Raw genomic sequence first — 53,615 nt, forward strand, 5'->3', positions numbered from 1 at the left:
TAGCTGTGATGGAGCTTGACCTTTTGTGTTGTGCTTCTAACACCTCTGCGTTCCCTCTGTGTGTGAAAACAGACCTTGGTAAAGCACTGCGAAATTCTCCCATTGAAGCTGCTTATGTGTGCGAGCCTGTTTTTTGGGGAGCAGTGATGTATGTACATTTAATGTCTCTCCTCCAAGATCTGTCAAGTATCTATGCTGGCTTTCTTTAAATAGCCCGCTGCTGCTGCACACCTTATTTAGCTGTAGGGAGGCAAGTGACACAGTGATGCTCAAGAATGTCATTTTGCTTCTCATGTGACCTATGAGATCAGAGGTTGTTAGTGGGAGCTATACAGTGACTCTTACAGAAGGTGCTGCAGGACCTGGAAATCCTGAGGGTTTGGGTGAGATCTTGGGCTGAAGGGACCACCTGGGGGCACCTTCTAGCCATAGGGAGTGACTGAGCACCTTAAACACCAATGAAAGTTTCATGTACCTCGTGTTTGGCAGCCAGTGCAAGCTGCCTCTGCCTCCATCTGCAGCTTTTTTAACTATTATGTTTAAAGTTGCTATTTCATATAAGATGCATGTAATCAGGACTTTGGAGGTCCACTTACAGAGTGCAATATGAGCAAGGCTTCAATTTCAGCCACTTCTGCTTGAAAAGCCAGCCCTGAGGCTTTTTCTCCTGCTTGTTAAACTTCTGTCAAAGTCAGTTGCTCTGCAATATGAGATGCCTTCAGAGCTGCCAGTGAGAGGCTGATGACATGCTTTATGAAGACTCTTACCCCCAAAGGTAGTTCAGAAATGCCTGTTATTTTTATTAAATACTTTTGTCCCAAACTCATCTCTCCCAAGCAACTCTGTTAAGCTGATAGAACTGCAGCAGTTGGCTGTGGGCTGCAGTGTGTGTACGTGCAGGTGTGACTTTTAACCCTTTTTGGTTATAAGGTTATTTCTACCTTTCTCCTTGAGAAATATTGGATCACAGAAGTGGGAACAGCAAGTGCAGCTTGACCCTAAGTGCCAAACCTGATTTGGATAAATGTTTGTAGCAAGGACAGTTTAAATGATAGTGGTAAGTACAGTGGAAGAAGGCTTCACTTCTGTAGTTTTGGGGACTCTGAAATACGTGGGAGATCAGATCCTGAAAGATGATACTGCCGTGCAAGACTCGCCTGTCACAAACTCCAACCTCATGACTTCTTCAAATTAGTTGTACCATCCTTTTTGTTTGAAATTTTTTACCCATTCATTTTGGCAAATGAATTTTAGTTTCTGTGTCTGTCAAAGATGGGTAAATGTAACGATTCACAACTTAAAATCTAGACAGTCTTGATTAACAAGTAGACCACATGATATTTTTATTTCCTGCCTGGTTTGTCTAACTCTCAGAATGTGATGCTGGCAGAAAACTTTTGTGGTAACAACATTAGCTTTAAGCAAATATTGTGAAAAACTTTTGTAAAGTAAATCGATTTGATGAAGACTTTTGCCAACTAATATAAAACATTCCCACAAGATGGAAATGATTTAGAAATTCAAGTGTGTATTTTGTAGTAATTTTTTTTTCTGTACTCATACAACAGTGTTACCCATGCAGGTTTTTACAAAAATCAGACATACGTTTAATCTCATGTAAAAATGAAACACTAGTTTCTGGTATTTATCTGCTATTTCAGCAATAGTCTGTGGCACCTGTACTGTCCCAAGAGAGCAGAACTCCAGTACAGTAGTGTATTGCAACTGGTGTGGTAAAACGAAATAAAGTTGGCTTCACCACAAAGGACCTTTCTCTGCCTTTGCGATGTCAAACACCTTGTTGTAGAGTAACCTGCCTCAGGAGTATAATAGGATGATCCCTGGCAAGCGTCATGCTATGGATGAGGGATCCAGGTAGCCATGTTGTCTCCAGGTGTCTGTTGCAGTGGAGCGTTTCTGCCTGGCGAGCACTGGTGAATGTTGCTTTGGCTCCCCTTCATTGGTGATGTGTTTTGTGGCTGATCCCCTGTGGGGCCCATGGAGTTGGTTTTGTTTCCTGGTAGATGTCTAAAGTAAACAACTTAGCTGAATGTTTGAATACTTTTAACTAGCAGCAACACAAAACTGTGTGTGCTGCAGTGAACACAAGACAGTGCTTTTCCTTCAGAAAATGTTGTGAAATCATCTCGTATGTGCGTTTTGGTTTGTCCTTGTGGATGTTACTGATAATGATTGATGAAGATGTTTTATAAATTCTTCTCTTATTGTGCTTAAGTGAATTGGCAGGGGCAAAGGAAATTGCTTGGAATGAAATTATAAGCTTTGTGGGACTCTGCATTTGTATAGCAGCTATATAAAAAGATACAATCTCCTAGTTTCAATGCTGTTCCCTGCAATCAGTGTATGGGTTTCTTACTATGCTAAAATCATATTGGGATAATTAAGGGATCTGAGAATCAAGATATTTGGAAATCTGTCTGTGGCTGTGGGTGGAACCTTCACCTTGTTGGATGTGTCTCCCAAGGGGTGGGATGTAGTATAACATTAGCAGCCTCCTGCCAGTGCCTCCCTTCTCCCTCTTCCCAAGTTGAATGTCAGTTTAGCGCAGCTTTTTGTAGGATAACTTGGAGGGGGGGGCTGCTGTACATTTAATAGTACCATAGTTACCAGCCTGTGAAGTGGAATGTCATTTTTGTGTCCACTGCTTTTGGATTTGGCAGCATCTCTCTCCCATTTGTACTTTTTATGATCTGAAATCATTTGAGACTTTGTCTCCTTTAAAATTAGATGGAACTTATGCTCCTTTAGAGCATCACTGTAGAGATGTCCCTAAGGAAGCTTCCAATGTGGATGCAGTCCTTGCCATCTTCTCTTTGCATCACTTTTTTTCCTCTTTTTACTACTTACAGTTCCCTTTTGTTGCCATTATAGAGGCAAAGACTTTATCTCCTCTTCTGAAATGTTTAATTTCCACAAGGATTTTATATAGTGTTTTTATTTTAACAGTATTTAAAGAAGAACCATAATCTGTCTCTGTCTCTGCGGTGGGCTTTAATTTTTAATCCAAGCATGCTGCTAATACCAGATAGCATATTTGCTTCTCTACCTGCAGGTGGTGAATGCTGAAAAGCACTTTCCCCCACTCCCAGCACATGTAATTTAGCAGATTTGCTTTCTTCACAGTAGAGTTCAAAATCGACATTCCCCAGTTCCTAATGAACTTGACAAGCATGTTTTGTCCTGCAGTACTGTCCCTTCAAAGGGAAGGAGAAACCCAAAGCTGCAGTACGGTTGTGAACACTTGCTCCTGTGGTCTGTCAGCTCGCTAGGAGGACAGGAGCTGTGTGTTTGCTGCAGTGCAGGATTAGACAGCTGAAGGAAACAGCCCAGCAGAAAGTGGCAGCGGCAGCTCTTGGCATGACATCTGCCAGAAGGCATTGTGTTGCTGGCAGCTTCAGTGGCTGAGGTTTGCTCTTCCCCTCTGTGCGTTCTGATGCAGACCTGCTTCCCCTGTCATCCTTTGCTCAGTAATGAGGATCATAATTGTTATTTATTGGCCAGGGATTTCAGTAGTCACAAGTGAGATTTTCAGAAACTTTTGGGTTCTCAGAAAGTGATGAACACTCTCCTCTTTAAAAAAAACAAAAAACAACAGAAACAAAACCCCAAAACAAAACCACAAAACCCATAAAACAACAAACCACCACCCAACACCCTCCCCCCCACCATGGCCTCCTTTCATGGATTTTTAAGATGAACATCCTCCAAATCAAGGTGTCTCAACTCATTTCACTTTGAAAATCCATTACTACAGATGGGTTTTTAAAGAGCAAGTGATAGCTAAGTCTGCTTCTAATGATGTTTCTGGGGCCACAAGAATGTGTAGTACACCGTATGTTGTATGTTGCGTGATTAGAGTTCAAATTAAGGAGAAAAAGAACCTAATGGGAAACAGCGGTATGAGGAGGATAAAAGCAAAACATGAATATGGCCAGGCAGTTTGGTAAGTGGGTTCAAGGCATAGGGAGAGCTAGGAAAACATGTACAAACAGGATTTTGGTACCCAGTGTGTTGAAGAGGTATCACCTGCAAAAGCTTGGATGCTGAACTGATGGAAACAGTGTAACAGGGGTCTGGCACACCTTTCCTTTAAGAGCTCTGGGGGCAGGACAAGTCTGAGCAGTGGCCACATCATGGGGCCTGAATTCCCATCCTGGTGCTGTCATGAGACAGACAGTACTCAACTCCTCTGGAAAGCAAAGATACAGGGAATTTTATTACTTCCAATTCACTTCAAGAAGATCACAATTCAGTGTGGTTTCCAGCTCCCTGTTTCAGGGTCAAAATAAACTCTTGGTATGCCTTGTTTGGGTTTTTTTATGCATTTGTTCCCACCTGCCGTATGTTCCTGAAGGACAGAGCTTTTTACCTTGCCACGGCCATTGCAAACTGCCAGTTGGATTTTTCTCTCTGTGTTGTCTTTTCTCCCAGCCCTAAATTTGTGCCCATGCAAGGCTCCCAGCCCTGTGTCATATCTAAAGGTTATGTCCAGTGATTTAGCTGGAGCTGAAGAAAATGTGCCCAACAGCTAACGGTGTTCTTGAAGTGCCTGGGCTGCTGTAGAATAGATGGCCAAGAGATCCCTGCTGTTTTTAATAGCTCTGACAGTCTTGGCCAGCAAACATGGTACACTTCACTATAACTTGGTTTCTATGCAGGCAAATGACCTTTGCAGCGGTTAAGTAAAGCACCTCAAACTTTCATGGTGACAGTTTCCTTGCTGGTGGACTGTGTACTCCTCAGGGTTCGTATGGGGTGGTCTGGCACATGGGAAAAGGACAGGGTTGTGATCCACATAGTAACAAAGAATACTCTACCCCTGCCTAGTTCCCTGTGACCTACCTTCACAGAACACCTCTCCTGACAGCTTTCAGGGCTGGGCAATGCTGGCTGGCAGCAGCAGGGTTGTCTGCCCCAGCTTTTCCCCCTCTAGCTGAGCTGGCAGGCCTGACCAGAGGCAGGGAGAGGGGACTTCTACAATAGCAAAAGGGCTGGCGGCTATGTGTGAGACGCTGCCTTCTTCCCGACAGCTATGAATCTGGCCAAGGCTCATGTCATTGCCATGGTAGTACCCCCTGATTGTGAAGTACAGGGGATAATCGGTGGCAGAGCATGATGATAACAGGTTAATTGGGGAAGAAATTATTAAAATGCTCTTTCATCTGGGAAATAAAGCACTTCTCTAAAGACTTTTTTCCCCAGATATTCTCTCACAAGACTTGGAAGGCATAATGTTGGAGATCTAGTACTAATTTTGCATTGCTTTCAGTTCTGTGTTTGTACACTTGGGTTTTTGGGTACCAATTTCTTCCTCCTGCAGCTCTTGAGCATTTTGAAAGTGCTGTGAAAATGTTGCTATTTGTAGTATAGCAAATGTAAAAGAAGTGTCTTCACATTTCAAGCTCTAACTGGGGTCTTATGTGATGTGCCACACCGAGAAATAATGAGAAACCCTGTCTCAGAGGTGCTGGAAAATGAGCAAAAGAAATCGGAGAAAACCAAAGCAGAGACCAGACAAATGACTTGCTGGAAGAGCCGCAGCTTGGCGGTTGCAGACAGAGGAAGGAGATTTGTCTGCTGAGACACAGTCCAAGGCAAGGCACATCCATTGGAATGAGCTGTCTTGCCTAAGCAGCTTTCAAACACCGCCTCCAGCCCTGGAGGCTTAATGAAATTATGATGTTTAAAGAATTGTTGGGGTGTCACGTAGAGACTTGGTAGGCTTGAGTCCAAGTCCTTGATGATCCCAAGTCCAGTCCTTGATGATCCCAAGTGGATGGGGGCTTTCTCTCAGTTCCTAGTGGAGCTCCCAAAGCTGCCTTCAAAAGTGGTGTGGAGGCACCGTCCTGAGCTGATCAGACAGAAGAGAGTTATTGCAGCACACCTGAAAAGTGATCTATCTGGTGTAGATGCTGCATCTCCTGATCAGATCAGAAGTGGTGGCAGGATGACATGTGAAACTTCCATCATCTGAAATTATTAAAGGACTCATCTGTGTCTGCATGAGCACGGCATGAACCTTTTACAGTAGAAAACGCGTTGAGGCTAGTAATGCAGTGGGGGTTTCTTTTTCTCAATGGTGGAATTTATTGGGGAATTTATCCTTCATTTTATCTAAGGAAGATCCAAGCTGCATGTGGATTGCTGAAGTGTTTTGTTCAGGTATAACTAACCTATTTGCTAACTGAATAGTTTGGCTGTACCTTTCATACTTGTGAGTAATAGGATTCACTCTTCTTGACCTGATTTCCTAAGAAGGTGAGATTTAAATATTTGCCTTGCTTGTCCATGTTTCTGTGTTCTCCCAGTGATATTTCTATCTCTTTTGGACTATTTCAGGGAAATTAGAAAGAAGGACAGAAGTGTAGGAAGGTGATCCTACAGGTTTTGTGAAAATTGCAGCTGGGAAGAGTCCTAGATCAGGCCCCCTTATTATAAAGCACATCTCATACTTAAATCTTAAAGTGAGAAAAGCAAGGAAAGGATGTCTGGGGCATTTTTCCCTTGTTATGGAGAATGTCTATTTCCCCATTGCTGATATCACCTGTCACAAATCAGCGGTATGGGAAGTAAGTGCTAATATAACTGCTCCTCGGTTTTACAAGGCAGTAATTCAACACTTGAATGCATAGACTATTCAGTGGAAGGCTAAGTGGTTATTGGAGTGAGTGAATGACATTATTGCTGATGAAAACCAGGGAACTGGAATTATTGTATTGTGAAGATAACAGAAGAAAGGGGGAAGGATAATGGAAGATGATTGTCCTGTTTTAAAAAGCGTCTGTATGCTCCCAAAATCCTGACACATTTGTACTCATCTGGGATCCCTACATCAGGCTCTGTCTTCTCCACATGCTTGTAAAGCACGGGGCCAGCCCTGCTGGAATGGGATATTTCCCAGCTTTGTCTGGTATAAACACCTTAGAGTTTATCCTCTGTGGTGATCAACCACTCAAATGCTTCCACTGGCAACTTCCCACGTCTGGTCCAGAGCCCAGCTTCTTGCAGATGAATTTGTCAGGCTTGTAAACACTAACCACTGCAGTCCGGTGGGGTGGTGAGCCCTATTCTGGGAACTGCTGTGCAGTATCTTGATGTGGCTTTCACCTAACTGCGACCCACTGTAGCTGCCACCCAGGTGGGGTTTCTCCTCTTTCCCACTGTGATAAATGAGCTACGAATTCCTAGGATATGCTGTCATCCAAAGCTTGTGGTTTATGGTGACACTCTCACAGTCTCTTAGACTTTGTCTTCTGAGGTCTCTCTCTCTTATTTTTTCAGCCACTTGTAAAAAATCTGATCCGTCCCATCCTATCCACTACCAGGAGCGTCAGTATAGAGAAGGCGCACCTCAGCGACAGTGCTACAAAACAGTTCCAAAAAAGCTTCTGGGAATAGGGGAAACCCCTACAAGTAAGGGGTGCTTTGGGTCTCCCCTGCAAGGAAGCTGTTTGGTACTACTGTGGTCTCCCCTTCACCAGTGAGGAGTATCCTTAAAGAGGTGTAGCTATAATAAAACTTGGACAAATGGTGGAAATACGATCGACTCCTCAATTAATATGATTAGAGCCAACAGCCGTTATGTGGAACATTTGCTCCCGCCCTGTATGTAGCTGCATACTACAGTGTAACTATTTATGGACCTGGCTCCAATGGGTTTTATGGACAGCCAAGTACTACCAGTGGATTTGATTATTGCTTGAGATCACTGCAAATGCTGCAGCAAACTCCAGCAGCCGCAAAACAAGCTTTTCACAAGGGCTGCCTGACACGTGTCCAGCCAGTGAGAAATTCCCTGGACATGAGGAGATGGGGTTAAATGGCTCCCCACAGCTGTGCTCTTTTTTCCCTTCTTAAGGCTTTCAAGTTGTTTCTAGCACCGCCTCTGTACCTTCTCCATAGCTGGCTGTCTTCCTTGCTGCAGAGGAAGCAGAGCAGTGTATTGTCATCCACAGCCTTCAAGGGTGGCCATTCATTGCAGTATCTATTGTACTTTTTGACCAAAATTGCATGCTTTCATCCTCTGGGGGAAGCAGAGGGGATGCATGGCGTCTGAGGGCGAAGGGTGGCTGCAAGGTGTTCCATCCAGCGCAGAGGGCGGCAAAAACAAATGGCTCTTGTGCCTCTGGGGTTTAGGGCTACAGAAAAAAAGAACTTAATCCTCATCTCCCTTTTCTGCTGGCAATTCTTAGCATCTAGATTGCCCACGTATTGGGGATGATGTTGTTCTTGGGTGGTCCTGGGCTGTGCTCAAACACTTCCTCCCCATGAGCAACAGGGAGGGTGCAGGTTTCCTTGTGCTAAACTGGTTTTGCCTTTTTCCCATGTTGCATTTTGCCTTCCCTTTGCTGTGATGCTGTAAACTGGATTTGTGAAATAATCCAGCGTAAAAGCCACCACCCTTTTCTCCCAAAAGGGGCAGCATGGAGACAGAAACAAGTGGGTGAGAGCGAGGTGGGGAGAGAGGTAAAAGAGGAAGTGTCTTCAGACAGCTCTGCTGCAGGAGGAAACGGTAGGGACCACCATGCTGAGGGTGAAAGTGGGCTTGAGCAACACTTGGGAATACAAAGCTCTGTGGGTGAGGCAAAAGCAGGCTCTTTCTCGAAGCAGCAGCTGTATTGAGAGCTGTTTTGTTCTACTTTCCCCCAACAGCTTTTGAGGGAGTGGTTTTGATTCTGAAACAGCAAAAATCCTGCAGGATGCAAAGATGTGATGGTCCTCTTCAGGTCTCGGAGCAGCTGTGTGTTGTACCCACCCAGGCAGACAGAGATCTTCATGCTCATCCTCTGTTTTCAAAGGTCAGTTTTGCCAAGGTGCTGGTACCAGGATGGTGGGTAATGCTCATCCCCAGATGCTAAACGCCACGTTCATAGTAGTGCTAGAGTGTACATTGGTACAGCAAGTCCCTCATCTCCTCTCTGGGCTTGAAAAGCATCATCCAAGCCCAACAATGTCACTTTTGTAGTAGCAGCATCCCTGATGATGTGTAAGGCTCACCACTGAGCCGGGAAGGAGCTCTCTGAAGCCCAGTTGGTATGAAGTGATATTCTGTAATCTTTGCAAAGATGGGGTTACAGGAGGGATGTAATGATGTTTGTGTTAAAAGGAGAGTGGTGTATTATCTGTTTCCAGCTCATGGTAAGGGGGTGTTTGATGAGGGACAGATGGAAAAATTTGCTTGTTCTTTCCAAAAGGGGGAAAAACCCCCAAACAAAAAACTACCTGTTGTATCTTTCTGGGATCCTTTAATTAATATACCAAGACTTGCTGTTAAGGTCAGGCACAAACAGGTTAGCTAGGCCTGAAATTTGATCAACTGTTCAAATTTAATTAAACTCCCTCTGACTCCTATGTCCAGCTGTTGCAGAAGGGCTGGGTCCTAAACTGGTCTAAATCAGCTCAACTCAACAGGCTTTATGCAGCTCCATATCTGGCCCACAGAAACGGTTTTTCCAGAAAATTACTGCTACTGAGAAAACCAAAGGTAAGGAGGAAAAACAAAAATACAAGGAGAAGGTATAAGCTGTGTTGATTGATTCATGGAGAACAGTCAATAAAGCAACCCTCTCAGTTTCAGCTATAATCTGGAAATCCGTGCTTACTCCTTTTGCCAAGGTTAGTGAGCTGTGCATGGTAAGTTCAAGGGCCCAGCTATAAAGATGCTGCAGTATCCATCCATACCTGCAATGATACTGAATTTGGGGTTTTGAGTTTATGTTGGCCTGAGCTTAGTTATCTGCTTCCTGCTGCATTGAGAGTGAGTTTGGATGCTAACATTGCACACCCACTGTGCACAGGGATCCCTCTGAAAACCTGAAAAAACCCACTGGCCTGAAACGCCCCACTCCATGGGGCCCAGTTCCCCGCCTTGTGCTTTTCTATCCCCATGCGTGGCCAAAACAAAGGATTGCCTGAAAACTCCCAAGACTGCGTGTCAGGAGGGTCAGGGAGACCTAAGGCTGCTCTGGCCCAGTTGGCTTCAGGCCGTGTCCCAGTGGAGACAGCACTGCAAGCCCATCTGCAGGAGCCATTTCAGCCCTGCCTGGGCTTGTTTTTCCTCTTGACATCAAAATATCTTAATGGTGAGCCTTATGCATGTGCCTAGCTGGGTTTTCTTGGTGCTCTTGCTCTTTTGGGATGTCCCCAAACTCTGTGGGGTTCTAGGGGAGGCATGCTCAGTGCAGGAGGCTTCACTGAGCCAAGGGCAGCCTGTGGGGATGGGGATTGTTGGCTCTTTAGTTCCTGGGAGTTCAGAGCACTTGGTGCTTGCGCAACGTCTGTAAAACCAATGTAAGGAGGCATAGAGTGTTTTCACCCAACGTGGAGCATTTCCTTGAAAACCTGCCTGTGTAGCTGAAGAGCATGAGGAGTTGTCCTCCCATGTGGGGTCTTGTGGAAGAGCTTGGGTGGCTTCAGGCAGGATTCAGAAAGATGTGCTTTTTTGTTTTTTTCGAGGGTGTATATGACTTACTTAGAGGCCCTGCACTTCTGAAGGGCTTCCGCGTTTTTCGCATCTCTGTCATCCCACACAGTATACGAATACAACCTCATCCGTGTGGGCTTTTTGGTCTGAGCGACTTTCCCAAGGCAACCCAAGAGCCAGCTCTCTCGAGGTTTGATTTAGCAGCTGAGGCTGCAGCCATGTGCTTGGCAGGGGCCAGGTGGCTGCTGTAGGCTGCATTGCCACCTGCTGGGGGCACACAGCCCCTTTCTGAGGCCACCTCCACCCATGCTGCAGCAAGGGGTGTCCCCAGGCCAGCTCCCGCAAGCCTAGTCAGGCTCCAGCATATTTTCTTAGGTGCTTATTTTGGGCAGATCTGCTGCCTCCTGTGCTGTTGGATTTTTGTCTTCAGACATGTCATAGCGTTGCAAGTTGTAACTCTCTGGGTTTAGTTTTCCTGGTCTAGGGTACTGGCCTTCAGTTCAAGTTTCTTTCCTGGGTGCAGCTAAAGGGACATGGGGGACACTTTTGGCCAAAGGGCTCAGCCGTTATGGGCAGGAAGATGTGACAAACCTGTGTTGTTCTTCCCAATGTGAAAAAAATAATGAAAAAAATACAATAAAATCTTTTGCAACAACTCAACTATATGGGCTGGGACCTTGCTGGCCTGGAGCAGGACTTGTAGTCTCACTGGGATGGGCCACACTTCACTCAAATTTGGCCAATGTATTACACTGTGGTGGGAAAAACATGAACAAAATAGGAGGGGAAGGGGGAAAGGTGAGATAGTGGTGCAGAAGGATAGAAGTCAGATGCTGGAGACAAACAAGGTCTGGCTGGCTAACTCATGTAAACGAAGCCTTTTGTGAGCAGCTTTGTGCCCTGCATGGCTGCTTCTCCCACAGATGCTTTTGTGGTATCACATGTGCAATGTGCAACCTTACTTCTCCACTTTTCCCAGCTCCATGCCTGTCAGATGGGAACAAGGTCCCTGTTGGGGGCAGGAGGCTGAACGGGGGTGTTTGGAGGCCAAGTTGTTCTTCTGCTGTGCTTTTTCCCTATTGACACAAGGAGGGCGTCTGCCACGCTACAGCCAGCAGCCTGCTCTGAAGTGGTTTCAAAGTGAAACCAGTGTGCATTAAATGGCTGCAGTGGTAGTTCATAAAGTGTTTTGTCAGATGAGCTGTGTGCCTGCTAATGCTGTAGGAGCTGAGGACCCTTCATGGGGGGGAATTTGTTTGGCGAACATAGTATTAGCCACAGATTGAGCATCAGCGCTGATAGCAGTTTGTGGGCATTTTAAAAATTAATGTACAGGAATGGGAAATGAAAGAAGTTGGGCAGAGGCAGTAATAACATATCTGTCCCCTTGCATTGTCCCTATGTCACCTCTTTCATAGCTGAGGCTATTGTCAGCCCTTGAGAGCTGAAATGACAGCAGGCTCTTGGGGGAGATGCACATCTACAGCCGATGTTTGGTTAACAGTATTTCCGACATTTTTCATCTTACTGATCACATTGGTATACACAGGAGGTGAACACAAACTGAGCCAGGTGGCAATGCATTCAAAATGTATTTTTCTACTTATTTCTTGGGAGCATAAGGCACTTGTTTTGGGGTTTTTTTTGGGTGTGTGTGGCTTTTTGGGTTGTTTTTTTTTTTTTGAAACAGAACACTGCCATGGGCAAACATAACCATCACCAAGAACCATGTGTTAAATATCTACGCTTCTGATAAAGTCCCTCTCAGGTAGCTTATTGAAGCAGGAGCAGCTGTGTGTTTTCAGGCTTTGTCTTGCTCTCCTTCCCTTCGCTTGGCAGGAGGATGGGTAGAAGTGGGCAGCACCATACCCCTGTATGAGAAAGGAAGGGTAACCAGAGAAACTCTGTACTATGCTTCTTTCCAATCCTGATTGCTGGACCCCCTCCCTTTAGAGCTTTACCACAAACCTTAACAGAAATGGAAATTATAGAAAACCAGGCTCTATAGGACCTCAAGCAACCTAATTTATACTTGTCCTGGAGGGCAGGATCACTTTTACCCATACCATTCCTGATAGCTCTGGTCTTAAAGGCTTTGGTGCTGGACAGTCACAAGCCTCCCTGAAGCAGCCCGTTCTTCCTTCCACTGGGCAACAGGGTGCTTTTTTGGGAGGATCCACATCCTCTTTCTGGTGGTCAGCACTGCACACAGGACTCTGGTCTCCAATGGAAACCACAGCAGGGAGGATGCGGCCTTGGACAGAGACAGCGCTGCAAAAGGATGTCCTGGGGAAAAAAAGCACAGCCTGCGAGGGAAAGCACAGGACTGGCCTCGATGGATTGGAGACAGGGGAAAAATGTGAGACACTCAGCATGGGTGGGAGGCCAGTGAGCCTCCAGGAGCCACCAGAGCGGCTGTTGTGGCATATCTTGATCTCTTCAGCCATAAATCCTGGTCACAAAGCGGCAGGTAAAAATAACCCAAAGCTTGTTTGTTTCAACATTTTTATTAAACAGTGTTCCACTCAGTTGTACACCAGGTCCTGACGATTCCATGATCAGTGTACAAAGTCCGGGATGCGATGCTGCCGTGACACCAGGCTTCACAAATCATCTCCTTTACAGAAGCAGTGCCCAGGAGAAACCCAGCCTCAGAGGTTTTACAACAGGCCACATGTACTACAGGATCCCACCCCCAAACTGTTTGATTAGCTCCATCCTGCTCTCCAGGCTGTGCTGCCTCCTTTCCAGTCACCTCCCTGTGGTGTTTAGGCCCTGTGAATGAACACGGATGATGACAGCTGAGCCTGCATGAGCTTGAGGCTTCTGACATGGATGCCCAGCCCAAAGCAGATGACTGTCTCTGCGCTTCAAGGCTGTCTTTTGATGAACTTCCAGAAACACGAGATGGCAGCAGGAGGCTGGGCTTTGAGGATGCAGGCAGCCTTCCAGCACTGCTTTCTACTCTTGACTGGAGCAGCCCATTCAGGAGGTTCTTGAGGGTCTGCCTATGCCACTATGGCTAGGCTGCCCTGTGTTCAGGCACGTGTGAGCTAGCTGTGTTAGTGTGCCAGGTTTGATCCTCCTGCTTCACTATCGCTGGTGCAGGAGCATGCGTGCTTGGAGGTTGCCTGTGCTGCCCTGCAGCTGCTCATCGGCTCCTAGGTGGCCTGAGGCCCTCAGCAGCTGGGCCCTAAAAAGATCAAAACCCACATCTGCTCTTGTGCAGGCTGAGGAGCTGCCCTCAAACAGCACAAAGCGGTACAGCTGCATCAGTAACTTTTACTGTGTTCAGTGCTTAGCTCATGCTCAGTGCTAAGAAAGTGGTTTACAGGGTCAGGTCCCTAACTGCTACTGCTGCAAATTAGCGTAGCATCAGCTAAGGATGGAAAAGCAGATTTACCCCTGGCAAGTATCTGGTCTGCTTGACAGGTCAAAGCTATTTAACCTAGGGCAGATTTTCCAGTTGGGTAGAAGTTAAGTTTGGTTGTGTATCAAACTACAACAAGCAGTAACAGGGCAAACAAGTGACTCATATTATCCAGGTTCAGGAAAGCTTATAAAACAAAGCATGTAAACAACATCTATACAGGCCATAGGCTGAACACTGACATAACTCAGTGGAATATATTTCTTTTCCCATGCTTCTGTTGGTGGGCCTGGCACCACCTAACACCTATAATATTCATACACAATTTCAAATAAAGACTGCAAAATAAACTTTCAAAGCTAAACAGAAGAGCCCACACTAGCAAGCACACTTAGCTCACTGATTAGACTGCAGTTTTCCATTAGATGACCAATGGACTACTGCAAAGTTTAGTGTAAGATTTCAAATAAGCACAAAAGCTCATGGATTATTTGTCTGTCACTGGAAGAAATGCACGAGAGCTATATATAGCCTTTGCCTTTAAAGCAGACAGGTGGATATTCAGGACAGGGCTTTGGCATGTCAGTTCCAGCTGTGCCACTTGCAATCTGACATTAAAAGTACATATATATAAAGACTCCGCAGTCCATCACGTTTGCTTCATGTGCAGCAGCCCAGCTACTGAACTGCCTACTCCCTGGGTGCTGAGAAAGGAAACACTTAAAAACAATTTGCAGGGCAATAGTCTCAGTTCTTAATCTTTTCTTTTCCAAAGGCAACTAAATTCCTGCAACTATTTGTCAGCACACAAAAAAATGTAATTAAATGGCCAAAGTTACATTCAATAGAAAACCTTCTCCCAGGAAATGGGATACAGAAAATAGCAAAACTCTATTGCCAACAAAATACTGTGTTTTTTTCTCCCTGCTCCCACCTGCAGCCCCACATTTTTAAGAGACACCAGCAAAATCTGCATTCTGTCTTTTAAATATAAACAATGCAATGAGATGAGTAGAAATATTAGAGAACTCAGTACGCCCCCAGGAGGATGGATTTACGTTCAGTTAGGTGAACAGCAATGAGGTTGGAAGAAGGAGAAAGCAGCTTCGAACCGCTTTTCCAAGTGTGGACGGATTCAGGCAGGAAACTGCCAAGCTCAGATTTAGAGTTCAAATGCGGGGAACTTGGCCTTGGTTGGCACCAGCAGGTCAGCAAGAAAGTAAATCGTTCCAGCCATTCCTGACGATAAGAAAACACAATATGCTTCAGAGAGATTCCCTTAGGCCACCCATTTTATCAGTTATGTAGGGGGTGAATGAGTCATGAAGATAGAAGGAAGGAAAACATTTTCAGAAGGGCCTAAACAATTTCCAAGGTCTGAGCCCACGTTTTCCAAGCAACTTAGGTACTTCAGTAGGGAAAGCATTTTGAAGTTAATCAAATATTGAAATGCAACTAGAAAAACATGATGGGTCTTTCCCTCCTCCAGCTCCCTCCCTTCCACTTTACCTGTCCATAGGTTTAACAATCTGAATAGCTTTGCAAAACTCTGAACCCTGTGCATTGCTGCCTCCGCTCCAAACTCATGTAACTGCCCTTGCTCCTTGGCCTGCAGCAAAGCTAGGGAGATTTACATTAGCTAAGGAGCCGGCTCTTTCAGCAATACCCGCTGATGGTAGATTTTGGGGGAGCTGTTAGCAGGAGCCACAAAGTGCCATAGACACCAACAAGGCCTACAAAAGCAGCCCTGTTTGTTCCTCACTCACTTTTGGAATGGAACTGGAAAGCCCATGAAGGACTTAATCCTTAAAAATGCACAGAAAAGAGACTGTCTGAGAAGCCAAGCTACAAATTACTGTAAGGTAGACTTTGGCCTGTACCCATGAAAGAATTCCCCTCGAGACCTGTGTGCAGAACCTGTGTGGGAGGCCCAACAGGACAAGATGCTCCAGCTAAGACATTAGCCTGTGCTACAAGCAGACTGCTTCTGGGAAAGGGTAAAAACAGTGAATACAATTGCCTTCCCATCCTCTACACTGAGTTTTGCAAAGACTTCAGCGAAGCATCTCTCTGGTTTTTCTTGGTGCTGGACTGGCTCAGATCCAGGAGCAAAACACAACCATAGACATGAAGGTTACCTTCAAAGAGAGAGAATGGCGTGTCTGGAGTCCGGCATCCATGTTGACCATAGCTTAAACACCACTCTGCAAACTGAGAAAAGTGGAACAAAAAGTGTTCAAATTTTGTTAAAGATGGCTCTTTAAAAAAATACCACCCTCATCCTCACATTATCCCTTGCAGAGTCTGCAGGATATTCCTTGTGTACAGGCTGTCAGACAGTGACTGTGCTGCTGAAGGACTATTCTGGTGGAGCTAGTCAGATCTAGCTGCACCTCTGCCACACTAGAAATTAGGTTTCAAAGGCAAAGGCGGTGACGTAAAAGGCAGAAGTGAATAACGCCCTCTCTCTTCCTTCCACAGGCTCTCACCTTGCAGGCCCTGTACAGGTATTTCATGTTCTGAGTGAGGTTGTACAGTGCTAGGAAGCCATAAGCATTGCCAGCTGTCCCGTGGCACAGCCCGTAGCCTTTCTTCAGTAACCCATGCTGCCAGATCACTTCTGCACACTGCAGGGCATCATTTAGGTACTGCTGTTCCCCAAAGACCTGCAGAGACACGAAATATTCCCTCTTGCTGGGGCAATTTTCTCCATACAAAGAGCATCCCTGTGTGACTTGGAGGCTTTGGTTAATTAGTTTCTCTCCTACTGAAGTCTTAATGCTGTGACTTTGCTGTCTACTTTAGAGGAGGATGTTTTTGATATGATGAGTGGGGATGTATGACCATTACTTTGCACATAACTAATTGCTGCCATCAGTCACCTGCAACAGGACATCCCACACAGCTGATGGGTATTTTCAGAAATAATTTTTTAAAAGACTGATTTCCATTTCAGTCAGTGGTCCCTGTGGGGTGATTTCATTATGACAAGCCATCCTATTCTTAGGCAGGAGGGATCTCAACAGAGTCTTCTCCATGATGAAGTTCCACATTTAAGGGTCCCCAAAGAGTCTTTGCAAGATTTCTGGTACCTTGTATGCCTGGACAAGCATGTAGATAACACCTGGTGCCCCATGGCACCAGTGGACGAGCAGGTCTCTGGTGTCATTGATGCATGGAGGGTAATTGCCAGATGGGAACTTGAGCTGGCAGACATAGTCCACGCTGGGTTTGACTGTGTTGTGCAGCTTTACTTGGCTCACTCCAAGGCCAGACTAAGAGAGAGAAAGCGTTAAATCAAGGAGAATTGCCATTCTGTCTCTCCCAAAGAGGCCAAAGATCTGCCTGAACGGCAGAAACAAAGCCAACTATGGCCACGTTCCCTCTTGCTCCTTGTAAATCAAGCCATTTCTTTGGTCCAGGCTTTGACACATTACGAATACTCACTTGGCCCCAGGCTGCTCTGCCCTTCGGCATGGACTTACTTCCAGTCATACCCTTGCATCCCCAGAAACAAAGGCTGCCCCTAGTGTGTCGCCTGGCCCTCTAAGCAACAGACCTTGCTGCTTCTTTTCCTGAAGATGAGTAGAAATAGTTTCAGGTACCCAGAGCTGGAGTAAAGAGATGAACTGTATGAAAACAGTATTAAGGATAAATACCAGGAATGATTCCTAGCACCTAGAGCATCTTAGCTCTGAGCTCCTTGGCCAGCCCAGCTGGTGGGCTGTGATGCTGCATTTTCACAATGTTTCTGGGTAATTGCAAGGGAGTGACTTCGCTGACCTCAGACAGAAGCAAGGAAGTGGCTTCAGTGTCTTCTTCCAATGACACTGCCCCACATGAAATCTGTGCAGTTCTGACTTCCCACGGCAGACTGCAATGAGCACTCTCATCTAAGGATCATGCTGTTCCTAGACTGATAACTTGAAAATTAAAAGTCAATACTTGTGCGGTAAAACATTAGAGATAAAAGTCCAGTGTTCTCCTCTCCATATTTCCCTTTGTTTCCCCCAGGGCTTTTTGTGCATCATGCTTGACTGATCCAGGCTCCTTGTACTTCATACAGCAGAGAAGCATGAAGCCTATGAAGTATTTTATGGGAGACTGACACTTAAAATTCTTTAAAACATCTGCCTGGGAACAAGCTCAGGGACTCAGTGCAAATTCGGGCTCACAGCACACTGCTTGTCTCCCCTGCTCCCAACTTGCTGTTCTGTATTCCTGGGCAATAATCACTTCGCATCTTCCTCTTGCCAAATCTCCTTCTGCTTAAAAACACCAACCTTCCTCTCTTAGTCACATAAGAGGGTTACATGGTTATATTCACAGGAACTCTGCTTATCCTCTATATAGGCTTGAACTTTGAGGCTGCTGAAGGAAAGCTAAAATACCTGAAACATGGTGTCTTTTTTTCAGCTGCTGTGAGAGTTGGGTCTAACAAAAGATACCACCTATTTCTATGAACCTTTCTATGTTAAAACAATTTGTGTTGCTCAGTAGGTGCCCTTAATGCTTTGAAAACGCAATGTTATTTATTGTTGTTATTTTTCTAAGAGCTTAAGCACTGTAAATTTATACACAAAGTGACCCACACACAGGAGGTATCACGCTCATTTCAGGGCTGGGGAAGTGAAGATTCCCAGAGCTCCACCGAGTTGTGCAAAATTGTGAGAAAGGCAGCATCAAAGCAAAGGGGCACTGCAGCTCCCAATCTCTTGTCTTGCCCTCCCTGCTTCAGGTGCTATAGAATTCAGCTGCTCTATCAAAGTAAAAAGTGCCACTTCTTTAACATTTAAATAGAGGCCCTGATTTGGAAAAAAAGGCATTTCCCACTTTCCTACTATGAACACAGTCTCTTTTGCTATGCTTTTCTTACAGAGATTCTCATTCTGTAATGATCTAAGATTGCTCCAAGTGACCACCTCAGAAAATGCAGGAAACCCACAGATACCAACAAATGTGAATACTTCATAAGCAATTAATGCATATTTTATAAGCAATTAATGCAAGAGGGGGAAGCTCAGACCCAGCTGACCTACAGGGCTTCATTATGTGAAATTGCTGGTATAATGCAGGCCACCTTTCCTTATCAATAGACAGGGAGGTGGGAAATTCAATCTCACAGACTTATCGAGAAAAACTTTAGAAGTAGGGATGCGTGATCAAACCCAGGAGTAAGTCCATCAGACAAGACATCTTGCCCAGTTTGACATCACCAAGAACCAATTCAAATGCTCTGCCTTGTTCAAAGAAATGTGGAACAGCTGCAAAAGGCCCCTCCCCTCCAGTGCCTCTTACCTGCATGAGATAGTAGTAAATCCCAGCCAAACCATGGGCTGCCCCTACATAGTACTCCTGGTACCACTCATACATCAGTGGACTCTTTGCTGTAAAGTTCCTCCTTTTGGCCAAGCTCTCTCCTGAGGCTACAACGGCTTCACAGACCTGTGGATGGGAACAGATGCAGGTGAGAGAAATGCTGTTGTCTTGGACACAGCACAGTGAGTATCCACGCACAGAATACAGAGTTCTTTTTTTGTGCTAAGCAGAGGGAGGAGCGTGGGCGAGTGAGTGAAATGTACACCAATTCAGGACTGTCTGTTGATTTATGTGGATGGCGGGGGGGGTGTGGTGCTTTGTCCCTTTGGGAGAAGGGCAGCAGGGATACCATGATGTGGTTTCTCCCTCGTTGCCAGAGTTCTCTACGTCTAGCATTGATTTTTACCTGCTCAAAGATGAGCTGCACGGGAAGAGAGCTAACAAATCAGCTGAAGCCACAGTACCTGTTGAATGTGACTTGGAGGGATCTTTTCCTCTCCAAAGTGCTTGTTGACAAATACCAGTGCATAGAGATAGCCCATGCGCCCGTACAGCAGTTCATCTGGCACTCGTGGGTCAAGCTTGTGTAGATGGAGCAAACTACAAAGAAAAATTCACAGGGGCGAGATCAGAGGACACTCAAAGCCATGTCACCAAGCAGTGAGACTGGATCTCAAAAACATGGTTTGTTCCCTCACACTGCCCATGACCTGGGAGATGTCAGGCCAGACCCTGGGTTTCAGCTTTCCAGCTATGCAAGGTGCAGAATCCCTCTTTCCCCTCTGCTTTTTGTTTGGGTTATTGCTTTAGTCTGCTCACCTCTTTACAATGCAGTTGTACTATATGCTTGTTTTTTAAAGCACCAGCTCTGGGAAAGCTACTTGTGGAGAAACCTGGGCTATAGGAAATGGTCAGCATAAAGTTGTCAACCGTTCCGGAAAGGCTGCCCACCATTACCTCCCTGTGCTGCTGTTGGCAAGGCAGACCCTCTGGCAAAATTACTGTTTTCAAACTAAACTGGTATCTGTTTAATTTGGCTGCTCAAGGAATGCTAGAAACTCAAACTAGTGCTGATGGTATTTGGAAAAATCTCACCCCTTATGCTCAGAAGTCCTGACAGAAAAGCCCCTTTCTCTCCATGGCTGCAAGAGGCCAGGGCTACACTGTCAAGGCAGTGCCTCCATGAGCTAAAAATCTAGGTAAGAGGTGGGGAGAAGCAGCTGGAAATGTTGTTTAACATCAAGTCTCTGCGGCACATCTAAGAAATCTTCGCTAGGGAGAGCTGAGCAGTAGCGAGGACAGCTCAGCGAAGTGAGTGCTGTGAGTGCAACCCCACACTGAGGACTGCTCGGCTGGCACCAGGCTTTAGCACACAAGTGCAGAGCGAGAGGTCTGCTGGAGTCAGATATTTTCTTTGCCATTTTTCTATTATCATGTTGTAAAGATGGTGGTATTTCTGTAGTGCTAACAGAGACTGACAGCTCTTCACGCTGTGCTTTGTAGCTCAGTTCATTCTCAATGCAATTTTTCCTTTGTTTTGCCTCTCATCACACTTCCGATAAGGCTGGATGTCCTTCCCTGTCACAGCAGCAGGCAGGGATGTGACTGGTTTTGGCTTTATTTTGCTGTACACCCCTGAGACAGCAATCTGAAAAATGCCATCATTTTTAAAACACCAGCATAAGTGGCTTCACAGCTGTTCCCTCAGCTGCTTTCTGCTGTGGCTGCAACAGGGAGAGGCCTAAGAAACCAGCCAGGAGAGCTGTGTGTGTGCAGGCTTCCCTGTCACAGCAGCGTGCTGAGGAGAAAAGGTGCCTTGGCAGCCTTTGCTCCTGGGCAGAAAAACATGCTGCAAAGGAAAGAAGCAACCAAATGACCAAAGTACCCTCGAAGCAGAGAGAGGATGCTGGGCTGTGACTCCCCACGGCAGGAAACTCTCCCTTGGCACTGGGCTCAGAGTGAGCAGGGATATTGCAGGAGAAAGGAGAGCACAGTATCTCAAGGCGGATTGGCTTAGTCTCCTCATGTACCACTTGAGATGTGCATTGCTCCATGGGGGAGATTTCTCGCACATTAAGCTCAAGGGACAGACTTTACAACCAAGACTAGCAGTAAGCAGGGGTCTCTCTCTCAGCTGTGTGGGCTGAAAGGAAAGCCCTGCTGCCTCTTCATGTCCCCTGTCCAAGGAAGGCTGATGATGAGGAGGGTTTCCAAGCAGGGTTTCCAAGGAGGAAAACAGTGTTTCTACAGATGGGACTCTGCCAAGCAGCAGGCTGGCCAGAATACATGCTGGCTGGTGATGTTGCTCAGCCCTGTCAGGAATGTCAGGGAAATGTCAGGTACAACAGAAGGGTGGATAAACAGTAATACCTATGGTAGGGATTTTCTGAGGTCTGGATGTGAAATCTTTTTTTCATGGGGAAATCTGGAGCAGCTGGAGCTACTATTCTTGCTCCTTATGCATTACTGATTCTACTTCTAGCTGTTTTCCCTGCCAGGATAATCAGGGGAGGAGGCCTGCCAGGATAATCAGGGGAAGAAGCCCGCCAGTGGTTCTTTTGTTTTTGAAATGTGGGGCAGGGCTGCATGGCATGGGATGCTGCTGGACTGATTGCATGCAGAATGCATTTCTCAGGTGCGAGGGGGTAAATCGAGGTCCCTGAAAGGAAGAGCCACTCCTGCTCACAAATCAGCCTATTACCTCAACTGTCAAAAATCAGTAGTTTCTAGACAGAGGGAAAGTGAGGCAGCTGTAGAGCAAGATGGGATTTTTGTATGCCACTGGCTCTAAAAGCAAACCTCTGACCTTCTGAATTGGTGGGAGGTGGCAGGGAAAAGAGGACTCTTGGAAGATAGCTCACATTTTCATAGGCTCTTCGAAAATGAGCTGCCCTGAAACGTTAGTCTTTCCAGAGCATAAAGTACATTTGATGGTCAGGAACTCATTTAGGGAAGAGCAAGGAGCTAAGAAAAAGCAAGCTTCTGTCTCTTCCACTGCAGGTAAAACCTGGCTGATGGATTCTCTCCTCAGGCTCTGTAAAGATGAGGTGCTTTAAAAGACAGAACAAAATGGAGAGAGGCCCTCCTTCTCCACAGCTGTAATAGAAGTGCACTTTCTATGCACTTGCACTGCATAACTTAGCCACCGTTCTGTGGCTAACACTTCAGAGTTTTGATTAAGGGAGCTATTTCTCAAAGATATACTCTCTTTTTAAAGGTAGCACCATCAGGCTAACTGCTCTGGGAATTGGTGGCAGAGTCAGGACAGTATAACTATTCCTTGGAGAAAGCCACATTTTTCTTTTTTCCTCCTTTCAGATGTATGAAGAAACCAATTTCTAAGGCTCTGCCTTTATTATCCCATTAGGTGGCAGTGCAGAATTAACCATGAGTTTCCATTCTGTCACAGAACTGTAGGCAGAACAGGAGGGATACAGGGAGGGGAAAGCTACATCAAGAAAACATCAAATTAGGGATTTTTCACAACTTGGGGCTTACGCATTGACCACAACTGGCCAGTACTGTTTGACAGATTAGTTCCCTTTTTGTTAGCAAATATATTAATCATAATGAGATTCACCACTTTGACACAATATTAAGCAAAACATAAACCACAGATAATTTCAAGAATAAAGATGACAGTTCTGTCCTCAGACTGACCGTATCCACATAAACCAGAAGCTATTCTTAGTTAAGGGAGTGGGAACTTGGCGTCCAAACCATACAGGCACCTCTAATTCCCACCCATGGCTTTCTTAATTGATATTACGCATCACTTGCTCATGGCTGTTTAAGGGCACTCAGTGTTGTTCTGAAGCAGTCAGGGGTTTTGTCTTGGTTTTGTGTCGACCACACGTAAATGGAAACTCTTTACGGGGCTGTTTCTCACCTTCTCAAAACTGATCTCCCTTAAGCAAGAAAGCTTGCAACTGCATCTCCTTAACTTCTTTTCTTCCTCTGCCACATGCTGATCTGACTGTAGGACTGCTTGTTTGTCCTTTTCATGTTTTAAGTACCCAACAAAAATACTTTGAAAACAGTTGAGGAAAGGCAGGAAGTAGAAAGAAATGAATCATAACCAGCTGCATTCAGCAGTTGAAAGGGATGCTGTTGATCTTTGGTTAAGTCAAAGTCAAGCAACATATAGCAAGTGGAAGCAAGTGATAATCTAATAATTCTGCCACATTTCTCCTTTTCATCAAAATGGCTGTAAAGTTAAGGGTTCTGAAAAAATACCAAACCTCACCTTCTGTGGTTTTTTTTTTTAATTTTGGTATTTTTTTCTTCCTGCATTTATCAGAATTATTTGTAAGATGGCAATACCAGCTGAACAGTATCCTTGCTCCCCAGGCTGCAGGCTGCCAGGCAAGCATGTCTGTCCTTAAGCTAGCTCTTTCAACAGGGCAGAAAAAGTCTGCGATGCCTTGCTAAGTTACTGGATTATCTCTCACATAAGACTGTAACAAAATGTATTTCAGGCTTCGTGGAGAGTGCCCAGTACAAGCCCAGACCAGCTCTGTAAGAGGAACATTAGGTCAAAGACATAACCAAGCGTTTTACCGGGTGATGCAGTCTTCTGACTGCTTCTGGTTCTGCAGTTTGTGGTAAACAACAGCAGCCACTGCCAGGGGCCCTGCATCTCCACACAAGAAAGTGATAGATCGTCTTGTCAGACAGCTCAGGCTCTTCTTCACGTACTCGTGGGCTACCTGAAGGTAGGCTGGGTCTCCATACACATCATACAGGTGCAAATACAGCAAAGCAATGCCTGCAAAACGAACATAAAGGTTGCACCCACCAGAAAAGTTTACCCTTCCCGCTATGCACCCTGGCTGTTTTAACAAACCCAGAAGCCTGGCTCTCAGCCTCATCTAGGGCATAAGTCTTATAGACAGGCTTCTCGGGCACATCCAGGGTCGTAACCCCTAGCTGCAGCATCCACTGCTGCTTTTCTTTTGTGACCTCCTTGTACCTGATGCTGCTCACAAGTGGATTGCAGGTCAACACAAACAGCAGTGTCTGACCCAGGAGGTCCGGGAGGACAGCAGAGCTTCCATACACAGCTTACGTACAATTTTAGTAGTGAGGAGCAGAAGATAGACTTAGACAAACCCACCTAAATTTATCAACTGTACCTGGGCCTGTTGCTAAGTAGTGGAAGGGGAAAAAAAAAAAAAATCATCTTTGGGCAAGACAGTACTTGTGGCAGAGCAGTGTTCAGTTATTACCCTGTCTCAATTATTTTTTCCCATGCCAGGAGGTAATGGGCTGGGTCATTCAGCTTGGATTGGATTTTTTAAAAAGTGACATGTCATGAGCTCTGAGAAGCAGCACCCTTAAGACATCCTACTTGGCTCCTTTTTTTTTTTTTTTTTCTTCCACTGGGAAGCACCAGTAAGGTTGTTACAGCTCCCTGCACTTCACCTCCTGCTGCTGAGCAGGTCCCAAGACCTAAACCAAGGACGGGTGTGTTCTAGAAAAGAAAGGGGTTGCTTGACTCTCTTCTGCAGCACATCATTCGTCAGATCAGCCCTTGTCTGAAACATAAACAGCTACCTGGAATGCTGGAAAAGGCTGCATGGTCCTCCCTGGAGGTTTTCAATGGGCTGACCAGCTACAGAAACAACTCCACTCCTGAGAAATCACATCAATTGCTGTCCTTTGCCTCTGTTTGCCCTGTCTTCATCCAGTTCTTGAACCTTTCAGTAAGTAGCTGAGGAGTCTCCTCAGTAAGTCTGTGTCTGAAAGGTCTGACCCATTTGAACCATCCTTCTGGTCTAGAAGGCATCCTCAAACACGCACTGAAGAAAGCTACTGGCCTACATCACTTTGAGAAAAGTTTATTTCTCCCCTTACCAGTAACCATTTCTAAGATGACTCAGGTCCTGCATTTAAGCCTAAATTAATAGAGACAATCTCTGCAGATTTTGATGTGGTAAGGTGTGCGTGGGGAGCATACTGCAAAGTTACTTTCCATTGGTACTGAGGACATTTTTAAATTTAGATCGTTTTCTCATTTTCCATGGGTAATCTCCAAAGCTTTGTGCTACAGACAATTCAATTCCACATGTATATTAAGAGCAAATTTCCATTTCCTGCTGTAGCTAAAAACCTTGTCCTCTCTCTAAGCAGTTCAGTGTTAGTATTTCCAGAGAGAGCTCAGATGTACGGTGCCATCACTCAAGGCTATAAGGAAGCCCTCTTTTAAAGGGAACCCTCCTCTTCCAGCTAGCAAACGTCAAGTGACTCTCCTTGATTTAGTTAGCGCCTAGCACAGCTTCTAGACTTTAACAGGCCTGAGAGCTGCCTGAGCACAACTTGCACTCTTTACTTATCTGCTTTAATATACAATGTTTTGCTAAGTAGCTTCTATTCCCACTGCCATCACACAACCCTAATTATGTACGTAACTACCATGCTAAGACCACTGCTAGGACTGAATACTTAAGAAAGTAGATGTCTCAGCATTGTCTTCCTCTGAATTATTTGCCTCTCCTCTTTTAAAACATTTCTCACCCCCTTTCCTCCCAGGCCCAAACATCTTTGGAAAAGACTCCAAAAAAACACTGACCTATATTAAAGGATGGAAGGGATGAGTTGCTTCCTCAAATAATACATTTTTGCTTTCTCTTTAAAATTCAGAGGCCTTACAAACTGCATCAAAAGCCAATTTTCTCAACTCATCCCTCAAGGAATTCACACTCCCAAGTTGATCAGAAGGGCACAATGCAGTGCTGCCTTCAGCCTGCTGCTTGCTCTGTTACTATCTGAGCCCAAAAGTAGGGAAGGCCAGCAGAGGAGGGCAGGCCCATGGATAAAGAGGCAATGTTTACAGATGTATGTAGAGGGATACAAAATGTAGTCACTTGGGTGGGAAATATCCCATATTGACCTGTGTGCCAAGATGTAGGCAGTGTATTTGAGAGGCAGTACGGTCTGGAGACGAGAGTTTCCACCAGATGAACTTGGCTTAGCTAGGCTGTGTTGCTCTGCACAAGCTACTCCACAACTGTGCCTCACTCCCTCTCCAGTAACACCTTCTTCACCCCAGCTGACCAGGTAGGGTTTGCCAACTGACCGGGTCTTTGTTTGGCATACTTTAAGTGCTATACAAAACATGGCATGATCAGTCAAATGGGCCTAGGTAAGCAGTGGATCTGCTCCATTTATGTGTGCCCGGGAGGTCTGTGTTCGGTGCCCCAGTTGGAAACGTCACCTATTTTTGTGACTTCTGAGACTCCTGATTGTTTCCAGCACAACTACCATGCAGCGGCTGCCTGTGGCCTGCTAATGCCAAAGATGCATAGGCTTTGCTCTGTTTATTGGTTACTATTGGACCTTCTCTGTAGTTTCTCCAAAGTTTTTTGCTCCTTGCTGTGCAAGACCTGCTGCATAGCCACATGTGATGGAGAGTGCATCAGACATCACTTGATGGTGCAGGACTGCAGTGTACACATGTGCTACTGACAGCATATCCTTTAGAAGGGCTCTGATGACTGAAACTGCCATCTCTAGTGTGCAGGAAGCCAATAAACTGGAGTGTTAATGCCAGAGATGCTCGCTCACTGCAGGGAATCAGGAGGCAAAAATCAATTCTGCACGTCTCTCACAAGGCCTGTTGATTTAACACCTTCAGTAGGACAGTAAACAGCATCTTTCTCCTCTGGCCATCCTGTATGAGCAATATTGTAGATGCAGAGGGGTGCTTTGCATTAGAGATTTCTTTTGAGTGGGAGAGAGAAGGAGACTTAAATGTACATAGTAGAAATTGAATTGTTTGCATCAGCTGTGCCAGTTGGCTAGTGCTGATGGCCCTGACTTTAGCAACCATTGCTTTCAACAGAGCAGACCGCTGGAGATACCAGTAAAGTTCTTGCTCAAGAGCTAAAGCACTGCAGCAGGCTGAAAGAATATCCCATCCGTATGACCATTCTCTTGATCAAAGAGAAGTAAAGCTGTGCCTCAACTTCCCTGCAAGTTTAGACTGGTTCTTTACGTTGGATTGCACTACCATTGCAAACAGTTCTGCTGGTGGGAGAACAGCAGCAGTGAGACAAAGCTTCCCCTTCACACTGAACAGAGTGGGTAAAAGTAGAGGAAGCGCTGCTCAGTGTCGCTCCATGGCAGTCCCCTTGCTGACAGCACCAGCAGGGATGCCCATGAGACCGTTCTGAATATGCCTCCTTGTCCACCAGGAGCTGAGCTGCAATGTGGTCCTTTCACAAAGGACGCTAAGTTGACATAAGAGGAGATTTCTTGACCTAATTTGGACCGGTTCCAAACCTGCCATCTACACTAATAAAGAGCGCAGACATCTTGCGCTGACCTAGGGAAGTCAGCCAGCACCCTCAAAGCAGGATGTCAAACACAGAGGGAAGAAGTGGAAACTTCTCTCTGCACATAGTGATGAAGTCTGATGGTTTCTAGTAAGAAACCTGATGTCATTTTAATGAGTCAGGCACGGACTGAAAAGTTACAGAGGGCGTGGCGTTTACAGCCCAGCTCAAATGGTAATAAAGCTTCTGGTGCAGATGCATGGGATGTTATCTTGCGCTTATAAATACATGCTAAAGCCATGCTGAATGGGACAATGAGACATCTTCTCTGGAGGGCTGTATCATCCCATGTTCAGAACAGTCTGGGGAGCTACAGGTGCATTTTACTACAGCTTGCAGCTTGCCTTCCTAGTCCATTGCAGGACATGGGACATTTCTCAGGATGCCTCAGCTTCTCCAGCCTTAAAACCCGGGTAACAAAGCTTCTTTTGTAAAACTGCCCTCCTCCCTGCCAAAAAACAGCCCCAAACAAAAAAACAGCCCAGCACAAACAAAAACTATCTATTACCCCATCACAGAATCCTAGAACAGGTTAGATTAGAAGGGATCCGTGAAGCTGATCTGATCCAAACCTCTGAAAGTAAGGCCAATTTAAGATTGATGTCCCATTGCTCTGAGACTTGTCCAGTCAAAAACTATCTCCAAGAACAGAGATTCCACAAAAACTACCCACCAAGCACTTGCCAGAATGTGTTTTTTGTGGGTGACACAAGGCACTCTGTTCCCTCTCATCAAAAGCAGCCTCACTGCCTCTTACATTCTGTAGGGATTATCTGAGGATTTCTGTTTTTCTGAACAGAACTCTCTTAAAGAGATGCAAGTTCTCTGGGTTCTGAGGTTAAAACTAAGATTGCACTAAAGTGAATGAGAGGTGTTTTTCCAGAACCTTTCCAGAACTGGTACAGTCAGAATTTCTATCCATTCTTACATAGCTTCTCTTTCATCTGGCATGTCTTTTGAAGAGTTCTTTCTTTCAAAAGGCAGCTCAGCCCTGCTCCTCAACTCCACTTGCCAACAGGCCGGCCAAGAGCTGTGGGTGGGGCAGGCCAGCTGGACTTACCAGTCTGTTTCAAGGGCCTTGAGCTCTGAAAGCCTGAATTCTGTGACGTTGCTACAGAAGAGAATGCGCACATGGGAAACAAATGCCAAAGGCACTGCTGTAATGTGGAGGAAGGGGAATCTCTCCCTTATATACCGTTCCAGGTAGCAGATCACCTCTTCATCTTGGAAGGACACAACAGTCCAGCAGGCACCAGACTCGGGAGCTTCCTAGCTTCTGCAGTCAGCTAAGAGGTGGCAGGAGTGAAGTCAGTCTCCTTCCATTCCCTTTCCATCGTCTATGCTCCCAGTTGAGGCAGTCTTTGGAGCAAGGCCTCTCGCACTATGAGAAATACCAGCACACATGTACGTACTCTTCGGCATCCTCATGCTAATCTATTTGAAAATGGATGAGGCAGTTGTACTTCTGCCAGCATTTGAACTGCTTCCGATTCAGAATTAGCTTATGGCAGTTTACCTTCCCTCAGTCAACACTTTGATACCAGTGAAACAGATTAAGGCCACAAAAGCTCTTACAGCACTCTAGCTAAACTGCTTAAAACACAAAACAGAACACAACAGCAGAGGCTGGTTTATACCCAGGCATGTAGCAGGTGTTGCCTACGGGGCCGTGATCTCTATGGGGAACTGAACACTACTGTAACAAGCCGATTCAAATGTCTTTTGCGGGCATTCAGCTATACACTGGATAATCTTGATCCAAAGTGTGTTTTGACTGCCTCTGAGCTGAAAATATAAGTACTTCCCTCCCTGTGCTCCAACTTCATGTGCCAAGAAGCCATGGCTTCCCTGGCACAAATGCAGGCCGGGGGAACAGGGCTCTGTCAAGTGTGTTGGGAAAGAAACAGGCACCAAAGTAAAATGCCAGCATATGCTGTGTATTACTGGGTATGATGTAGTACACTCAAGTATGTTACATTTCACGCAGAGTTTGCGCTGAGAGCCACATTTCAAATCTCTCTTATTAGCGGCCACAAGAGCGTGGGTTGATTTTCACACTGCTGGGCAATGATTTACATGAGAAGATACTCAACAAGCCTTTTCTAGATAAGCAATTACAGGAAAAAGCTGCTGTCTTGGCCCAATTAATTTTGTCTCTGGAAACCAGCACTGAATAAATTAATATAGCTAGGATTAGAAAAGAAGGGCGGGTGACAAAGATACAGTGTAGTATCTGCAAACTTTACTTCGCTGGCTGTGACTGCAGGAAATCTGTCTGTGCGTTTTTTCTAATCATATTAGCCAAGGTGAGAAGGTTGTGTGCCCAATGAGGAATGGTCCCTGGGAGGAAAAGAGAAGAATCCCTCTTGAAAAACTCCCTTCCAAATAAAAATGAGATGAAATCCTACTACACCTCTCACCCACTGTTTCACAACTGCAGTCACTTTCCAACATGAAGCTCCTTAAGGCCACCCCAAGGAAGGGAATCTGTTCTCTGGGGAAAGCTGTTTACCTTCCCCCTGCAGACTTTCAGAGTATTCCTAATATCAGTTGACTGTCCTCCTGCGTTATCTCCTGAATTTTTCTGGCCAGAAGTAGACTCTACCGTCATGCCAAGTAGCACCCTCATGACTGAAGACCATCTTTACGTATGGAGTGATTTTCATCTGAGGGGACCTCAGAGCAGGGTCACACAGACTGGAAAGACTGAACCTGTCTCTCAAGGTGAAGTCAGCCAGCACTGAACAAAAATGTATAAATTCACAGGCAGCAGCAGCAGAGTGCTGCCAGGCAGCAACTGATGAAATCAATGTTCTCCTACACTGGAATTTAATACTGGCATCCTAGCATTTCTTATGAACTGCTCTAGAATGTTCTCAGTGCATGTCTACCTTACTAAAATTTTTAAGCAAGCATTTCTAGCATTGCTGTCATCAAGCTGCAACGTTAGTGGAGCACCAACACAATGAACACCATTCTCCCAGGCAAACTTGTTGCCATCAAGTTCCATAGCATCCAAGCACAAGCCAGCCACACCCAGATTATAATGTAGAAAGTTGCCATTTACCATTGCAGTGTATTGCCAAAAAAAAAAAAAAAAGCAGCAGCAAAAAATCCTGCAGCAAGCATGACATTAACTGCAACTACGCCAGGGTCCCTCCCTAGAGCCTGGCACAGTGCAGAAGGCAGGGAAGCTGACAAAGCACACAGCAGTAGCCAAGGATGAGGCGGCAGCGAAAGGTGTGTCCTCCCTGGCTCCAGTGAGTAAGAATAGGGAGGGGAAGGCAAGGCATGCTCCCAAGGAAGGAAAAACAGGTTGAAAATGCAGACAAGAGCAAGACAAGCTCCTGGAAGCTTTGCACACAAGAGTTAGTGTGAGGAAGGCTTCCATCCTTCGTTATACTCACATTTGCATCTCTGCTCCTTCCAGCAGGTACTGGAGCAGAACTAGCCCTGGCTAAGTGGAGGGGCACTACCTGGGGAACAGGAATGGAGCAACCTGCCAATCAGACAATGTCAGAAGATAAAATTCAGCCCAAACAGAAAAGACGGACATTATCTCCAGCCATAAGCTCACCGCTGCCGTATGCGAGGACTCCTTGCAGGTAAATTACCTACCATGCGCATCTGCCTACTTCACGGAGATTGGTTTACTTGTCACCATCGCCACCGTGGCCAGATTTAGAGCTGGTCCCTTCGAAGGCTCCTATGTTTGCCCTCAGGCAGGTGCTGACTTTCTCTGTTGCGTAAGTCTGGCACTATTAACCAAGAGAAGACCCAATCCTGCCCTGCGACGCTATAGTCTTCCCTCTACAGCTTGAAACCTGCTCCAAAAACAGGGCACCCTGAGAATGGATTAAAACATGCAGAAGAAGCACTGTTCTTGACACGTGTCTACTGTGATCAATCAAACAGCCAAAAAAACCCCCAGTCTGCCTTGGCCTGACCTAGAAGTCCGCTCTGGAGAGCTCCTGCTCCATCCGATCCAGTCGGTCACCCTACCTGCCCAGCCAGTATACGTAGTGCAGTCCTGCGGGTCGGCAGACTTGAGGCCCCTCTCCATCTGCTGGAGCAGCTCCCTGATTTTGTTATTCAGCCGCTGCGTGAATTCAGGGGTCAGCTATGGAGAAGAAAACAAAAAACAAAACCCAACAAATAAAACACCAAACATGAAAGAAACACCGGCAAGCAGATGGGGTCTTGGTAAGCTGGGGGTAACACGAGGGCACACAACCACGCAACCGTGTGGTTTCTAACCTGCCGGGTCTCTGCTAGAAACCCCTGGGCACCTCGGGAGCTGGCTAGGCTCCTGGCTACCTCGCTTGGCTTCGCGGCCGGGGCGGGAGCGGGCCCTTCCCGAGGAAGGCCGCCGCGCTGCAGCGGCCCGCCCCGTCCGCCTCACCCCAACCCCACTCACCCTCCCAGCAGCATCGAAGTAGCCGGTGGCCAAGGACTTGTCATAGTCCGCGTAGGGGTTAGGAAGCGCCCGCTGCGCCATCATGGTGCCTCCGTCCCCGCGTCGTTTCGCTCCGCCGCGATCCGCCCCCGCCCCGCCCCGGAAGGCAGCGGGTGTTGGTGTAACCGTCCCGTTGTTCCCGTTCCCCGTCAGAGGTTCAGGCCGCCGCGGGCGGCGTCTGAGGGCGCTGTGGGGCTGCGCGATTGGGGCGCGTGGGGGCTGTGTGGGGGTTAAAGGCCGCTTGCAACGGGCTCTGTGGGGCGTAGAGGCTCTTTTCGGCTGGCCCTGCAGGGTTTAGGGAGCTCTTTAGGCTTTAGGGGCCCCTGGCAGCTGGCCCTTTGGGGTTTAGGGGCTATTTTGTGCCGACCCCGTGGAGTTTAGGGGCCCATTGCAGCTGACCTTATGGGCTTTAGAGAGCTCTGTAGGGTTTAGGGCCCCCGTATGGCAAGTCCTGTGGGGTTTAGGGGTCCCATGTGGCTGGCCCTGTGTGCCTTATACTGACCCGGTGCAGTTTGGTTTGGAGGGCCCTATGGGACTTGCAGGCCCTGTGGGATTTTGGGCCCACTGCAGCTGGTTCTGGGAATTTTGAGGTCTTGTGGGGATGGGCACCCCGTGGTCAGCCTTGTGAGGCTGGTGGCCCCATGAGTGCGGTGCCCAGCTGATGCAGGTGGTGGCAGAGGGTCAGTCCAAGGAGCATGTGTTGCGTCTTGTTCCCCTCCAGCAACAGTAGTTTGTCACTCAGGTTGGGGCCAGGCCTGGATGAGGGACAAGGGCTCTTCCTCACTGTCCCCTGATGAACTGCATCTGTCCTGTGTTGGCTGAGCCATGTCTTTCTCATGAACGTAGGGTAGGTCCCTATGACTCATAGCCCAGAGCAATGCTTTTCATCGCAAATGCCACGTGCTGCCCTGGTGGCGGGGGTCTCCCTGCAGTCCTGTGGTGGTGTGCCCCTGTGCAGCCAGCCACTTATAGTGTACCTTTGGCTATGAGGTAGCATTCGTTGGGCTAAGTTGTCCTTTTGTGCTGTATTTCTGAATCCAGACCTTGTTGCCTTTCTACCTGGTTTAACACTGTGCCCAGCTCCCCGCTTCCTGACTCCGTAGGTCTGAGACTGGTTGTGATATCCTTGCTTGGGGTCCAGCTTGCTGAAGCGCATGACAGGCGCAGCTTTGGGGCTCCCCAGCACTTTTAGTTCTGCAGGCTTGCCTATGTGCCTCTTGGAGAGGCACAAATGAATGTGGCTGAGCTTGAAGCTGTTGGTGGCTTGTAGAGGTCTAAGTGCAGTGGCACTGCCCCTTGCAGCTGAATCCATCTAGGTAGGTTTAGGGGAAACAGCTGCTCTAAGAATTTACCTTTTGATGGTGATTGAGAGCACCCATAGGAATACATTAGGCCACTGCATTCTATGTCTTGGGACAAGACATGTCCACTTGGGACAATCGTATTATGTAAGGGATTCTGGTTTTCTGTCCACGTGTCCATTCTTTATTACAATCTGTAAAATCAGAGCTCAAAGAAAAGAAAAAAAAATATTGCAGGAGATGGTGAGAAGCAAGCAGAAAAGAGGGAATCCCAATTAAGTTTGCTTTCAGTTCCTTTTTCACTCAGCTGTTCCTTGTTTAGTGAATTTCAATTATGTCAACATTGCCTTGGATTCAAGGCAGGGAGATGAACTCTGCAGCTTTAGTATTCAGAGGGGCAGCTCTAGCATCTGCAAAAATAATGTGGGGTCTTCTGCTTACGGCCAAATTCACAGCTCTGTATCATGGTCTTCCCTTCTATCTGCAGGTCAAAACAATATTCGCTGCCCTACTTCCCCCAGGCCCAGTTCAGTATTAACTTCCATTTCAGCTTCGGAGTCTTTCTTTCATCTTTGATTCCTACCATATTTTTTTTTTTTCCAGATCACTTAAAGACAAAGATGCTTCTCCCATATTATCCTACCTGTTCTCCTGACCCACCCTGCCAAGAAATTATGTTTCAGTATGTTATTTCCTAAATGGTCGTGGCCACTTAGGCTTTGACGGACCTCTTGCTGCCCAGGATAAATCCAGAGTATCTCACTGTGGCTGTCACCTGGAGTTCAGGTAAGTGACTTGTGATTCATCCTTAGCAGCGTGCCCATGCAGAATAGTGCAAGAAAGGAGGAAATGAGGCTGAGAGGGCAGCTGCTCCTGTGTTCTCATTGCAAGTCCAGTCACTTTGGGGTGTTTTGGAGGTGGGTTGGTGGGGGGACTTGTTTGTTTACTTTGAAAAGGGTCATGCCGGATTCACTGAAAAACAAAGCAATTAAACCAAATCTGTTCAGATCACATCTAGAGACAAATTTTGTGTGGAAGCAACTATCAAAGTAGATAGACGGAGAAAATGGTGAGAAAACAGGTTCCACCAGGCTTCCTGGCAGTCCCATTATAGCCCTAGAAAAATCTGTTTCTGAAGTGACTCAGAATCAGTGGTTGAAAATATATCCCCAAATCTTTCTACCTTTAAGAACAATGTGCAATATTTTCCCCTCCACTGCATTGTCTAGAAGACAAATCCTTACCTAATTTTAGCAATTTAAGGATCCTGGCTGTTGGTAGTCCCTACTGGACTGGTAGCATGTCTGTGGGTCCTGCAGTTACATGGATAAAATTGGTGTTTCACAGTCCTCCCTGAAGAAAACTTCAGGATGCCTGGGTGTCTGCTCCCTCCTCATTCCAGTGAGGATGTGAATCCCAAATCCCCGCCATATGTTACAGCTACCTATGGACTATTTGGCATCCTGCCTAAGGATTTACTGAAACACCTCCTATCTGAGAGGAGATACCTTCTCCTGGGGTCACTGTCCTTCACTGGCTGTAGGCATCCATCAATTCTGTAATCTCACCTACTGCTAATCTCCAGTTAGCAGGTGCCCAAGTTGGGCTGTGTAAATGTGGACTTGCAAGTAGCCTTTCCAAAATGGTGGTTTGGCATCTACCCCTCTCCGTAGCTTCATCTCAGGCTTAGATCAGCCTCAGACAGTGGCCTCCATGCTGTGGACCAGATGGGCTTGGCATGGTAATCCCATAATAATAAATATGAGGGTTGATTGTTCCGCCTTTGCGAATGCGTGCTCTATGTGAGGCAGTGAGCAAGGATAAGGTGTCCTTCATAGCCTTGTCAGATAGAAAAGGGGGTTTGGGAGGCTGTGTGTGGAAGCGCTCCACAGAGCACCGTCATCCTCACTGTGTGTGAGAATGCCCTGGAAAACTGTATGGGCAAAGCACATGGGTGATAGCAGAGACTTCACCTGCTGAAAAATCACCCCAGAGATGTCTTGGCACATTCACAGAAATACTGCAATAAAAAATTTTGTGGACCCTTAAGAGATGTAATCCAAGTTGTGGCATTTATGTCCCCATCTCTGCTTCATTTTGTTTCTTTTTTGTGTTGGCTTCTTTGTGTTCAAGCTTCAAACAGTGGAGCATAGGAGTAAGAAGCTTCCCAGCTGTATTTATTATTCTTACACACTATTTATGCAGCAGCAGCATCATGGCTAGAGATACTACATATTTAGGATTGATGTCCAAAATGTCCTAAGACATATGAAAGATCAAAGTCAAAGATGTCCTTTCTGTCTTTTAAAATAATAATTTTGAATATCAGATGTTGTTTCAGCTGTAATGCTATGTATAGAACAGTGATAATTCTAGAAACTTTGCTATTCTTTAGCATTAGAGCCATCACTGTATTTGATCTCAGTAAAAACTCAAACCTATATTAAGAGATTGAACATCTTAGTGCCATTCTGAAACTAAGTAGACTTGTTTTTGGAAGGTAAAGCAAGTGTTCTGTCTTGTCATTGTGACGGTAAAATTTTTCATTTTAGAAGGATATCCAGAAGAGAGAAAAAGCATCTTATTTTATTGGGTTCTTTTTTCAAGTAAGCATGATTGCATATGGCATTGATCGTTTTTTCTTTTAGCAGCTTCTATGAAGAGATCAAAGCCTGAGTATTGGTCACAGAAGCTGAACTAAGCTAATTGATTATATTAATAGCATATTTGGAGCACAGCTCACCTATATCCTGCCTGCATTTTTTATGGCCAGATGTTAAGCTAAGTATTCAGTAAAAACCAGTCCTGACTCTGTATACACACACAGTGGTGGGCTTTGAGCTAGCGATTCCCACTCAGATCTCAGAGATGTAGTAGGTGGTTCTGTGGAAACACCAGCTCACTGCTCGCTAGCAGGCAAAAGAAAGTTATTGTTACTAGGAAGGGAAAAGAGCACAAAATTAAGAATGCTGTTATGTATGTCCGTGGCTCACCTGCATCTCAGTTACTGTGTTTAGTTCTGATCTCATCTCAAACAGGATAGCAGAACTAGAAGGAGTACAAGTTATAGAACTAATCAGGCCAAAAAAAAGCTCATCAGCTGTGTGGAATGGCTTATGTGCAGGACTAAGTAGCTAGGCTAGGACTATTCAGGCTGGAAAAGAGACATCTAAAGAGGGCTGTAGTAGATGTCTGTAAGGTCTTGAACAGTCACAGATGTGAACAGGGGAAGGTAACATGCTGGCTTTCAAAGCTATCAGACACCAACTGAAGTGACTGAACAGCATTCAGAGGTGAAGGAGATTATTCATATAGTTAAGAAGTGACGGACTGTCAAGTAAAAAGACAGCACTGTGCTTGTGCATGGGAGGTACCTGAGCCACCAACTTCTGGGAGTTACGAGACTCTGTTAGGGGAAGTTGCTGCATGCATTTGCTAGTACGCTGCCTGAGCATCAGACATGAAAGGTAGTGTTAGAGGATTTCAGCTAAGCTGGTGTGCCTGATACTGTGTGTTTCTATCTTGCTTTATGACATGTTAGCCTGGGTAGACCAGTTAATAGCTAACATTTTGTAATGATCTGTCTCCGTGCCGGCAGCAGCTGCATCCCACTTAAGCTACCAACAATGTCCCTAATTGCAGTGTAGCTGCAACTTGTGTTGCAGTGGCTTTATCCTGCTCTTTGGGGGCTCAGCCACTAGATGCCCCTGTCCCACAAGCGAGAAGCTGGAGGAGACCTGCTCTGCCTGGCACACAGGGGAAGCAGCTATGCACTGTTTAGTGCCGGGTGGGTGGCTGTTTTCAGTTGTTAGTAATGAGCAGAGATCGGTGGTTCTGTGCACCGGGCCAGAACTCTTCGGAGAAACGCACGTAGCAATGCTCTGTGACATTTTGTCATTTTCTGCTCTTCGTGGACCATAAGTTATCGACTCCCAATGCAATGGGAATCCATCCTTTCTTAGCAAATGAAAGAGAGGGGTTGGAGAGCAGACCTGATTGAGAGGAAGATCAGCAGGGGCTACGTGTGGGCAGGAACAAAGAAAATGAGACAGGAAACTGCTGAGAGCTGGATGAAGCACTGTTTCGGTGATGAGGTCATCTGGAAGACAGTGGGGTTTGTTGAGACTTTGATCCCTGGGCAGGACTGACATCAAGTCAGATTTCTTTTGCTTTGCTGTAATGACTAAAGCAGTTCTGCATAGGGTGCTTGCATCCTAATGCTGTCTTTAAAGTTCAGTGTGAGGACTGGACGTGATCGCCAATGAAAACATGATGTGGGTATGGCTGATTGCTCAGCCTGACTCTGTATTTGACATCTGTCTGCCCCTGCGTTCACCTTTGCACGTCTACAGGATGAGCAGTGCATAAGCGTGACTGTTGACTTGTTTGCTTAGCTATGTGAACAGTTGGAGTGGCAGTGACCAGGGTCTTCATGACACTGAGCAATAAAATTAGTCTCTACAGGTTGTCTAAGGACTCTGAGGGGCACTGCAAGGACCCTGTTGTTTCATTTGGTATCCTATGAAGGTACCTTTTACCCCTTCCTTATAATGGTATCTGCTATTGCTCAGAGTGTGCAAATGGGGTTTTTGGGGAAACTGTAGGGTGTCATGTTTTTGAAGGACCTTCAATCTCAAGTGTCTATACCATCAGCAATCAGGACACACAGCACTGCAAGTGTCTGTTCTGATCCAGCAATGCTTTGGCACTTGTGCCAACATCTTGATATTCATTCTCCACATCCACCTTTATGGCAATAGATTTGCCTGGATTTGTTCTGGTCAGTAAATATGTGGCATCAGGTCCCAGGTTTGCTGTTCTGGTAGGTTTCAGGTATTTGCTGTTTCTGAGGGCACCCGTTGCTCTCTGCAGGTCGCTGAAGATCACTCCTCCTCGATTCCCCATCGAGATCACTCACCTTGACTCCTGTCCTTTGCTCCTACTAGGCTTGTTGCTGACTATTGTATTTCCGTGCCTCTTCCCATCACTGGAGGGAGAGGTGGTAGCTGGCTCTGAGGAGTACTTCTTCAGAGCTTCTCATCTGCTTTGGGGGAAACTGGGTAGAGATTAGTCCATTTCATGAATGCTGTGGCCAGCATTTTCAGACTTTAGATCCAAAAGGGAAGGCAGCTGGTGGGGAAGGAGAGATTCCTGTTCTGATGCAAAGCAAGCTGGAGCAGGTAGTGCACGGTCAGTCTCCTACTGCTCGGAGATTGGCTATGGTAAAATCTGTGGCTCAATTTCAGCTCAAAATGTTTCCTTGCAACCGGTATCCTGGAAGTCTTCCTGTAGCTTACAGAGCCTCTTACAGCCACTCTTCCCTCCTGCAGGTAGAGTCAGAGAGTCACACACCTACAAGAGCCAGGTATTCATTAGCGTCACCTAACACAGTCCCTGTGCTAGTAATAGCTGTAATTAACAGCCTCAGTACACAGAAGCCCTGAGACAGCTTCTCAGTAAACTACTTTAAATCCTGCTCCCTATAAATGTGTAAAGCCACCTCATCAACCTAATTTCCTATAGATTTCTGTCTCCTTTTGAGGCTAATAAGCTGTGAACTTCTGTTGAACTCTTTTTCTCATGGTTCAGATGATCTCTTTGCAAAGACTTTCAGCATCTGGTATGCCCCGAAGGCAGCTGGCTGCTTCTTGGCATGAAACCAGGCTTGGAGTTATATTGAATGTAGAGGATGGAGGTGGTCAGATCATCCTTTCTGACACATGTTTAATTGTGTTGACAGTTTTGTAACTGAACAGGGACTGGAGCATTAATCAGTCAAGCATGCTAGAAATTGTGATAAAGAATCTTTGTAACTGGTGGGTATCTCAACAGGCAGGTGCAGTGAAGCTCCTCTTCCTCAGCTGTGGTATTGGGCTTGGTGCTGCTCTGTGCACCCCTGAGGTTTATGCATAGCACAAAAAGAGAACAGATCAGCAGGGCTTTTCCCAGGTGACCCTCATACACCTCTGCTGAGGCTGGACCTCACTGTTCCCAGAGAAAAAGCTGCCCCTGAGTAAAACACTGCAGAAATGCAGGCTTGGATGTGCACCTGACCTTGGAGAATGCTATTTCATACCTCGGATGTGTCCATAACTCTGAATGCTTTTTTTTTTTTTCCCCCCCCTCCCTTTGAAAAAAGCAAGCTGCGGCGCTGAGGATTTCAGAGGGAGGTCTCATCCCAGCTGGCACAGGGCCAGTACACCTGCCTGTCACTCAGTCACAAGCCATGCTAGCACTGCCAGGAGACAGCATCATGCTTTTTTCTCCAGAGAGTGACATCTCGTGATGGGTCGCTGCCTGGAACGCAGGAACAGAACTTGCTGTTTGCTGGAGAGCTTCTTGGTTTCTTTGTCTTTTATATATTTTGCCATGTTTTTGTTTTCAGAAGGGCTTTTTAAAGCTTAGCCATTAAGGATTAACAATATTTTGCCTACTCATCATGTTGTTTAAAGCAAAGGGGCAGTTTCCTTGCTACATTCTCAACCTTGTGGCTTCCCACCTGGCAAGAATAATGTTTCATCTCAGCTTTCTTGTGACTTCTCTTATGATGCAGATGAAAGGAAGAGAAATGAATTGCTCAGAGTATAGGTGTACATGGTCTACTGAAGATATTCTTCCTCTAGGATTCTGTTCTGCAGTTAACTAATTTCTAATTTCTCGTTTTCTGATTTTCCCTTTCAAGGAGTTTTCAAAACAGTATACAATGCAGACAAGAAGAAACCTGGTGCACAAGTAGGGAGCCTTCCCAAAGAAGGCTCTTGGATTTAGGGGAGTACAGATGTTTGGCACCTAAAATGTCTGCCACTCTGCAGATTATCATGTGTTCACTTGGCTAGATCAATTGATGTTGTTTCTAGTTTGAATGACTAAAGATTCGTTGATATGGCCCTTTGCAGGCAGGTCTATCCAAGAGGCAGGAGAAAAAACAAGTGTGAAACCAGAAATTCCTTCATTTGGTCAGCAGCAGAGCTGTGCTCAAGCCATAAAGTTCATAAGCTTCTATTTCGGGCTTGTGTTGTGCCAAATGGATTATGAATGCAGGCAAAGCAACCACAGGTTTGCCTAAACTCATACTAAATGACACACATGTGGCTTTACTGTCTATATATTCTCCAGCCTTGGAGCAGTATGATGGAAGTGTCCCATATGTATTATTTTAGGCACGTGCAGGGTGGGAAAAGGTTGTGTGTAACACCATAGTATTTCCAGTGTGGCAAGTTTGGAAGCTGATGACTGTCAAAATAATTTCTCATTCCTTATTTTGCTTGGATGATTTTTAGTTATGATTTATTTGCCCTTTGGAGAAGCCTAAAAAGGGTTGCACCGTGACTTTTCCAGGGGGATGCAAGCAATGGAAAGATGCAATTCATTTCAGTTCCCCTTGTGATCATTTGCAAATTTGGAGAGAGTATATATTAGCTGACTGTCAGGATGGATAGAAATGCTGTTAGGGACCTTTACTAGAGAGCACTGTAGCTAATGTTATCAAAATGGGTGCCATCCCAACGTAAGGAACATAGTAGCTTGAAACAGAGATTTATCACGTCTTTAGCTGCATCTCATGGAACCCATTTCCCTGGAAAAAAGGCAGAATTGGCAACAGAAGGCAGTCTGAATTGCCCTAGCTGCAGCTGTATTCATAGCTGATACTGGGCTGGTGCTTAGACACAGGTCTCCATATTTCTTCCAAAATCTTCTGGATTTTTTTTTTTCTCCAGGTTCTTGCTACTGAAGCAGCAGCCATTCCTGCCTGTCCCACCCAGTTATTGAATCTTTTTGTGCCTATGAAATTACAGTACGTTTGTAGGAAGCTGATAATGAGAGAATGGTGGTAAACAGAAAGCTGGAAGCATTCACAGCATACCAGCACTGCTGTTCTACTGGCTGGATTGCACAGGTAAATGTATTAGGGTCAGAGCTCCGGTGAAAAGAGTGGGTTTTGCCAGGATGAGGTATTGTAGTAAGGGTCAGGAGAGGAGGAGGGCTAGGGTAAAGCCAGAAATTTGTATGGGTAAAGGTTTTAAGCTTCATGTGAATCAGCAGAATAAAAAGTTTGAGTCTTCTCCAAAGTCATGGCTTGAGACCAATTTCTTCTGCTATTGATGCTGGAAATCAGACCTGTGCTGCCTGAAATGAGCTTCCAAATTCTTCAAAGCACCCTCCTGAGTGTGTTGCAGCTGCAGGGGGATTTGCTAGGGGCAGAAGGGAAGGAGAGGGAGAATTAGGTTGTCTGGAAAGGTTAAATGTGATTGCAGGGGTGTGTGACTGGCTGACTCCCTGACTGGAACAGGAAAGAGGTAACACTTGTGTAAAGCACTCTTTTGCAGATGATGTCCCTAACAACATTTCCATCCACCCTGCCTACCAGCTGATATTCTCTTTCCCCTATATAATTTCTAAATACTGTGTGCTTAGTTCAAACGGTGCTTTCTGTTTCTGTGACTTCTTGCTGCTCAGACGCACACTGTGAGGCTGAGGCAGCAGCAAGTTCTATCCCAGTTACCCGTGGCCCTTCTGCATTGCTTGGAAGAATTCAGCAATGCTTCTTTACAAAGTTGTCTCTTGATAAGCTTTCTCTACCCTTAGGAGTCTGGTTTAGAGAACTTCCCCACCCCCCCCTGCACCAGATATGCTATGACGCTTCAGATGCTAATGCTTCAAATAGTCACCTCCTTACTTGCTTCAGCTTTCATTTTTCAGCTTTGGTGGTCCTGTTATGTAGTCTGAGAGACTCCTGTGGAATAAGAGATACATCTGACTTCTGGACAGCTGTCTGAGACAGAGGTTGTGCTTGTAAGAAGCCTGTATTACAGGGAGTGGATGCAGTAATATGCAGTTGTTCAGACAAAGCAGCACTTCAATGTAAATGTGTTCCATATTTGAACAGCCTTGGGCTAGGCTTGAACCAGAATTTCACAGACAATATGTCAGCTTTCTATGGATGATAACAGCCAGTGATCTTGGACGCCTCACTGTATGGATACCTGCTATTTAAGTGTTCCTGATTCGGAGTTGTCTGTATTTTTCAAACCTTATTTCCTCCCTCAAGTCAAAAATGACAAACTGAAGCTCTTCTTGACCATGTTGCCAGTATAACCCAACTCCTAATCTATGCTGTGATCTCCAAAGCACACACTGTTGTTAAGACCTTTGTGATCAGAGTAATGAAATGAAAACTTCCCAGTTGTACTTAGCTCCTGTGGATTTTTATCAGGTTAGTGCAATTTCGTTGCACTGGATGTGGTAGCTTATGATTGCATTGGTTATAATGGATTGTAGCATGATGGAATCCATAGGAACTGGAAATGAATTAATAGAATTGATTTTGGTTTATTTATGGCAGTGGATAAAGATGGAAAACTGAGTATTTAAATTACTCAATACAGGAAAGTGAATAAGGTACCTTTGTACTAATCTCCCTTACAATTTGATTGCTCATTTTACTAAAATCTGATAAAATATTGTAACCGCATCTGTTCATGAAGTTCACTATCTAAACACTAAAGCCTGTGTTTAGAGCTCTTAGTTGATGTAGACATAAAAAACTCCCATGTGTTTGATATATTCAGGCCCTAACTCTGACTCTTGTGGGGCTAAGCCAAGCAAATCCAGATGTGGGTATTTTGATTTTTTTTCTGATAGTACTGTACCGTGTTGACATTGTCCTGACTGTGGCTGTGCAAGGAACTCGATACCAGCCAGGTCAGAGGGCTGTTGGAGGAGCATTAGCCAGATGGGCCTTTTTGGTGTTTCCAGCTCTGTGGTTAGTCAGTGCTTTCATGGGGGCGAGGTCTGTATGCTTGGAGGAAGCAGGAGAAGCATCATGTGGTGCCTTGGCCTTGTCAGTGTGAACTGGGGGCTCACTAGTTTTCCTCAGTGATTGTCTGCTTTGTCTTTCCTGAAGCTGAATGAGACAAAATGGTTCAGTATTTGAGATCCTGCCGCCTTCAAATGAACGAAGAACTAGGATCCTGCTGCCTTGGGATATATAGTGATCTCTTCCCATGGGGTGGTTAATTTAAACTTGTTGAACATTGGTAGGTGTTAGAGTGAAATGAGTGACAGGGACATTACAATACAGAATATCTTCAGGGAAAGGGCAGCCTAGCTGCACCCAAAGTCTGCGGCACTGGTCCCACTCACATGTCTGCCGGGGTTGTGTGCCCTCTTTCACGGTGTGCAGTAAAAGCCCCTGCTCAAAAGCATAGACTCTCTTTAAATCAACTGGTCTTTGTGTGGAGGAGCCTGTTTCTGGGGATTTTGCTAAGGAAAATGCTTTAGGGCTGTATTTGTTGAAGTATAGCAGTATGTATTGCTGGGTATAAAACTTTATCAAGTGTCTCTCATCCCCATGGAGCATGATAAAGTCATATAATTAACTCACTCATAAAGTTTCCTTGCTATTATAAAAATGCTATCTGAATAGACAGTGTTGGAGTTCTGGGGTTAAAGTCCTGAACACTTACCCAACAACATCAATTACTTCTTGAAACCTCTTTGCTCTCCTGCCCTGAAAATGTTTTCCAGTCAGTCAAAATTATGTCCTTTCTCCCCCTTCCCATGACATTACAGATCCATATAGCAAGAATTACTGTGGTATTTAAAGAGAGATCTCCTTCCTCAGGCATGTATCTGCCTAATGTGTATCTATCTGTAAGTTAAAGCAAATGCATAGCCCAGTATACAACAGCTAAAGCTTTTTAACCTTTTTTTTCCTCCAGGGTAACCACGGAGGGGGGGGGGGGAAGTGGGAGTGAGGAGAAGAAAAAAGACAAACAAATTTTGAAAATCCTTCCAATCTGGATCACCGGGAATGAGGCAACAAGGAAAATGCTGACTGATCAGGGATGCTGTATATATGGTGAGAGGCCAAGGCCGTGTTAAGTAACTCCTGTGAAATGTTAACTCCCCTTCCCACCAAACCCAGGAACATCTAGCACTGCATAGACTGGTGCTAAAGGGTAAGAAACCAGACTGGAGAGACATGTTGTGTATTTCCTTTTCAAAGAGTAAATATATTTGTACCAAATGGATTAATTCACTCTTATTGGGGAGGAGTGGCTGGAGAGCAGCCCGGCAGAAAGGGACCTGGCGGTGCTGGTTGACAGCCGGCTGAATATGAGCCGGCAGTGTGCCCAGGTGGCCAAGAAGGCCAACAGCGTCCTGGCCTGTATCAGGAATAGTGTGGCCAGCAGGAGTAGGGAAGTGATTGTGCCCCTGTACTCGGCACTGGTGAGGCCGCACCTTGAATACTGTGTTCAGTTTTGGGCCCCTCACTACAAGAAGGATGTTGAGGTGCTGGAGCGTGTCCAGAGAAGGGCAACGAAGCTGGTGAGGGGTCTGGAGCACAAGTCTTATGAGGAGCGGCTGAGGGAACTGGGGTTGTTTAGTCTGGAGAAGAGGAGGCTGAGAGGAGACCTTATCACTCTCTACAACTACCTGAAAGGGGGTTGTGGCGACGAGGGTGTTGGTCTCTTCTCCCAAGTAACTAGTGATAGGACAAGAGGAAATGGCCTCAAGTTGCGCCAGGGGAGGTTTAGATTGGATATTAGGAAAAATTTCTTCACTGAGAGGGTGGTCAGGCATTGGAACAGGCTGCCCAGGGAGGTGGTGGAGTCGCCATCTCTGGAAGTGTTCAAAAAACGTGTGGATGTGGCGCTTCAGGACATGGTTTAGGGGACATGGTGGTGCTGGATTAATGATTGGACTTGATGATCTTGAAGGTCCTTTCCAACCTAGTGATTCTGTGATTCTGTGATTATTCTCTTGAAGTTAAGGAAGAAGCTTTCTGTAGAAAACTTTCTGTATCTTCTCATATAGAATATGAGAGTATGAGTCCCCTTCAGTTGGAGGGGACCTACAACAATCATCCAGTCCAACTGCCTGACCAGAAGTAAAGCATATTATTAAGGGCATTGTCCAAATGCCTTTTAAACACTGACAGGCTCGGGGCATTGACCACCTCTCTAGGAAGCCTATTCCAGTGTTTGACCACCCTCTCAGTACAGAAATGCTTCTTAATGTCAAGTCTGAACTTCCCCTGATCCTTCTTTGAGCCATTCCCACAAGTCCTGTTGCTGGATATGACATCTGTTGTAGTAAAAGACATGTTAGAGCATATTATTAGTAGAGTATTTCCTGCTCAGGGCAAGCTGGGTTGAAAAAGGCTGGGAGATGATTCGTTACCTGAATACTCAAGGTACTAGCTCATAAGCTAATCATCAGGACTCATCATATATTCCACCATTTCAGTGGAGCTGCTTTTTTTTTTCCTCAAAATGAGCCTAGCTTTAGGCCTGACCCAGTAACATGCTGGGAACAACACGCATGTTTTATGTGGGTTTTTTTGTAGTCCAGGGAATGGGTAGCTGTCCTACCAGTGGCAGTTACTGTGAAACATATTTCAGAGTGCCTAGCTGTGAGGATCTGTTGTTATAGGAAATATAGATGTCTATAACATATTCTTCTGATCTGGTGCTTATCTCTCTCTACTCAATTCCTTACTTCCCTTCTGGGTCTCCCTAGTCATAGATCTGAGATCACAGACCACAGGGTGGTGTGTGATGGGTCTGGCCAAGATCCTCTGTAGATGTCAACCAAATGGACCAAATGGTTTGTCCCTGGTCAAAATGTCCATGAAACCAATGTGGTCATAGAAGTTTTGATTTTAGTGAAGTTATATTTATCAAGTCAAAGAAAAATAACAAAACTGTCCTGTGAAGAGAGTATGTGCTGGTGCGAATACACATAGACAGTTTTATGTGCATAAATTAGCAGCTCAGAGTCAGTTTACATTGTAGCTTTCATTCTAGATAAAAGCCTATTTATTTACAGTCTAATCAAGGGCAAGTCAATTTTGTTTTCCTTTGCTACAGCAAACACACTGGGGTATGATAACATACCAAATATTCACCCATGATAGGACTGACACAGGAGGAAGCACGCATAACATGAATCTTGAGCAAATGTAGCTAATCGTGCATTGTGAGGTCATGTTATTTTTAAACTGTGTAAAAAATGTGTTCCATCGAGGGGACATTGTTTGTGTAGCCCTTTTGATTTGTTTTTATTTCATAAAGCCAGTTTGGCCTTTTCAGTGATCCACAGGAAAAAGCCAGTGGGATGTATGAGCTTCTGGAATCACAAGGGAGATGGGATGACTCGTAATCCTGGCCCCCATTTGTAAAAATGTCTTTTTAGAAAATGTCAGGGAATGAGAAATCTTGCTGCCTCCAAACATCTGCCAGTAAATAGAGTTCAGCTCTGGACTGAAGTCAGACACTGCAGACTCCTATCGGGTAGCTCTAAGGCTCCTGCGGCCAGTCTCCCTTGGTTGCATCAACATGAAAATAAGAGTTGTGTCTGAGGTGTGGTGCTCAGTCGTGGCACTGGGAGCAAACTGCACTTTGTATGGTCATTATTACCCCTCAGGCAACGCTCTTCTGGCAGCACTCGGATTTAGCTAACTAAGGGTTTTCTAACATTGGGCAGTCTCTTTTAGATACTGCAAGGGTTTCCTCTATTTCTTCCAAGTCAGCTGATCTAAGAGGAGCTGCTAATCCCAGTGGCAATGGAATTTGACCCATTTTCAAGACATTGATGCTTTTTCTCTTGCTGAAGATAAGAGCCTTATCTTTGTCAAGTTTGGGTGAAGCATGGGCTCTGTATCCCAGATAGCAGATGAGTGTACCCTGGGCTGCTCAAGCCTTAAAGAAAAGTTTAATCTCCTTGCAAATGGATTTTCTTTAACCTGGGAATAGATATATAACAGTCTTGTTGTCAAGCATTATATAAGCTTTACTGGTCAAAAGACTGTCTTGATTACTGCTTATACACAAAATTTGGAAAAGAAGGGAGGTGCCAAGGTAGGCAATTCAGAATTAAAAGGAAATTGGCCTTTTTTTTTTTTTTAAATAGCTGTCTTTCACAATACCCTTGGTTTGAGATTTTCAATTATTTTGTTACAGTATGTTTACAAAATGAAAAGTCTATTAGCTTCTAAATCTATCATATAAGATGCTAACTGAAACTGTCACAGGGCCTGTTGATTGATCATTAACACTTTTGTATCCTGAATTCTTTTGGTATTTGCTACTGCCCCTGGATACTTTGGTTGTTTTGAGGCATGTTGCCTTCATTTTATAAAACTGCATTGGGCATGAGGGTCTGTTTCCAGAGCTAAGTACTTACCTTGCAAAACTAAATTACTATTAGCTGTCAGCTAGACTGAACTAATATTTTTGAAGAAAAGTGAGATGTCATCTCAGTTGATTCTGATGCTTTTTGACACATCAATTAAAATACCAAAATGAAAGTCTTAATCTATTTTTTTCAATGAGATTTGCTTTTCAGTTTGTGTTTTGAAAACAAAAAAATTGAAGGAAAATTTTACTTTAAAAGAGGAAAAATATATTTCTCTTAAAAAAAAAATTCTGCACTAGTTCAAATAACTACTTGTAGTATTTCATAAAATCAGATTTTGAGCAACTCTGTTTAAAACATTTCTTTATACTTTCTTCCTTGGTTGGATTCCCAAACAAAAAGTGACATTCAGTCAGAATTAGGAAGATGTTTCAAGTTATAGTTACTGTGTTTCCCATCTGAAAGTATGAATGTATCCATATTTTCCTCAGGCTGGGCTTTTGTCAGCCAAAGACCCATGAGGAGAACAGGCTGAATTTTGCACTGTGTCTCAAGCCCTCACCAGCCTGAGGTTTACACATCTTATTCAAAGAACGCTTGCACATTGTGTTTTCCATTAATTTACGCTGGGTCAGGGCTCAGATCTGTGAGTTCTCCTTCACCCAGATGTGCATGTTTTCTGTGACTGAGGACTGCGTGCTTGGGATTTAGGAGTAAGATTTTGTTGTGTTGTTAAAAACAGATTTTGTACTGTTTTTCATACTGATTATTCTTTTCTGCAGGAAATAGCTAAGGTTTGGTAGGATTCTTGCCGTTTCTATTGCAAGATGCTAGTTAACAGAGATGGCAGTCAGAATCTGTCCTTGCAGGAAAAAGAATCAAGTAGAAAGGTATATGAAAACAAAGCGGAAAGGTGTAAAGACAGGAATTAGTGCTGCTTTTCATGCTGACTTCTACAATCCAATTACAGCTATCAATAAAATCTTACAGCTTAGTCTTTGGAAGCAAATAAAACTTCCCTTGTATTCTCTCCATATTCAGCTGAGTCTTTGGCTGGTAGATACAGAGGATGAAAAAAATAAACAAGTGTGAAGATATTAAAAGGCAAAAAAATATTAAACTTCTGATCATGTAACTGATCTGATATGAACTTGCAGTCATTATGATGGCTGTGAGTTAACTTTTTCCAGATGTTCTCCTTAACAATTTTTATTCAACTGTGTTATTCAATAGCTGTTTTTCTTCAACAGGAAGGCCTTTCTCAGTGACACTCAGAACTGAAAACAGCAGTTTTTCTGAAACTCTCTGCAAAGTAAAATGGTCAGCATAAGGAAACAATGAAGTGGAGTTGTGGATGAGTACAGAGTATGCTACCTGATATATTTTAATCTGGTGCGTAAAACTGTGCAGTTAAAAATCTTGTAGTTGAATGCCGCCATGCTTACAAAATCATGTAATGACTTTAGAGAATAGTTCCTGGTGAAGGCAGCAGGCCTATTTGTAAAGTAAGACATGAGCTGCCCTGTCAGGCTGATGTGTTACTGGCTTACAGGTCAGGGGGATCACAGAGATTTTGAGGGAATTATAAGAGAAATGCCTGCCACTACCACACAGGCAAATTAAAAAAAAAGATTCAACAGTTGATTCGTTCATTCTTACTTCTTGTTGTATTCCTGTATGTGAGTAGTAATGGGAGAAACTGAACTTCTGCAGACAGGGAGGGTGACTTCTTTCCTCTGAACCATGCTCAAGGGAAAGCACCTTTCAGAACCCATGGAGTGTGGTGGGCAGGAGAGTCACATCAAGGAACTGGGAAAATGTTACTTATGCAGAGAAACTGTGGAAGGAAGCAGAGGGCAAAAAGCCAGATCGCAGGGGTAGCCAGGACTAGGGACTGGAGAGGACGGGGTAGTTTGCCTCTCGGGAAGGCACTGAGTTGGAGGGGAAACAAGCTGCAAGCAAGAGCACACCTATAAGGACACAGTAGGCAGCTAGGAGCAGTCCATTTTTAGTTCCTGTTCTTCTTGCCTTGTCACTTGGAATTGTTGCCATCTAAAAAAAAATAAATAATCTGAGTTTGTATTCAATCATTCCTGTCTTTTATTAATTTAAAAGCAATTTGGTATTCTTTGGGAAGCTTCAGGGTACAAAAAAAGTTTAGGGTGAAGTCTAGTTTATTTGGGCTGTTGTCACATCCATTCTATGCTTTACTGAAACTGCAATAGGAGAATGGCAGCTCACAGTTTTACCCAAATGTATTCAGGTCCGTGATAGAATAGTAAGTAAAAGAAAAGTCAACAATCAGTGATGCTTGGCTTTTTGGATAACAAGCAGTGTCTCCATCTCTGAGAAATCAAGCAGGTGGATTTTTAATAAGTTTTTTTTGGCTTGTCAGTAAGTTAGGCAAGCAAAGAAAGTGGTTATCAATGTTTATGCCACATGAAGGCACTCTGAAATGGTAAGAGAGCATACAGGCTCAAATGTCTACTGCTTACTTAAAATTTGACTGAGAGGGAAAGGGAAGAGGGATTGCTATGACCAAACTTTGATCTTTTTTCCATCCATCTATCTATCTATCTATCTATCTATCTATCTATCTATCTATCTATCTATCTATCTATCTGTAGTATACTTCTGTCAAGGCACCAGTTGGCAGGAGCTGTCAGATCCCAGGTGTTGCAGAATGGATTAGCCATTCCCCCAAATCATGCTTCATACTAACTTGCATGTATTGTTCTGCCAGGTCTCATGAACTTTCCCAGTCATATCTCTGTGGATATGCGTTATGGCTCATGTGATGTGAATTCCCAGCGGCAGGGCAGTGCCAGACTTGCCTTCCAAGCAGGCGTGCTGTTGAGCTGCACGTAAGCAGGAGATCTGGTGCTTCCACAAAATTTTGATCTCCATGTGTGAGTTCTAGAGAGTCAGTCTGTGCAGGTGGAGTGGACACTGCCAGTATTTCTAGCTGTCGAGAAATCCTGAATGAATATATAAAACCATCAATTTTTGCTAATGCAGAATTTCTATCTGGAAAAAGATAGGATCTGGCAAGACTTGAATTTGCTATAATTTGGAATGTAACTTTCTAAAATTTATCTTTTGTGCTGAGGCCAGAACCATGTCTTGAAATTTTTTTATCACATCTACAAACCTTTGTTGCTTCATACATGAAGGCTGAAGTTCTCTAATAACGCGCTGCTACTGTTTGGCTGGACTTCAGGAGGAAGGAAAAATGACAGGATGTACAGTCATGTGAGTTGGTAAGGGTGAATCACAATGCAGCACCCAAATCTGAAAATTTTATTTTGATCTGCTATGAACCTCTCCCATTAAAATTTAAAATATCCTTTTCTCCAGATCTCCTCTAAAATAGAACAAACTGTGGGAAAAAAACCCCCATGTTCTGGCTGTGGCTTAAGTAACAGAACTCAGGAGAGATGAGGGGTAAGGTTTGCACTTGATTCTTATTCCATTCAGTTTCTCTACATATATTCAGGTGAAGATCTGCCTTAGTTCTGAAATTCTTGGCTTGTCGCACTTTTCGTCACAATTATCATGTTTTCTAAACATTGTGCGTTTTGCTTGAAATGCTTCATTTGATGTGAGATTGGCTCAAAGCAGCAGATCTGAAAGTGTAACTGAGCTTGCTTTCTCTTTTGCAGCAATCGAAGAGGATCAGGTGATAGGAGATGCCTGGTTGCTGTTAGTTCATTTGCATGTGAACAAGATAACTTCAGTTTATTCCCCCCACTGCATACTTGAAAAAAAGCAAGTTATGGTCTCTGCGATATTGGGGTTTGATAGAGTTGTTAGCAGTATGCTGTGAACAAAAATTATCTAGCTCAAACTTACTGTTGTATCCACTGCAGTGATCTTGCTTGATAAACTAACACCTGATTAGAAAATGTATGGCAAATCTTAATATTTTTCAGGCACTCTCAAAACTCTTCCTATAAGTTCCTTGGGAAGTAAGTGGAACTTGCCTTGAAATGGAAGACAGGGTTTCCAAATCATTTCGAGGGCTTTTCTGCTAATTGTAGGGATGGAGGAGAAGTTTGTTTTGTTCCCTTGTGGCAGCAGAGAATTTCAGTTTTACTGGCACCTTCAACTGTTCTGCTTTTCCACTCAATATTTTTGAAATGTGTTTTAGTTGGGGCAAGGCAGGGTGGTCAGAAATCAGACACAACCTGACAGATTTCAGGAGAGATTTCCAAAAGCATCTGAAGGACACTCAACTCCTCTCTGGTCTCAACTACAAGAAGGAGAGTCCAAGCAATTCACATGGGCTGCTTGTTATGCTGATCCCAATCCAGGGCACACTTCTGCCACTGGAACTCCACTGAGCTGGAGGCAGTTACTTGGGTCTTGCACTGACATGAATCTGGGCCAGTGTGTCCACAAATTGGCCCTGATCTTTTGGATTTCAAGAGATCAAGAACAGAACTATCTTGTGCTTTTTACAGAGACCTTGAAAATGAAAAAAACCTGCATAGCTTGGTTGCTTATAGCAAAGCTTTCCAGCTGTGACAAGCAGCTTTGGGAGCTTCCATTTTGGGGTGCCAGTCATGGGGCACCTAAGCAGGGCCTCAAGTGCTCTGAGCACTTCTTTTCTGAAAATCAAGCAGTTTGCTTTAAGCTTTTGAAAAGGTAGGCACTTAGGGTTTCACCCCATTTTAGCATGTTGGCAGTGAGACAAATAGCTTGGATGTTTTTTCCTGTTTTTAGCAGAGGGAGGCTCCTCCACCATGGTGGAGGCTTTGAAAGGAAGGTGGTTCTTATACTGGTGGGATAACCTTCCTAATCTCAGAAGGTCTGAGGTGGGCTTAATCAATTTTGATAATAAAACATGGATGAAAAAAAGGGAAGACAGCAGGGTCAAATCTATAGCAGTAGTCAATGGGGCATCCTTGCTGTGGAGATGATGAAGGAAAGTAGTTTTTTGCCTGTTATTCCCCCATATAGCATTTCATCCTTAATATACAGCTGCCACATTAGATCTGTGTATGTACTGCAGGTCCCTGACAAACTGAATCCAGTTCGTGATGTGGTTATGCAGCTGTTTTCACCTTGCAAAAGATGCTGCGCTGCCAAAAGGCATGGTCCTTTTTCTGCTCACTCCTGACCCCCTGTGTTCATGAATGGCCTCGTGGTGAAAGGAAAGGGCTAGTTTTCACCTGGATCCATCTGCCCCATTGTGCAGCCGCACTGAAACTCACATGGTGGAAGGGGGTAATTAGGAATTAGCAGTTAGGGTGCCAAAACTGCCAGTGTGGATTGGTTCTGGTTCAAACACATGTATACCCAGGGCCCAAAGTAATGTCCTGATGTTGGTAGAGAGTAAAATGGAGTGCAGAATTTGCCCTTCACTATAGCTATAACAAAGGGTAATGCTTATAACCTTCCAAATGTTATGTGTGACACCTGTGGCAGTGTAAAGCTAATGTAATGTGAAATGTGACTTTGGAAGAAAGCTGGCTTTTGAACTGCACGTGTGAGCGCTCGTGTGTTTGTATACTAAGATGACCTTTCTAGTACAAGGTATAGGTCTTTGCAATCCATTCACTCATAAGCACGGCTTTGCTTTCTGTGCATCTTCTCTCCCGTGTGTATCTCCAACCTGGATCACTACAGGTTAGAGCCAAGCAAATGGAGGACTAGCTAACAAAAACATTTCACAGTATTTTTTTGTTTGTTTGTTTGAAAAAAGTGAAATTGGTGTCTCTCAAACTCCTTCTATGGATCAGAATGATTGTCAGTTATTTTCTTGTAGGAAAAATGGTTATGTCTTTCCTAAACCACACTCAAGTTACCAGGGAACATTGTTGGCTTGCTTCTCGCAGCTCTGCACACTTGTAAAACTCGTGTTAAAGCAGTGAGCTCCTCTACGCCCAGTCTGTCTTCCACCCTATATCTGTCCGTCTCTTTCAGTCATCTGGACTCAGGCCTTTCCCATGTGTTTCTCATCCAAGTCTCCAATAAGCTCTCCACAACACAGAGGGTACTCAGACCTATTGCCCTCTCTTCTCTGTCTTTTATTATGTGCATGACGGTTCAGCCTGGTGCTATAATGAGCTGCGCAGGAAATATTTTTATGTGATACTGGCATCAATTTAGACTAATCTCAAACCACTGTGTACAAAGAAGTCCTGGTTATTACTGTCAGTGATTAGAAAAGGTCACCTAAATCCTCTACACAGTATGTGTCCAGCTGCAAAAAAAAAGTCTGTATATATCTCTCTTTTTTTTT

At 45.0% G+C, this 53,615-nt stretch overlaps 1 protein-coding gene across 1 annotated transcript; it reads right to left on the bottom strand.

Moving 5' to 3' along the window:
- Positions 1-14,976: 14,976 nt before the first annotated feature.
- LANCL1 (LanC like glutathione S-transferase 1) lies at positions 14,977-31,970 on the bottom strand (the record flags this gene model as incomplete). Its single annotated transcript, XM_082001873.1, has 9 exons — positions 14,977-15,053; positions 15,953-16,025; positions 16,304-16,480; positions 16,907-17,089; positions 19,113-19,259; positions 19,598-19,733; positions 23,694-23,901; positions 31,472-31,589; positions 31,887-31,970. The coding sequence occupies 9 exons, from the start codon at positions 31,968-31,970 to the stop codon at positions 14,977-14,979; spliced, it is 1,203 nt and encodes a 400-aa protein (XP_081857999.1).
- Positions 31,971-53,615: the final 21,645 nt, after the last annotated feature.

This window comes from Phaethon aethereus (assembly GCF_964289735.1).
Source record: "Phaethon aethereus genome assembly, chromosome: 6".
NCBI lineage: Eukaryota > Metazoa > Chordata > Aves > Phaethontiformes > Phaethontidae > Phaethon > Phaethon aethereus.